This window comes from Arachis hypogaea, chromosome 15, assembly GCF_003086295.3.
Source record: "Arachis hypogaea cultivar Tifrunner chromosome 15, arahy.Tifrunner.gnm2.J5K5, whole genome shotgun sequence".
NCBI lineage: Eukaryota > Viridiplantae > Streptophyta > Magnoliopsida > Fabales > Fabaceae > Arachis > Arachis hypogaea.
In genome coordinates this window covers 20,733,038-20,805,126 of record NC_092050.1, presented here as the reverse complement: position 1 = coordinate 20,805,126, position 72,089 = coordinate 20,733,038, and the positions used below count along the sequence as shown (strand labels likewise).

The 72,089-nt window shown below is 35.4% G+C and overlaps 2 protein-coding genes across 2 annotated transcripts; both read left to right on the top strand.

The window, feature by feature from the left end:
• The first annotated feature begins 16,405 nt into the window (after window positions 1–16,405).
• Window positions 16,406–18,691, top strand: LOC112749903 (F-box/LRR-repeat protein At3g59190). The gene is made up of 3 exons (XM_025798328.3): window positions 16,406–16,545; window positions 17,080–18,246; window positions 18,326–18,691. The coding sequence occupies exons 2-3, from the start codon at window positions 17,113–17,115 to the stop codon at window positions 18,611–18,613; spliced, it is 1,422 nt and encodes a 473-aa protein (XP_025654113.1). The 5' UTR covers window positions 16,406–16,545; window positions 17,080–17,112; the 3' UTR covers window positions 18,614–18,691.
• Window positions 18,692–33,385: 14,694 nt separating this feature from the next.
• Window positions 33,386–34,912, top strand: LOC112749902 (uncharacterized GPI-anchored protein At3g06035). Its single transcript, XM_025798326.3, has 2 exons — window positions 33,386–33,747; window positions 34,136–34,912. The coding sequence occupies exons 1-2, from the start codon at window positions 33,663–33,665 to the stop codon at window positions 34,645–34,647; spliced, it is 597 nt and encodes a 198-aa protein (XP_025654111.1). The 5' UTR covers window positions 33,386–33,662; the 3' UTR covers window positions 34,648–34,912.
• The last annotated feature ends 37,177 nt before the right edge of the window (window positions 34,913–72,089 follow it).

Sequence of the window (72,089 nt, the reverse complement as noted above, 5' to 3'; positions counted from 1 at the left end):
GCAATTCTGATTCTGTTTTAACTTAGCAGCGGAAATTTATGAGACAATTTATTTTTGTCTCATGAATATCAGAAAACAGAACACAGCAGAGAAGAGAAAAGCTAACACCAGCAAGTATCCTGGTTCGGTTGCCTTGTGCTATGCAACCTACATCCAGTCTCCTCCACAACTGTGGAAGAATTTCACTATAGTAAACAGTATTACATACACCAATAACACAGGATTGACCCAATCCTTTCACACTCAAGTTCTAACCTAACTTGACATTGGCTATGCTAATACCTAACTATACCTCTTAGTGCTAACCCAACTAAGAAAGGGATACCATTCAGATACTAGATACAAGACACTTAATCAACCTAAAGAAATCAGAAAATAACTCTAGGCTTTTCTCTCAAGTGTATCTCTCAGCCTTTTTCCACTCATGGCTTTTTCTCAAGCTTTCTCACAATGCCTTTTCTCTCAAGAAATTACAGAAAGATAAGCTTAGAAAAGTACATTACAATCAGTAAAACATGAAGGAGATTGACTTCATCAACAGCCTCTGTGCTATGCGAAAAACCAGATTAGCAAGCCTCTGATTCAGTTCTTCATACTGGCGGACTGCACCTTTGATTAGGTTACACTGTCCAGTTAGATGAACTTCTTCAAAGAGCTCTCTCAGAACAATAACCTCTATTCACTGGTTTTCTCTCCTTCGTTTCTGAATGAACAGCAAACTCCTTATATCTCCTTGCATGTGGCTGAGTTCATCTTCCAATGTCAACACCTTGAGCCTTGAGCTTCACCAACTCACAAGCTTACTTTTTCTTCTCAAGCATCAAAGTAGAACCTTTGCTTCTGACTTTTCCAACTTGACCGAAAGCCACAAAACAGTAACAATAGAACTCTTCTTGTGGTCAACTTGATCTTAGCCATTGAAAAACTACTTGGTCCCCAAGTATCACTTGTGACCGTAGATGTGAAGCAGAATAGGGCAGAGACCAACTTTTCCTTCAAAGCCATTTTTGGGTAGTGCAGAGAGTTGGGAAGAAGGGATGAAGATTTGATGCATGCAAGATGAGATGGATTACCTTTCTTAAGCTTGATTTAGCTTGGGATTTCTGTTTTAGCTTCTGTGCTTCAAGCTTCAACTCTCTCTCTCTTGCTTCTTTGGTTAATGGCTTATGGAAGAAGCTTTTCTTTTCTTTCTCTTTCTTGCTTTTTCTGAAGTCTTGATGTGACTTGATTAGAGAGGAGAGGAACGTTGCTTTTGGTTGAGCAAAATGGTGGGAAAATGAAAAACAATTGAGCTTGGATCGGGTTCTTCTCTCTTTAGCCCGTGGTGTCTTGCTATGCTTCTTTGATGAATTTGTTTGAGATGAATGACTTGGGCTTTATTTATTCATACTTACCATTCAGCCCATTAGCCTTGTTTTGTCATTCATTCAACTTGGGCTGCTTAAATTTAATTATGGCCTGCAACATAACATAAATAATTAGCAACATACACTTATTAATTAAACAACTCTAATTATTTATTTTGCCAAAAATAATGTTTGTCATCACTAATTAATTTAGTTAATTTCTTAACTCAACAATCTCCCCCTTGATGACAAACATGATTTAAGCAATAATCAAAAGGAAATGAGTTTGAGTAAGGTTTTAGAAACTCCCTTTGAATGATGTTGCTTGCTAATGTGTTGCTCCCCCTTTCCTTTTCAACAGTAGCTCCCCCTGAATCTATGCTCGATCCTTTTGTTCCTGTTTACATTAAGCTTAAAAGGAGCTATTTAAGATGTAACTTGACTAAGAGATTCTATATAACCAGCAACACATATTCAGCCCAGTAATTCTTATCATGACAACAGCCAAGGCAAGTTGTAAAACAAAATTAATTTGCAAGAACAGAGTTCAGTTCTGATCCGAAACAAAGTTCAGAAAAGAATTATCAGCATCAACATATCAGAAAAATCAGCAGGCATCATTCAACTGAATTAATCTCAGAATCAATCAGAGCTATTACTCCCCCTTTTGTCATCAAGGGAGGACAACAAAAACAGCACCATAAAACCTGCAAGAAAGGTTAGTGCACAGCCAAAATAGCTTAATAAATAGCTAAAAGTGCATCAGCAATCAAAGTTATTACAGTTATCCAAGACAACAAAGGTATATTAAACAGTAGCAAAATAAAACAGAGTTTATGAGACAAAATGAGCAGCGTCAGCAGATTTTATGAGACAAATCCTAGGCATCAGAACCATTCCCTTCCGAAACAGCATCCTCTTCAACATCAGTGGCAGCATCTTCATCATTTTGAAGGTTATCAATGAAGGTCATCAGTACAGCCACCCTATCCCTTGACTTCTTCAGGAAGTTCTCATGCTTGCTAGCCAGCTTCCTTTTCTCTTTGCTTAATTCAATCAAGTGGTTCGATTGAGAGACAAACTCTTGAGCAACATCCCTGACTACATTCAGCAGAGTGGATTTCTTCCCAGTGGAAATGGAAGTACCCTCAGTGGAAGGAGCAGTGGAATCCTCAGGGACAAAATCCTCATCTTCATCATCTAGGACGACTCGTTCAGATCGAGTGGGTCCTTTGTTCTGTTTCACTGAACCACCCCCCTTTAGGTATGAATGTCTATTCTCATATTTCTCATTGGTCAAGTCAACACCAAAATACTCAAAAATACAAGTTAGAAACATGCCATAAGGTAGAGCTTTGTCCTTTTCACTTCTAACAGAATCAAACATGTATCTTACCATCAAATATGCAAATGAAATTTCAGTTTTGGTGAGAATGGCATATAAAACAAGAGTGTCAGTGTATGAAACCCTTTGATATGAACCACTTTGAGGAAGTATAATGTGGTTGACCATGCGGTGCAACTGAGCACGTTCATATCCTAGGGCTTTGTGTGTGGGTGTAATACCATTTATCAAGGAGATATGTTCACAAATACTAGCCAGGGCATCATTGTAAGAGACACCAACTCCTTCATCCCACTTAACTGACGTGTAGGCACAGGGCCCAACATCAGTATACTTCAAGGCATCACTGATGGTCTCATTGTTTAAAACGATATCTCGACCCTTGACATACGAATGAGCAGTGCCCTCATGATAAGTCATGTTTGCATAAAACTCTTTAACCAACAAGGGATAAACAGGTTTTTTGATATCAAAAAGGTGATTCCAGTCCAGAAAAATCAAGTTATCAACAAAAGGAAAATCTTTTCTTTTCAAAGATGGCAAATCAGCGAGAAAAGAGGGACATAGGGTACGATACTGGATAACCTTCTCATAAAAATCATTGTTCATGGCAGATTTGAATCTATAAGGGTTATAGTTCGAATGAGAAGTCAAAAAGTGAGCTTTGTGATCAAAAGGTCCAATGTCTGGTTCTTTAACATTCTGGAGAGGGACTCGAGTGTTACCTCGTTGAGATCGCATTGGAACCGACTTGGATTTTGGTTGTGTTGGTTTGGTTATGGGTTCCTCTGTCGCCTGACGTTTGCCTTTGGAGGAGCCAGGCTTTGCTGAACTTGGTTTTGAGGAGCCAGGCTTGGAAGGTGTGGCCTTTGGTGGTGGCGTCGGCTTGGCAGAGGCAGGGTACCTTGGTGTAGTCTTGGTTCGTGCCATGGATGCTGTGCGAGGAGGAGAGGTAGGAGGAGAAGGAGAAGGGGTAAAGGTGCGGTCTTGAGAGCGAGTGGAAGGCTTTGTGGGTAGCTTGAAGATCTTTTCACGAGGAGGCCTTTTAGGAATGGTTTTCTTCCTCATTTGGTTAGTGTCAGTCTTTTGAGGGAAGAGAAGCAGTAAAGTGAGTGGGAAGAAACCGAAGAGTGTGTGGAGAAGTTATGGAGGGAAGAGAGGGAGTGTTGGTAACCGTACCCAAAAAGTGGATTTCCAAAACCATGCAACTGCATCACCATTTGAAAAGACTTGAAAAGACATGACCTCATTCAAGAAAGATTTTATTTGATTTAAAATTAAAACAGGAGATTAATTTTAAATTTTGAAAGACAATCAGAATTAGATTGAAACATCTTTTGGGCCAAAATTAAATCCATTTGAAAACCATTTGGGCCACAAAACATTTATTGAAAACCTTTTATGAAACACACAAGTCATCAAAAAATAACAAACAAGATTGTAACATTCATGTTAGGGCCTTGAGGTGATTTGGATTTAATGAAACATATAGGACAACCCAGATCCGAATTGAGGTTGGTCCAGATCAATTTTTCACTTGAAGCAAGCCCAGAACACGTTGACTAGATGGAAATGTTCATCACCTGCCCAGAATTGTCTCATGCCTGTTTATGAGACAAAAAGCTCCAGCAAATACATCAGCATTTTTCAAACAAGGAATCATAACTCAAAATTCCTAAACAAGTCCTAAGCATGCAGAATCTATCCTCAGCTAATGGTTTTGTAAAATTATCTGCTAATTGCTCCTCTGATTTAACAAATTGAATACTAATATCCCCCTTTTGGACATGTTCTCTTATTGAGTGAAATTTCACTTCAATATGTTTAGTCCTAGAGTGCAATACTGGATTTTTAGAAATATTAATGGCACTCATATTATCACACAGCAGGGGAATATTTTCAGCCTTTAATTTGTAATCAGCAAGCTGTGTTTTTAACCATAAAAGCTGAGAACAACAAGAAGAAGCAGCTATATACTCAGCCTCTGCAGTGGAAAGGGCCACTGTTGGTTGCTTCTTACTTGACCATACATTTAAGGACTTCCCAAGGAAGCAACATAAACCAGAAGTGCTCCTTCTATCAACTCTATCACCAGCAAAATCTGCATCACAATAACCAACTGCAGAAAAATCATCAATCTTAGGATACCAAAGACCAAAATTGGATGTGCCATGAACATATCTAATGATCCTTTTAACAGCCGAGAGATGTGACTCTTTTGGTTTGGATTGGAACCTAGAACACAATCCAACACTTTGCACAATATCGGGTCTAGAGGAAGTTAAGTACATAAGAGAGCCAATCATTCTTCTATACCTAGTCTCATCAACATCTTTCTCAGTTTCTCCCTTATCTAATTTAGAATTAGGATGCATGGGAGTTCCCATGGGTTTGGCATTTTCCATACCAAATTTCTTAACTAATTCCTTGGCATACTTCTCTTGATGAATAAAAATTCCTTTATCAGTTTGTTTAATTTGCAGCCCAAGGAAGAAATTAAGTTCACCCATCATACTCATGTCAAATTCACTTGTCATGAGTTTTCCAAATTCAGAACAAAGGGATTCATTGGCTGATCCAAAAATAATGTCATCAACATATATTTGGACTAGGATAAAAGAATCATTAGAATTCTTGATAAATAGAGTTGTATCAGTGGTGCCTCTTTGAAAACCATTTTTCAAAAGAAAAGAGCTAAGTCTCTCATACCAAGCTCTAGGAGCTTGTCTTAAACCATAGAGAGCTTTAGATAGTTTGAAAACATGATCAAAGTGCTCTTTATTTTCAAAACCAGGAGGCTGCTCCACATACACTTCTCTATCTATCACTCCATTCAAAAATGCACATTTCACATCCATTTGGTATAATTTAAAACCACAAAATGCAGCATAAGCTAAGAGAAGTCTTATGGCTTCCATTCGTGCAATAGGGGCAAAGGATTCATCAAAGTCGATTCCTTCTTCTTGGTCATATCCTTGTGCCACCAGCCTTGCCTTGTTCCTTGCAATGCTACCATCTTCTCCCAACTTGTTCCGGAATATCCACTTGGTGCCGGTCACTTTCTTTCCACTTGGCCTTGGAACCAACGTCCACACTTGGTTCTTTTCAAACTCAAGAAGCTCATCCTCCATAGCTTTAACCCAAGAAGGGTCACTAAGTGCTTCCTTGACATTTTGAGGCTCTATTTGTGAAAGAAGGGCAATGTTTGAACCTTCATTTGCCTTTCTAGTGGAGGACCTTGTTTGCACTCCATGAGAGACGTCCCCAATGACAAATTCCTCAGGATAATTCTTCAAGAATCTCCATTCACGAGGTCTGGTGGACTTGGAGGCAGATTCAGTCACCAAGGGATTCTGTGTGCTGCTGTCTGCAGAATTTTCTTCAGATTCATGAGACAAAATGGAATTGTCTCTTGAATTTTCATCATTTGCTGTTTCTGGTTCAGCTTGTCCAGAATTCTCTTTTCCATGATTCTGAGCAGTCTCATCCTCCTTTTGAGCTTGATTTCCTGCATCAACATCTTCCAAAATGCTTTGCACCAAGTTAGTATCACAGAATGTAACATGTATGGACTCTTCAATAATTCTAGCATCTTGATGATAAACCCTATATGCTTTACTAGTTGTGGAATATCCTACAAACAAACACTCATAAGCCTTTGGATCAAATTTTCCCAAATTTTCTTTGTTATTTAAAACAAAACATTTGCATCCAAAGATGTGCAAGTAATCTAAGTTTGGTGGGTAGCCTTTCCAAAGTTCATAAGGGGTTTTCTTCAAAAATTTCCTTATGATTGTTCTATTTAAAATGTGGCAAGCTGTGTTAACCGCTTCAGCCCAAAGGAATTTTGGAACATTGCTCTCACAAAGCATAGCTCTTGTCATCTCTTGTATGCTTCTATTTCTTCTTTCCACAACACCATTTTTTTGTGGTGTTCTTGGACAAGAGAAGTTGTGAGATATTCCAAATTCCTCACAAAAGGATTCAAACAAATTATTTTCAAATTCAGTTCCATGATCACTCCTTATAGAAGAGATTTTCAAATCCTTTTCATTTTGAATTTTCTTGCAAAAAGGTTCAAAGGCCGAAAAGGCTTCATTTTTGTGTGCAAGAAATAAAACCCAACCAAACCTAGTGTAGTCATCCACAATTACTAAACCATAATGTTTACCACCTAGGCTTTGAGTTCTTGTTGGACCAAATAAATCAATGTGTAGCAACTCAAGTGGTCTTTTAGTAGAGATGTCTTCCTTTGGTTTAAAAGAACTTTTTGTTTGTTTTCCCATTTGGCAAGCATCACAAGTGATGTCTTTGTCAAACTTTATCAAAGGAAGACCTCTTACTAATTCTTTCTTTACAAGTTTGTTTATTTGAAACATACTTGCATGGCCCAATCTCTTGTGCCATAACCACTTTTCAGATTCTTTAGAGTGAAGACAAGCTACATTTTGATTCTTTAGTTCATCAAGAGTAAGTCCATACATATTATTGAAACGCTTGGCAACAAACATCACTTCATTTGTCTTTTCATTGACAACACAGCATTCAAGTCTTTTGAAAACAACTAAATATCCCAAATCACACAGCTGACTTATACTTAAAATATTGTGCTTTAAACCACATACTAAAAGTACATCATCAATGAAAGTAGATTGCTCATTACCTACTTTTCCAACAGCAATGATTTTACCTTTACCATCATCTCCAAAGGTCACAAAACCTCCATCATACTTATTTAGTTTGATGAAGTAGGTTGACCTTCCAGTCATGTGCCTTGAACATCCACTATCCATGTACCACATGTCCTTTTTGTTCTTGGATGCTAGGCAAATCTGCATGATGAGTTTCAAGTAGCCTTAGGTATCCAAATTAATTTGGATCCTTTGAAGTTAATCCATCTTGGTTGCCCAAGTGCATTGAAATCACAAACAACATTGTAGACTTTGTTTCCTACAACTCTCTTTTCAATGAAGCATTGTGCATATGAGTGACCAAATTTCTTGCAATTAACACAATGATTTTCTGGTGTGTGTTGCTGAAACTGATGTGAGTTATATTGCTTGAAATGATTAAAGCTTTGAAATTTTCTGGTTCTTGGAGGAGATGCATTTCTTTTGACAAACTGATTTTTAGTAAAGTTATTCCTCTTTGCAAAGGCATTTTCACCAGAATTTTTTTGAAAATTTTTGCCTTTCGAGAATGAGGTTTTGTTGTAAAAAGTTGGTTTCTTGAAGGCAGCCTCATTTTTCGAAATGTAACCCAAACCTGGCCGGTTTGAACTCGGTTCAGTTTTTGGTGAAGGGTCAGTTTCACTTGTGTATACTTCATCAAATTTTTCTTCAATTGTTTGAGCATTTTCAATACCAGATTTGTTTGGTATGGTTTTGGTATTTGATGAAGAAGCCACAAACTTTATAGAGGAAATATTAGAAGATGCATCTTCCTTGGCTATGTAGCCTAAACCAGATTTTTCAAACAATGGTCTTTGACTTGCAAGTAATTTGTCCAAGTTACTAGAACCTTGAGCAAATTTTGCTAAGTCACTATTCAGCCTTTTAACCATATCATTTAATCTTTTATTTTCAGCAATTAACTCATGTGAAGGATCCACAATATGCTTTCCTTTTAATTTTTCAAGTTCAGATTTTAGAAATCTGTTTTCTTCAATGATGTCCAAAGCACATTCAGTTTCCTTCACTTTTTCTTTTAAAAATTCATTTTCAGCTCTTAACACATTTCTTTCAGATCTGCATTCATTGTATTTATCAAGCAGTTTTGATGTGTTTAAAGTGAGATCATCAATAATAACATGCAAGTCCTCAATGGTCAAATCATAATAGTTTACCTCATCAAGATTGTTGTTTCCAGCCATGAAGCAGTCTTTGTCATCTCCTTCAGATTCTTCTTCTTCATTTGAGTCATTCTCAAGATCCTCCCAAGCTGCCATGAGTACTCTCTTCCTTTCCCTCTTGCCTTTGTCCTCCTTTTTGAGCTTTGGACAGTTTGACTTGAAGTGTCCAGCCTCCTTGCAATGATGGCATGTCACCTTGCTCAAGTCCATCTTTTGCTCATTTGAACTTGAACCCTTGTATTTGCTCTTGCTTTTCATCATCCTTCTAAATTTCCTAGCAAAAAACAAAAGTTCGTCATCTGAAATACCATCACTAGACTCACTCTCTTTTGGTTCTATTTGTGACTTGAGGGCTATTCCCTTTTTCTTTGAGTCTGTGTTTGTGTGTGTGGCTTCATAGGCAAGGAGTTTTCCTCTCAGCTCATCATAGGTTATGGGACTTATGTTGTTACTCTCGGTTAGGACAGTGGCAGTGTTTTCCCACTCTTTTGTGAGGCTTCTAAGGAGTTTTCTCACCAAGGTTTGTTCTGCATAGTTTGTACCCATAGCATCAAGGTTGTTGATTATGATTGAGAATCTCTCAAATGCTTCATCAATGCTTTCTCCATCCTTCATGCTAAACATCTCATACTCTTTTCGCAGCATATCAATCCTCGTTTCTTTGACTTGTTTAGTGCCTTCGTGTGTAACCTGGAGTTTTTCCCAGATTTCTTTGGCTGTCTTGCATCTAGACACCTTCCGGTACTCTTCAAAGCTGATAGCACAGTGAAGAAGGTTGATTGCTTTAGCGTTCAGCTCTATCTTCTTCTTGTCATCTTCATTCCATTCAGCTTCTTCTTTCGGAGTCACCACTCCATCAGCACTTGTTTTTGTTGGGATCTTGGGGCCACTCACAACGATCTTCCATAAGTTGTAGTCAATGGATTGGATGAAGATCCTTATCCTTTCTTTCCAGTAGGAATAGTTCTTTCCGTTAAAGAAAGGTGGCCGGTTGTTTGACTGGCCTTCAGTGAGGGTGTAGGCAATTGTGGTTGTGCCCAGATTGTTCGCCATTGGATCTTTGCTCCAAGCGGTTAAGCTTGATTCTTGAGACCTTAGCTCTTGATACCAATTGAAGGTTGTGGTAGGCTTAGAGAAGGGGGGGTTGAATCTATGCCTTCCTTTTAATTACTGTTATTACCCTTTTAAAACAGATTTGCAATTCTGATTCTGTTTTAACTTAGCAGCGGAAATTTATGAGACAATTTATTTTTGTCTCATGAATATCAGAAAACAGAACACAGCAGAGAAGAGAAAAGCTAACACCAGCAAGTATCCTGGTTCGGTTGCCTTGTGCTATGCAACCTACATCCAGTCTCCTCCACAACTGTGGAAGAATTTCACTATAGTAAACAGTATTACATACACCAATAACACAGGATTGACCCAATCCTTTCACACTCAAGTTCTAACCTAACTTGACATTGGCTATGCTAATACCTAACTATACCTCTTAGTGCTAACCCAACTAAGAAAGGGATACCATTCAGATACTAGATACAAGACACTTAATCAACCTAAAGAAATCAGAAAATAACTCTAGGCTTTTCTCTCAAGTGTATCTCTCAGCCTTTTTCCACTCATGGCTTTTTCTCAAGCTTTCTCACAATGCCTTTTCTCTCAAGAAATTACAGAAAGATAAGCTTAGAAAAGTACATTACAATTAGTAAAACATGAAGGAGATTGACTTCATCAACAGCCTCTGTGCTATGCGAAAAACCAGATTAGCAAGCCTCTGATTCAGTTCTTCATACTGGCGGACTGCACCTTTGATTAGGTTACACTGTCCAGTTAGATGAACTTCTTCAAAGAGCTCTCTCAGAACAATAACCTCTATTCACTGGTTTTCTCTCCTTCGTTTCTGAATGAACAGCAAACTCCTTATATCTCCTTGCATGTGGCTGAGTTCATCTTCCAATGTCAACACCTTGAGCCTTGAGCTTCACCAACTCACAAGCTTACTTTTTCTTCTCAAGCATCAAAGTAGAACCTTTGCTTCTGACTTTTCCAACTTGACCGAAAGCCACAAAACAGTAACAATAGAACTCTTCTTGTGGTCAACTTGATCTTAGCCATTGAAAAACTACTTGGTCCCCAAGTATCACTTGTGACCGTAGATGTGAAGCAGAATAGGGCAGAGACCAACTTTTCCTTCAAAGCCATTTTTGGGTAGTGCAGAGAGTTGGGAAGAAGGGATGAAGATTTGATGCATGCAAGATGAGATGGATTACCTTTCTTAAGCTTGATTTAGCTTGGGATTTCTGTTTTAGCTTCTGTGCTTCAAGCTTCAACTCTCTCTCTCTTGCTTCTTTGGTTAATGGCTTATGGAAGAAGCTTTTCTTTTCTTTCTCTTTCTTGCTTTTTCTGAAGTCTTGATGTGACTTGATTAGAGAGGAGAGGAACGTTGCTTTTGGTTGAGCAAAATGGTGGGAAAATGAAAAACAATTGAGCTTGGATCGGGTTCTTCTCTCTTTAGCCCGTGGTGTCTTGCTATGCTTCTTTGATGAATTTGTTTGAGATGAATGACTTGGGCTTTATTTATTCATACTTACCATTCAGCCCATTAGCCTTGTTTTGTCATTCATTCAACTTGGGCTGCTTAAATTTAATTATGGCCTGCAACATAACATAAATAATTAGCAACATACACTTATTAATTAAACAACTCTAATTATTTATTTTGCCAAAAATAATGTTTGTCATCACTAATTAATTTAGTTAATTTCTTAACTCAACACAAATGTTGTATTGCTGAGGTTGAGAGGAATTTTGCAGATGCATTAGAGGTTTGCTTATTTTTATATAAAAGTAGCTCTCTTGACACTTTGAGTATGAATAACTATTAATTTTGGAGATCAATTTGAGACTCAAGTATAATTTTAGGAATTACTTTGAGACTTAACTCGTCACAAATAAAAAAATTTGAGGAGTAAAAGACAAGAAAGAGAGAAAAAAAAGAAGCAAAAAAGGGTATTTAAGTAATTATTTATTTTAGTTTTTGTATTTATTTTAAATCAAATAGGATGCTAAGACATAACTCAGTTATATACATTTTATATTAAATATAATACAAAGACTGAAAAACTTAATTTAATCTTTAACTTTTAATTTTTGTCTCTCAATTTTTGTCTTTCAATTAATCTCAATCTTTTCTTTAAATATAATCTAAAAATACAAGTTAAAATTATAAATTAAAAATTTTTTCATTAAAAATATAAATAATTTAAGTTTTCAATATATTCATTTTGTATTTATTAAAAATAAAAATTTTAAAATTTTTTATTAATAATAAATTTATATTATCATGGCTTCTAAAGATTTATATTAGTTCAACTTTTTTATATAAAATTAATTCTATTCAATTTAACGAAGAGAGAGGAAAGTCAAATTGACATTAATGTTTGCGCATGAAAAAATCCATCTATATTTTTACTATATTAATAAGAGTTTAATTAATATATGTCTTTAAAATACATAATAAATTTATTATTAATAAAAAAAATTTAAATATTTTTATTTAATAAAAATAAAATAAATATATTAAAAATTTAAATTTTATATATTTTTAATATTTTTTTTTAATTTATAAACTTAATAGGTATCCTAACAACATATAATAGATAAATTCTATTAATAATGTGTTTTTGGATTCTTTAATTTACCTATTAAATTAAATATTGTATTGTTGATAAATAAAAAGATATTATATATAAAAAATTAATTACCAAATTAATTAGTAATTTAAAATATAAATTAAAAATGAGTTAAACAATATATATATATATATATATATATATATATATATATATATATATATATATATTTTGGTTGATTGTTTTAATTCTATGTAACATTTTTATACAAAACATTAATTATCAAATAATTTATTATTATTATTATTATTTATTTGTGTATAAATATATAAATATGTATTTTTATACTTATTTTTAATATTTATTTTATATTTTAATATGAATTTTAATTTGTATAAATGGTTGATTTGGTAGTTATGTTGATAGACACCTGGCTTTTGGGTTACTCTTCTAAATAAAAAAGATACCGTTATGTAATTTTACTTTGTTTGGATTTTTTTAAAAAAATAAATAGAAGAATTTAGTTTTGATAAACTGTTAGTTTAAAAATAATTACATGTATATTTAATTATATTATATCATGTTTTTAAAGAATTATTATTTTTTTACATTAATCGTCTAAAAAGACATAAAAAACTAAATGTGATTAAACAATTTATATTATAAATGTATCAAAATTATACTTTAAATAGAATCGTTAGAAAAAAAGTATAAAATTTAAAAATGTTTGAGAAATTATTATTTTCAAGGTGTATATAAAATAGCTTTCATTAAACAATTACTTCTCATCATAAATAGTAATATATTTACCAAATATATATCTTGCAATATAGAGTAGAATATCAAAATTTACAAGTTTAGTTGTATTTGTAAGGATATTAAGATGGTAAGTGATTAAGTTAAACGTTTTCGCTAATTTATTATATAAAAATCGGATTTCTGCATTTAATGATGGAGCTGACGTGACATACTTCTGAGAGTGTTTCTTTATTTATTTCTTTTAACTTATTAAATACAAGTTATTACGATAAATTATATCAATTAATTGATTTGATTAGATATTTAAATATCATTTAATTTATTATAATTTATATCAATTTAATTTGGTAGTATTTTCTAATTTATTTATTTTAATATTTTGTTAATATTTTTTAATTTATTTCTTTTAATTTATTAAACCAAATTTATTGTGTGTACTAATTAATTAATTTGATTAATTTATTAGTCATTAAAATAATAAATCTATGAATAAAATAGATAATTGAAATATTTTTAACTAATAATTGAATCAAATCAAATCATATCATATATAATGAGCTAAATTCAAATCATGTGAATTAATGACTAAATTAAAATAAAATAATTTCTTACTTATTCAAGTTGAGTGTAATAAATACAAATTAATTTTGTTAGATAATCATAGTTGTCTGGTCTACTATATATAGATGCCCACACAAAATTATAAGAATCGTGATTTTTCTCGCTCTTACTATTTCAACTCTTCTTTTCTTCTTCTTTTTTTTTCATGTATAATTTCTTTTATGTATAAATGTACCCAAAATGAGAAAGTACGGATGAGTGTTTTATTGATGGTTTCTTTGATGAATATATCTCAATTTAGGCATTCTATTAAGGGCAATTTACGCATCTAAATTATTTGACCCCAATATTACGCAAATACATTATTTTTAAATTTAATACGCAAATGCATTGTTTCACTATTTTATGTAAACCGCTACTGGCAGTAGCGGTTTACAGATGTGCATAAACCGCTACAACCAGCCGCGGTTTATGTGTGTGAGTGTGTGAGTGTAAACCGCTGCTGCCAGCAGCGGTTTACGTGAGTGTGTATGTGAGTGTAAACCGCTACTGGCAGTAGCGGTTTACGTGCGTGTGTGTGAGTATAAACCGCTACTGCCAGTAGCGGTTTACGTGTATGTGTGTGTATACTATTTAAATAATATTATAAATAAAAAATTTAATTTATCATTTCACAATATAATTTAAAAAATATAAATATGCATGTAATAATTTTTTTATTTGTATTTATTATTAGAAGTGAGACCAAATTACAAATAAAAAAATACAGTCTTCAAAGTATTGAATTATATAAAGCAAGACTAATTTTTTTATTCTCATCTCTTTTAAAATTTATAAATAATAAAATAATTTATTTTTAACCAAAAGTTTACTAAAAGACATGATTAAATATATGTAATTTTTTAATGGAATTTTATGAAATTTAATTTCTAGTTTTATTATGATAGTTATCAGTGATGGATCTAAAAAATTTTGACAGTAGAAGTAAAATATATATGACATAATAATAATTTAAATTTAGCTAATATGTGTCCTAAAGACACATGACAAGCTTAGTTTTAATGGAAGCTTTTAAATTTTCTCATTTAATAACTGTAAAATAAATACATTAAAAACTTAAGTTTTTTGTATTTCTAACAAAAATATTCTCAATTTGTAATCTTAATATGTATCTTTAGAACATAAGATAATTTCTAATAATTTTTATAATAAAAATATTATATTACATAAAATCAGCTATAAAATTGTTCATTAGCCATTATGTATTTGTGTATAAATATATTTATTGTTTAATTCATTTTTAATATGTATTATGTATTTTAATATGTATTTTATACGAGTAGTTACTTTTTATATATGTATATATAGCATAATTATTGTTATAATTATATTTTGTTATTGTAAAATATGATTAGTCTTCAAAATATATAATTTATAAATTAAAATACTAAAATAATAATTTAAATAATATATAATTTATAATTCTATTTTTAGATTTTATATTTTTAAAAAAATTGAGTAATCTTTTTTTTTAACAATACAATCGAAATGTCTCTTTAATATATATATATATATATATAAACAATTATTTAGAAATTCACTTCTCATATAATCAAAAGTCAACTCTCAATGATATTTATAGTTAAAAAATTTTTTTCAATTAATATAGTTGCTACAAGAAAAACTAAAACTAATTTAAAAGAAAATAATATCTTTTGAATTCATTTAAAAAAAATACTAATCTTATTTAAATTGAGAATTAATTATTCTAATAAATATCTAATATAAAATTCTTAAACTGACTATTAAATACTAAAAGTTGAATAAAAAATTATTGTAAAGTCAAATTTAATAATTTAATAAAAATAAATAAATATTATTATCATATACTATTAGAAAAATTTTTAAATCGTAGTGGGCACTATATTGTATATAGATCCGTCTCTGATAGTTATCTATAAAGTATAAAGATAGGTATATTGTGATTCATGAATTAAAAAATGCATAAGCTAAAAAGGATTCTTTTCATTTGTTTCTTACCAAGGAATCGTATTTTATAGAAGTTAGTAATATAATTTGATTGCTATGTATACAAAGCGCTTGTTTGGGGAGTTTTTAAGAAAAGATTTTTTTTAGTTGTTTTCTTTTTTTTAAAGATCTTATAAAAAAGTAAAAATAATTTTATGTTTGGATATTTCATATAAAAAGATCTTTTTTATTTATCAATTATGTTTGAGTATAATAATATAAAAGTACTTTTTTGTTTATTTATTATATAAAAAATATATTTTTTTAAAGAAAAAAGATCTTTTAAAAAAAGATGTAAATTACAGTTTCTCAAAAAAGATATTTTTTTTTTATTTTTTTTAGTACTTTTACTTTTACTACTAAAAATTTGCCAAACACACTAAAAAATAAAAAAAGATATTTTTTCAGTTAATGGCGCCCAAACCAACACAAAATATTTATTTTGATACCAACGGTTTTAAAAAATTATTTAGTTTGACATTTTTTTAATCTGAATTATTAATTTGCTATTATCAATTTTCCAATTTGGCTTATGAAAATAATTTTTAATTATAGTAAGAAATTTAATTTAATAGTTATATATTATTGGTGTGAAAAAATATACTCGTATATTTAATTGCATATTATCATATTAAAAAAATTAATTGCGTTTTACATTCATTGTATGCATAGACATCCTTTGGTCAAAAGCAAAACTTCCTTAACCTAGCCATTACCTGAAATGGTTGAATCAAATTAATAAATTGCCAAGACTTCTTTTTAAAAGAAAAATTTATTTTATTATTTTCCATGAATAAAAGAAATGATTTCAATATACTAAGCCCATTATAAATAGTGCATCCTGTAAGAATTATTTTATACCACACTCGATTATTAACTCCGTTGAGGGTTTAGTCTCCTTTGCCCCTTCAAACTTGAGGAGAGAGAGAGCACACAGTGCTTCTCTGCTTCTCTCATTGCCATTGGCGCCAAGAGTAGTTCCTCTGATACTTCCGATCTTTCTCCCTTTTAGCTTCAAGCCAGGTTTACAATTCCTTCCAATCTCCTTCTTTTGTTAACCGTTTTTCCTTCCTTGATTTCTTCATTCTTACTTCTATAGCCTGAACTCCTTTAATTTAGTCCATTTTCTTGTGCTGCCGGTTGGTTTCACCGTTATATCTGTGTTTGTCGTTAACATCTCAGAAAACTCATGATAACTGCATGCTGGTTATGTTGTAGTAAGGGAGAGGTTTCTCAATCTCTCGTGTTAGAATAGAAAAGCGATAATTTTGCTGAGCTTGCACTGGGAGTGCTGTGGTTTCAAAGATTATTAAAACGCATTGTGGCTTTGTTGTTGTTGTTAGTTTTGACGTGAATGATTGTGTTAGGGTTTTCAAATTCCATTTTTATACCCTTCCTTGGGCCAACATGGGGGATTAGAAACGTGTGAAGAAATAAATGGAGCTACCAAGCTAGATTTAATTTCACATCATGGATTGTTTATATTTATGTTTATGGTTGTTTCTCAAGGGTAAAGATTTCTTGCATTTGTTACTTGTAATTAATTAATTAATGCAGGCAAAGCGATTAAAAGGAAGAAGCTAATTAAGCATGGGTGACGAAACATGTATGAAGAAGAATAAGAAGAAAAGGCTGAACCGGCGCAAGGAAGAAAATAAGGGTACCAATATATCGGATCTACCCAACGCCCTTATCTGTGAGATATTATCCAACCTTCCCACCAAAGAGGCAATTCGGACAAGCGTGCTATCCAAACAATGGAGGCATCAGTGGAAGAACATCTACAAATTTGAGTTGAAAGAAGAATCACATGACAGGAGAGAAGACTTCAAGGACTTCGTCAAGAGGTTACTCAGGGGATGTAACAATTCCTTGGGCCTCAAGAAATTCTGTCTCAGCTGCGACGTGGGTGAGGACGCTGCTCTCATTAATATATGGCTCATGGCCTTCATTAGCAGCGGAATTGAAGAGCTGATTCTTGATTTCGAGAGTGTTACGGAGCAACTGTACTTCCCTGAAGGCGTGTTTGATTCCCCAACGCTCAAAAAGTTTCATCTCAGCATGCCCTTCGCCCTCATCCTTCCTCTCAACTATAACTTCAAGAATCTAAAGGAATTGACTCTCAAACATGTTGTGTTCCAAGATGCGCCCTCAACACAGCAGCTCTTCTCCAGCTGCCGCTCCCTCCAGGACTTGACCCTTGTTGACTGCAACTGGATGAATGTTAGAACCGTCTGCATTTGTTCTCCCTCGCTTCAGAACTTGACAATAAGGGAATGGAATGATGATGATGAAGAACAGGATGAGGAAGAAGAGGAGAATGGCAGAAATCAGCCTCCTCCTCAATGCCAGATAGTGATAATTGGATCTAAGTTGAAGACATTTTCATACGATGGTGACATGGCAAACCATTATTTCTTTTATTGCACAGCTTCCGTAGTGAACGCAAGTGTTTGTATTCGCGCATGCCAAAGTAGTTTGGAGAATGCGTTTTTCGTGTTCAAAATGCTGAAAGCCTTCCCAAGTGTGGAGAAGCTGTCCATCACTGACGCCGCCATAGAGACGCTGTGCCACGCGCCCTGTCTGATCCAGCATCTGCCTCGCTTCAACAAGCTCACGCAGCTTCGAGTCCAGACGGATATGCCAATGAACTTTCCCTGCGCAGCCTTCATCACCTTACTGCGCAACTCACCATGCCTTCAAACCCTTGAGTTTGATAATAAGGTAGCCAATGATATATATTAATTAATTCTTACTTATGTATATTAGCTTGATTGTTGCAACTGGAGTTGTTTATTGTTAGGGGATCTATGCGGCTGAGGAGGGAGATGGTGCAGGTGCATTGAGCATACCAGCAGGCTTTGGGACACATCTGAAGAAGATCACCATAAGTGGCTTCTCTGGAAATTCGTTGGAGCTGAATGCGATCAAGTATTTGCTGCGAGAGATGCCGGCGTTGGAGGAATTTAACATTTACAGCAGTGCCTATGTTGTCGACTCAGTTGGTGGAGTCGACAGGTTGGAGGATTTGTACAACAAGATTCTTGCCTTTCCTAGAGCTTCCCAGGATTGTGATCTTTATTTGGAGTAATGAAGAATGCAAAACAATATATCATAAGATCATCATCTTGGAAATAAATAAATCAATTTTAGGGTTTAATTAAATAAAGGGTTTTAATAAAAGCCTATTATTGTTTCTTCTACTTTCAATTATCGTTATTCATTACTACATGATGAGTTTGCCATATATCCTTCAATGCTCATGCTAATTTCTCGGGCTTCCTCATGCTTGTACAAAAATGACAAAAGGATTTCTATTATCTCAAAAAAAATGTTTAATCTTCTATGCACTCATATAACGAATAAGAATGATACGAGAGATTTTTATAAGGTGGTAACATAGATATTTTAAATTAAAACTTTTTTATGATTTAGCATTCGTGAAATATGTTTCATTTGGTTTCATCAATGATATAAAAGCTACTTTCACGACATAATCCAAATACTTCCTTTTTCCTTGATGTCTTCTAAATACTTGTATAATTGAAGGGAAAGTATGAGTAGCCAATGGAATATTTGGAGGTTTAAGGAGCATTAGAGATATAATTATTAGTGTTATCTTTTTCCATTAGCTGAAGTTTTTGGGATGAGTAGTATCATGACATGGTATTAAAGCTTTAGATCCGAAAGGTTAAGAGTTCAATCCTTGATAAACCCGAAAATTAATTTAAACTTTTGGAAAGATGTTTATTATCCCTATTCCTCGAATGGTTATTTTAGATAGTATGAGAGATGTTCATTTTGTAACTCATATATCCCATTGATTTAGCTTTTTCAAATTTTAAACTTATGATGACTAAAAATGTTCCAAAACACCCCATTAACTAGCGTTGAGGTGTTTATTTAAAATTAACTAGTGTTTTTGTCTGTAATAATATTACGAAAATATAAATCTTTTAAAATTAAGTTGGCATTGTTCTTACATTATAGATTATGGCAAAAAAGATATATAAAATCAAGGGATTACTTTTAGGAAAAGGTTGTAGGAAACAAAAGTCCACTACAAGAAAAACATTGAATATCGTCGAATTTATCGCCGTAGAGTAGCGGCATTTTTACCGACAATTTAGGCGTCAAATTCATCATGTCAAAATATTATCGGCGGATTTTTGTTTCCGACGGTAAATTTATTGGTAATAATTAGAGGAAAAACAGAAAAAATAGGCGCGACATTTAGGTCGGGTTTACCGGCGAAAAAATCCGACAATAAATCCACTTAGTGAAATGCTGTGTTTTGGTAATCCGTAATATATTACCATCGAATTTGATCGTCGATAAATTTAATAGTAATTGTGTCCTAAATTCGAACGAACCGCAAAACCCTCTTTCCGCTCATTTGAATTTTTCTCTTTCTGTAACTCTCTCGCCTCCCACTCTCTCCCTTCCACTCTCAGCTCTCCGGCAGCTAGGGCTGGAAGTGAGTCAAGCCAGCTCATGAGCTAGCTTGAGCTCGACTCGTTAATAGCTCGATAAGCTAAGCTCGTGAGCTAGTGAGCTAAGCTTGAGCTTGGAATTGAGCTCATAAATTAAATGAGTCGAGCTTGAGCTTGGATAAGCTTAGCTCATTAGCTCGTGAGCTGACTCGATTATATATATATATATATATATATATATATATATATATATATATATATTAATACACATATTCTATATGCATTTAATCTATACTTTTAATATTATATATATTAATGATCTTAATTATTTAAAATTTTATATTTATTTTTTACATATAATTTTGATGTAGGACATAAATAAAAAATTTATAATTTATTGATAGATAACAATACATAAAATTGATCTTTTTAAATATTTTTAAAAAAATATAAGCTATAATTTATTGATATAGAATTATAGATTATGTATTTATATTTATATTATTTGAGCCAGCTCGTGAGCTCGAGCCAGCTCGTGAGCTTTCGGTGAGTCGAGCTTAAGCTTAAGAAATAGGCTCGATTGTTAATGAGGCGAGCCGTGAGCCAAGCTCAATTTTTGTGAGCCGAGCTTGAGCTTGGTCTAGCTCGGCTCAGCTCGGCTCACTTCCAGCCCTACCGGCGGCCCACTCCTCTCCGGAAGTCCCCTCTGATATCGGCAACCCCCTCCTTTTTCGGCGTTGTTCATTGTTTTCATCATCACCGTTATTGCTACCAGATTCTGGCGCTGCTGCTGACGTGCCCTCTTCTTCTCGACGCTGATGCTCTTCTTCAAATAATGCTTATGAACTTTACTTTTTCTAAAATAGGAATAAGGTCTAATTTGTTATTATATATAATTTTGATTCTGATTAGTTATTATAATTGTGTTTCTTATTTTGATTCTGATTTAATTTGTTATTATAATTTGGTGTTCGTTATCTCGTTTTGATTTGTTCTTATTCTAATTAAAACAAGTTTTGAGGTGTTGTTGATTAAGTTATTGGTTTAATGATGAACAAATTGAAATACCTAAATAGTTAAGAACTCAACTAATTAGTCAACTGGTGATTAAGTTATTTTGGATATATAGTAGTTGTTTTTAAGTTTTAATTTATGATTGAGGTTGGTTGGATTTGTGGGAACTGTAAAGGTAGATATATGTTTAATTTTAGGGGAGGTTATGCCAAAAATTTTTTCAAATAATATAAATGTATACATAATTTGTGTTATATTTGATGATTTATGTGATTTAAAGTGTCTATAAGTTTTATCCTTATTATTACATTATTTTTGTAACTAGTGTTAATTGATGAGTGAACTACCAATTTGGCCCCTATTCATTTCTCAGAATGACAATGCTTCCCTCACAATAAAAACGATCAACTTCGGTCCCTGTCCTCTACTTCCGTGACACAACGCGGTCCCTATGAATGTTTCTCCGTCAACTCTGAACGAAAAATGCTGACGTGTCAGGTTAAAAAATGGATAGGAACCTAATTGTCTCTAAATTCAAATTGGTTAGGAGTTTATTTGTCTCTGTTCTTTAAACAATATCTTTTTTAAATTTTTTTTAGGGATAAGTATGATTTTGGTCCCAACGTAGGGGTTGAAAATTTTTTTCGTCCTTCGTCTTTTTTTCGCTCCAAAATGGTCCCCAAGGTTTCAGTTTGTTTTAAAATGGTCCTTTTTACCAATTTTATTTTTTATTACCAAATTATCTTTTATTAAAAAAATAATAAAATAAAATAAATATAAAATAAATAAATAAAAGAAAGAAAGGGAGAGACAGAATCGGGGGAGGAAAGAAATGGGGGTGGAGGCGAGAGGGGGGGGAAGGGAAGGGAAGAAGGGGGAAGGGAGAGAGCACCACCGCACCGCCGCCGCACCGCCGTCTTGCCGCACCACCGCACCGCAGTCCTGCCGCACCGCCGATCCCGCCACTATCCGCTTCTTCTTATTCTTCTTCTTCCACACCGCTGTAGCCGCTCTACGCCGATCCTTTCTTCCTTAGCAAATATACAGCGCCGCCGAGACGGGGGATGGGGGAGAAAGAGAAGCGGGAGGGGGGTGTTGTTTCGGAAAGAGGGGAAGGGGGAAGGGGGAAGGGGGAAGGTCGCCGCCGCAGCAGCTCCACACCGCTGCAGCCACTCCACGCCACTGCTCCTCCACGCCGCTCCTTTCTTCCTCAACAAAAACACAGCGCCGCCGAGACGGGGGAGGCGGGAGAAAGAGAAGCGGGAGGGGGTGTTGTTTTGGGAAGAGGGGGAAGGGAAAAGGGGGAAGGGGGAAGGTCGCCGCCGCAGAAGCTCCACACCGCCGCAGCCCCTCCTCTCGACCACCACCGCAACCCTTTCCCTCTGTTTTAATTTTTTATTCCTTTTTGCTTTAATTTTTCAGATTCAAAGGATTCCATTGTTGTTGTTGTTGATGATGCTTCTAGTTGTTTCTGTTTATTCCTTTTATTTCATTGTTGTTGTTGATGCTTTGGTTGCTTCTGCTTCTGCCTGTTTTTGCTTCTGCCTGCGTTTGCGCTTTTGCTTCTGTTTCTGGTTGAGGAAGAAGAGGGGAGGGAGGTTTGCGCTTCTGCTTCTGGTTGAGGAACTGGTTGAGAAAGAAGAGGGGAGGGAGGGGTATTTTTGTCCGAAAGACCATTTTAAAACAAACTTAAACCTTGGGGACCATTTTGGAGCGAAAAAAGGCGAGGGACGAAACAAATTTTCAGCCCCTACGTTGGGGACCAAAATCATACTTATCCTTTTTTTTTTATTAATTAGTTTATACTTATTATATTATATCTTTTTGGCTCTTGATGATTTTGAGTCACAGGTGAGGTCTGTATATCCTAGAACAGGGGATGGTTTGCTGGATTTCTTGGTTCAGCAAAAGATCAAAGACCGGAACGTATCTCTGTGTCCATAGTGCAATGCTGTCTTTGATGCTGAAGCAGCAACAATCTTTGAAAAGGAAAGGATGAAGAAAGAATTGGCTCATAGAGAAGAGCAAGCGCGCCAGAGGCAGCCGATTAGGCGTATGGAGGATTCTAGTTCAAAGACCCCTCAAGAAAATGTGTCTACACCTCTAAGCCGATCCCAAGCCATAGGTGTTCAGTGGATTAGGAATTGCCAAGAATTCCAGAGACGTGATCATCTGTATCGACGTAATCCACAGTGGGGGCATCGAGCACCTTCTCGAAATCAGTATTCTTACTATCAAGGACGTGCCAGGGGTTATCCGCGAGGAAAAGGAGGAAGGAGAAGTTTCAGTCAGAACAAGAAACTTTCGATTGAGGCCGACAAAGAGCTAAATAAGGTGGCAACGCCTTCTGTGCATTCTCTAATAGTTTTTCCTTTTGATGGAGAGACTTACCCCAAAGAGATTCCATCACCTGCAAAGATGGAAAAGGGCAAAGCAGTAGCCCAGTCTTCTGGAATCGATAAAAATAAGCATGTCGATGTCGATGAAGAATATTTTGATGAGGGGGATGATGACATGGTAAGGACATTTTCGATCATTCCAACTAAATATTTGGGGGAGTATGAAGGTGACCCTAATGAAGATTATGATTCGGAGGATGAGGAAGCTTTTTCCTTTATCCGAATTGAGGATGAGCTGGGATACTTCTTGCGGCTTACTGAGAAACAAATGTCTCATCTCCGTCCACTTCATATAACAACTACTTTGAGTGGAATAAAGGTAAATAAAGTTCTGACTGATGGTGGTGCTGCAATTAGTCTGTTGCCGGAGAGGATGTTAATCAAGGTGGGAAAGCACCCTGACGATTTAGTCCCTACAAATATTGTTGTGATAGATTTCAGTGGGACTTCGACCCCAGCCAGAGGATTGGTTACTCTGTCTGTGAAAGTTGGCTCGTCTGAGCGTAATAATGTCTTTGTGGTGGTTCCCTCAAGAGCAAGCTATAATGCTTTGTTGGGACGAGATTGGATCCAGGGTGTGGGAGCCGTATCTTCTATTGTGCATCAGAGTGTACTTCTATGGACTAAGGAGGGTAAACCTGAAACAGTCAAGGCAGATTCGAATTTATATGTCCAACAAATGCATGTTGATTTCAGGATATATAATCGTAAGTTAAAGCCCTTAAATGTTGATCGATCACTGAGCCCTTATAATTGTGAAGGGTGCTACTTGTCCTCAGAAGGCCTCTCAGTGAAGTTATGCTATCCAGAGTTGGGTTTGGAGCCAACTGGTTGGGATTGTCTTTCTTGAAGACCTTGAAGGAACTGCTCTATGGACCAGGTTGAGGAAGTTTCTAACTACCTGGTAACATTACATAATTATTTAAATAGTTTTCAGTTACTCGAAAATAAAGTTGATTCTTCTGATGAAGTTGAATCACATAGGGTTAGTAATCTTATTAGTTATAATGTGTTCGATTCGACATCTTTAGTCGAATTTAGTTATGATTTCCCTATTTCTTGTAATAAAAATAATGATGCAAGCCGAACTGCCGATTTAATAGCAGAGGCTCATTGCGTACAAAATAGAAGTAATGATGTTTTTATCAATGATCAAGTTTCTTCTGTTTCTGATAATTCCATTGATTTCACTTTTGATTGCATTTATGATTTAGAACCATTGGGTTTTAAAAAAATACTCAGTAAATGATGATGATTATGATAGAGGGTTTGAATCTCAGGATCCCTTAGAGGAAATTAATTTAGGGACTCCTGATGATGTTCGAATTACATATATTTGTAAAGATCTTGTTGATCCTTTTCGAACTGAACTCTTTAATCTTTTACATGAGTTTAAAGATTGTTTTGCTTGGGATTATCATGAGATGCCTGGTCTTGATCGTTCATTAGTGGAACATCGATTAGCATTGAAACCCAATGCTCGACCTGTGAAACAGACTCCAAGACGTTTTGCTCCTGAAATTAATATAGAGATTAAAGAAGAGATCGAACGCTTGATTAAAGCAAAATTTATTCGAACTGCACGCTATGTTGAGTGGGTTTCGAATATTGTCCCTATTATGAAGAAGAATGGGAAGTTGAGAGTATGCATTGATTTTCGAGATTTAAATAATGCTACTCCAAAAGATGAATATTTTTGCAGATATGTTAATCGATTCTACAGCAGGAAATGAAATACTTAGTTTTATGGATGGTTATTCTGGGTATAACAAAATTTTCATTGCAGAAGATGATGTGGCTAAAACTGCTTTTCGTTGTCTTGGGACATTGGGTACGTATGAATGGGTAGTTATGCCTTTTGAATTGAAAAATGCTGGAGCAACATATCAACGGGTAATGAATGCTATTTTCCATGAGTTTATTGGAAAATTTATGGAAGTATATATTGATGACGTTATGGTTAAATCGATTTCAGTAAGCCAGCACATTGATCATTTAAGAAGGGCATTCCTTACTATGAGGAAGAAGGGGTTAAAAATGAATCCTTTGAAATGTGCTTTTGGTGTATCGGCTGGAAATTTTTTGGATTTTGTTGTTCATAAAAAAGGAATTGCCATCGATAAAAATAAAGCAGATGCAATATTAGCGTTGTCTGCACCGAAATCGAAGAAAGAAGTTCAATCATTTTTGGGTAAGGTGAATTATCTTCGAAGATTCATTTCGAGTCTTTCAGATCGGACTCGAGTGTTTGCACCTTTAGTGAAATTAAAAAATGATTCACAATTTGAATGGACTACGGAGCATCAATTGGCGTTTGATTCGATTAAGACTTATTTGTCTAAAGCTCCGATTATGGCGAATATTCGACCATCTGAACCCTTAACATTATATATTGCAGCATTTGAAAATACTATAGGGTGTATGTTAGCCCAAGATGATGAAAATGGGCAAGAGCGAGCAGTTTATTACCTTAGTCGAGTTTTAACTAATATCGAAACGAGGTATTCCCCAATCAAAAAATTATGTTTGTCTCTATATCATGCTTGTATGAAATTAAAGTGCTATATGGTGGCTAAATCGGTGAAAGTTATAGCGCAAACTGATCTAATCAAGTATATGTTGAGTTTCCCTATGTTAAGGGGACGTTTAGGGAAATGGATGCTGGCGTTGATGGAATTTGATTTACAATATGTACCAGCCAAGGCTGTGAAAGGATAGGTCATTGCAGATTTTCTTGTGGATAATTCAGAAAATCTGAATGACTTGGGGGCAAATGTAATTGAAGTAAAAATCGATTATTGAAAGTTGTATTTTGATGGATCGAAACATAAAGATGGCGCAGGAGTTGGGATTTTGATTGTTTCACTAGAAGGGAGTGTGTCGAAATTTTTATTTGAAATAAAGTATCCTTGTTTGAATAATGAGGCAGAATATGAAGCATTGATTTTAGGTCTCGAAATCTTGATTAATAAAGGAGTTTCAGAAGTTCAGATATTTGGGGATTCCCAATTGGTTTTGAAGCAGTTGTCTAAAGAATTTAAATGTAATAATGAGAGGTTACAGAAGTATTTGACAACTGCTTGGGAGTTGTTAACTTCTTTTCAAAGAATTTCTCTGATTCATATTCCAAGGATTCAAAATGAAATGGCTAATGAATTAGCCCAGATTGCTTTGAAGTATAAAATTGGCCCAGGAACCCTTGAGTCTTTGGTAGGTATTCATCAGATTTTAGTACCTGCAAGTGAAATGGAAGTTTTGTGTGTTGATAAATGGGAGGACATTGATTGGAGGAAGCCTATTGCTCAGTACTTGAAAGATCCCAGTATTCTAGTTAATAGAAAGATAAAATTGCGAGCAATGAATTTTGTTTTAATGGCTCATGAATTGTATAAGAAATGTATTGATGGGAGTTTATCGAGATGTTTAGGTCAAAGTGACCAAAATATTGCTTTGGGTGAAGTTCGGGATATGCAGTGCGCATCAGGCTGAAAAGAAAATGAGATGGGTGTTATGTCGCAATCATGTATATTGGCCATCTATGATTAAAGATTGCATTGATTATGCAAAAGCATGTTTAGAATGCCAGAAACATGGCTCGATTCAGCAAATCCTAGCATCTGAATTACATTCGATAATAAAGCCATGGCCTTTTAGAGGTTGGGCTCTAGATTTAATTGGGTTGATTCATCCTCCTTCATCAAAACAACACAAGTTTATCCTGGTAGCAACTGATTATTTTACGAAATGGGTTGAAGCGATTCCCTTGATAGAAATAAGTCAAGGTGAGATAATAGATTTTATCGAGGAATATATTATCCATCGATTCGGAATTCCTCAAACATTAAGTACTGATCAAGGAACAATGTTTACTGGTCAGCGGATTAAAAATTTTGCAGCTTCGAGAAATATTAGTATGGTTACTTCGACTCCCTATTATGCACAGGCTAATGGACAAGTAGAAGCAGCAAATAAAATTTTAATAAGTTTAATTAAAAAGCATATCGGAAATAAGCCTCGAACATGGCATAAAACTTTAAGCCAAGTGTTATGGGCTTATCGAAATTCACCAAGGGGTTCGACAGGTACTTTGCCATATAAATTGGTGTATGGTCATGATGCAATACTACTGCTAGAAATTAATTTGAATACTTTAAGAGTATTAAGACAGAATGATTTGCCAGTTGATGATTATTGGAATGCAATGTTTGATGAGTTAAATGAATTAGACTCGGAACGAATTTTGGCACTCGATAATATGATTCGACAAAAAGAAAGTATTGCTCGAAGTTATAATCGTCGAATCAGAGAAAAATCTTTTAATGTAGGTGAATTGGTTTTGAAAGTTATCTTGCCAATGAAAAAGAAATCAAAATTTCTTTGCAAATGGTCCCATACCTGGAAAGGTCCGTTCCAAGTGATGGGAACATATTTTGAAAATGCTTATTAGATTAAAGATATTAAATCAGAAAGAGTAATTAATTCGGTTAATGGAAAATACTTGAAGTAATACTATTGTTGGCAAGAGTAGAAGTTCAACATGCATATGTTTAGAAAAGATGGAAATTTAAAAAATAAATGAACTTCAGATGAGAAGAAATTCAAGGTGCCACTAGTTTTGTTAAATCAGAGTGTAGCTTTACCCTTTTGTTGTCCAGAATTGAAAGTATTTCAATTTGTTTGAACTTGCCAGCTTGAACTTTCTCAATTTGTTTTTCATACTCTCCCCGCTTGGTATCAATTGAAACAAGTTCTTGAATAAGGTGGTGTTGTTCTTGTTGGGCTGCTGCCAGAGGTTTGGCTATAGTAGCTCAATTTTGGCGTATTGTGGCAAGCTGTTCTTTGATCTGAGCTAATTCTGCTTCAAGTCTTGCTTCTTCTTGGTCATGAAAAGCTTGAACAGAAATAGCCTGAGAGATTCTCAGATCAAATTCTTCACGAGAAACTTAGATTGGTTGAGCGGTTGCAAAACAATCTTCAACATTAGTTTTGATATTGGTTTCTTCAGCTTCAGTTTCTTGAAGTTGAAATTGAGATGTAACGCTCTCATTAAGAAGTTGTTTGAACTCTTGAATTGAGGCAGAATTTGGTGTGTTAGCTGAGAGTTCAAAAGAAGAATTCAAAAGATCAGCCAGGAGTTGGTTAAGAATTGGATCATTAACCCATGTAGTAGGTGGATGATCCAAGAGCTTGATGAGTGATAAAAAGCTATTCTCGAGTGCCAGGATCTAATTCGAATGAAGGCCTTGATGTAGCAGGTCTTGAGATTGCTGGCACAGGCACTGGTACTTTGTTTTCTTGGATAACTTTATTTAAAACAGAAATCAAGTCAACCAAGGTAGCACTTGTGGGGGTGGTAGAAGCACTCGATGTTCCGGGTCTTGGTTCGGGAGGAGTCTGAAGATCAACTTGGAGTGAAGGACTAGGCAGTTTGGGAGGATTTTCTAAGATCCTGGATCGAGAAGAATCTGAATTGGTGGTGTCAGCAATTCTAGAAGCCGAATCAGAGTCTGGGGCCGCCTGGTTTTCTTTAGACAATGCACCTTGATTGTTTGGTGAAATTGTGTCAAGTGTATGAGTTTCTTCTGGAGAATGCTGCAAGGGATCTGCTATCAGATCAACCACCTGTGTTGTATGAAGAAGAGGTGGAAGAGCAGCTGGAATCGGTTGAATAGGCCCTGTGAATTGAATTGAATCATGTGATGTGGAGTGCTCTGGGTCATTTTGTTGTTGCAGAATTGGTTGATCAAAAGCCCCAGTAGATGAAATTGAACAGACAACATTGGTAGGCTGGTATAAAAGGTACACAGTTATAAATTTGAAATTTATTTTAAACCAAGTGAAATATGTATAGAGATAATTGTGTTACCTGAGGAAGTCTGGATCTCCGTATTAGTTGAGAGCCAGGGTCAGAATTGGCTGTATCTTCCGATTGAGAAGAGGCAGCAAGAGTATCCTTATTAGTTGATTCACTTTCATCAGCGCTTTCGCTTGATGATGGCAGCAGTAACTGGTAAAAAATTTTAGAATTAAGTATGTTTAAGAAAATATAATTTGCAAAATATTTCAAGTTAAAAGGAAAAGTTATGAGTGAAATAGTTACTTTTCGAGAAGTTCTGGTAGGAGTCCTTTTGCTTTTGTGTGGTGGTGGTCGAGTAGTGTTAGCTTTCCTTTTGTGAGTTCTTTTTGGGGAACTCTCAGCGACAGGGACTGTTCGAACAGTAGTTTGTTGAATTTCTTCTAAGGTATGGGTGTACCTTGAATAATAAGCAGTCCACCATTCGAAACAAGATTTGGTGATGAATGAACGCAGTTCATAGATCAAGAAGTTGAAGCGGTCTCTGCGTTGTTGATTTTTTAAGAGACAGGTGTTGAAATTTTCTTGAGATGTTAAAATAATGTGGTAGAATGGATCACTGTGTCGAGGTTGTGGTGTTAGGATAGCTTGAGAAAACCCCAGCTATCTAGCTATTAAGTGAGGAGCGTATATGGTTATTTTGAACTTTTTTTTGTGTGTTGTGGCAGCCCTATCGGTATTACTTGAATAGCTAGTAGGTTTGCCTAATTTCGATTTGCAAGTTGACTCCCCTCATTGGTATTAGGAAAGAGTAAATGATCAAGCTAGGCAGGACCGCAATTGCGATGCAAAAAGGGAGTGAAGTTGAGTTGATCATTGTCAAAATTCTTGCAAGAATGAAAAAGGGAGAAAACAACCTAGAATCTGTCTTCATCTGATTGGGTGTTCAGAAAAGTGGGTTTGTAATTAGACAATCGAAAACCTTCAATGTGTTGTTTGTCAGTACTGCCACCCTCAGGTTTTGTCATAAAATTTTCGAAAATGACATTAAGCCATAATTGAAGGAGCGACAGAGGACCTCCTGTACTGATTATTTTATTGTCTCGAAGGTCACAGACAAATTGACCAAGTTCTTCAAAAATGTGCCCTAGAAGAAGTTTGGCCAAGTTGAGAACTTTCCCTTCATGAAGAAGAGTAGCCAAGGGAAGGAAGAACTTGGACATCTGTACGCTTTGAGAGTAGAACAGGACTGCATTTAACCAATAAAACAAGAAGGCTACATGTTCACTATCTGTGACTTCTGTACCATCTTCACCCATGTTTTGGGCAATGAAGTCGCTGTAAGAGTTGGTTAAGACAACATCATACTGGTGTTTAGATTGCATGTCAGGGGTACAATCTGGAGAATTTATTGGGAGTCCTATAATGACAGCTACATCGAGGAGAGACATTTCGATCATTCCACAAGGAAGATGGAAGTTGTTGGTCATCCTATTCCAGAAACAAGTCACTGCTCCAATCATCCAAGGGTATGTTGTGAGTGAGAAATGAGAGAACCTTAGTAGTTCATGTATTTCTAGGGCTCCCCAGGTAGCACTTTTTGAGGGTTCGAGGCGTTGGTACCAAGCTGTGAAATCGAATCCTCGAGGGTTGATTTTTGGATTATTTCTGAAGAATTTCTGGTTGATGAAATGAGAGATGTTAAAAGCCTGGTTTATTAATAAATCTTCTCCTTCAACGCTTGGGAAGAAAGAAAGTTTTTTGTTTGCCCTCTCAAGGGATTCAATCGGGCAGAGGAAACAGTGTGTATCCGCACTGATTGTGAAGGGGATTAAGATTCTGGTATCATTAACTTGCAAATGGGGATCGTCAATGATTTCATCATTGACTTGATTGAAAATGCAAAGAGCTAGTGGAGATGGTGGTGCTATTACAAGTCCTTTACCCTTGCCTTGGGTGGCAGCATGAGAAGAGGAACCAGTCATTATTGAATACAAATAAAGAAGATTAAAGGTTGAGGATTTGGTGAGGAAATTCTTGATGTAAGAAAGATTCAAAGAATAATGGGTATTCGAAAGATTTGAACAAAAGGGGGAAATGGTGAATTTAAAGTAGCAATGTAGCCGTTACTGTGAAAGGGATGCGAATAGAGGTAACTTCGTGAGGAAGATGAAGTGGTGGAGAGAGAGCATAAGTTTCGGAAAATGTGTCGAGTGGTCAGTATTAATGGGGAGTTTAAATGATAATTATTACTGACTTAAGAACTGACATTTTCAATTTTAGATTAAGTGTTTTATCTTCTAATAATAATATTTTCGAAGGTAAACACATTAATCCAAGGGGGCAATTTGTTGATCAAAAAAATATATTCGATAAAGGTAAGTCGATTCGGAATAAACAGTGGTTGTTTCTCGAGAAGATGTATGCGTAGGCGTAAGGTTGAGAATGACTGGCGTAAAATTGAATCTCGAATGATTTGTTAATCGGATAAGTCTAGTCGAATAAGATATTCGATATGCATAACCGAGTAAGGCCTTTGACAGGTGGGTCGAATAGTCATGGAAGTGGAACGGTTAGATGCTTTTATCACATGAGGAAATTATGGGAAATGGCTATAATCAAGCAGCGGGAACAGTTACCAAGAGGAATTATATTCAAAGTTGTAATCAATTGTAATTAATTGTCAGTTATGTAAGATATATTATAAATACTAGGAAGCGTTAGGAAATTGGGGTTGGAACTTTTACTCAGAAAAAAACACTCAAGCATACTCACATCCCAGGAAATTCCTGAGTTTGCAATCGAGTAACTTTTCTGTAGGGTTCCTTCCATCTCTTTATTCTTTCAATTTACACTTCTGTAAATTTATCATTTCAAGTAAATTTGTTTTCCAAGTGTTCTTTATTTTCATTGTTCGATTTATCTTTCTGCATTTTAATTTCGCATGTCAAAGCCTTTCGATCCAATCAAAGGCATTTTACTGTTTTCTTTTAAATTCCAATGCAAATTATTTTCTATCCGTAAGCGATTTTCCTTTTGAAAACTTTGTCACTTTTCTATTATTTCTTCAATTTTCAAGGTTTAATTTATCCTTTTTTCTCAAAACTTATCTAATGGAAGACACGTTGATGCACTTTTAGAAGAATTGGTACCTGCAAAGAGGAGTAGGTTTCGCTCCCAAACCATTAGAATCGAACCACCATCGATTTGCTAAAAATCGACAAAACAAACTTATTATAAAAAAAGAATTATATGATTAATTAGATACATTTTTTTTATCTAAAAACACGTGTTTTAAACAAGAAATCAAGAATCAAAATACACATTTTTTCGATTTTTATGAAATACATATTTCCTGTTGTGTGTAAATGGGCTAGATTAAAGACACTTCAAATACTCTCATTATCATCTCCGACCTCTTTCGTCTAGGCTAGACGAAAGAGGTCAGAGATGATATTGAGGGTGTTTGAAATGCCTTCACGTCAGGTCCAAGACGGCTGTCAAGGGTACCTACAAGAGAAAAAATATTTTAGAAAAGCACTTGTATTTAAACAACATGTGAAAAAATAGAATTAAAATTAATGCATTTAAAGATATTGAGAATTTTGATTTTATAAAAAAAAGACTAGTAAAGGGACTAGTTTGGTGCATTTCATTCAATTTTAGGGACTAAAATGAGTCACTTAATGCAAAGTAATGCACTAATTTGGTGCATCTACATTGATGACATAATGGATGACACGTGAAAATACTGTAACGACATGTGGTACAAACTGACATGTGACCAAATAGCATTGTGACACGTGGCACAATCGTCCATGTCAAAACGCATCACTGGTCAACACATCATCATCCATTATACGTAGTCAAAGCATAGAGTGATACGTATCACTAACAATCTATGTCGTCAAGCCATGTCATTATGCTATTAATAGAAAATGAGGTAAAGATTAATATGGTGTACTTTTATCAATTTAAGAAACATAATTAACGCAATTGGAATCTTAAATACTATTTTAGTACACGATGCCAATCTCAAACATCATTTTGAAAATAATATATACCTAACTCAAAATAATATATACCTAACAAGATTATGTAAAGGATTCGGAATAAGTTTTTTTATAACACGACAATGTAAGGCGTGGTGTATTTGAGAATTTTTATTTTTCTTCAACCGACACAAATAGGCATATATAGTTTGTAAGTTGTAACTAATTATTGTTCCGTAACTTAAAAGTTTATTTGGAACAAAGCTATGTTGTAATGTTGTACTTTGGCAGAGGCAGTATACTAACGGCTAGATTTGATTGTAATTATTATAAATTAAAGATTAGATAAAAAACAGCAAGAAGAGAGCGGAATACATTAAGCCTTAAGAAAACAATGTGGTTGAAGTGAGTGTATTTAACTTGGTTGTTAAGTCCTCGTCTTCCCTTTGATCTGCATCTGCAGCTGTTCTAGTTTCATTTCAGTTCCAAACTGCAAAGCAAAAGTGCAATGAGGCTATTCCGCTTCGCTCTGCTTCTCTCCCTCACCGTTTCTTCCACTCTCTTCTGCATTCACCCTGTTCAATGCGACCACGGTCAGTACTTTACTCTCTTGTCTCTCTCCGATCAGCTAACTGCCTTGCACTTCTTCTTATTACATATATCATGCCTCTTTCGAGCTAGATCTGACATTTTTCAGGCTGATCTTATGGAATATTTGTTTACTTTGTTGGACATTAGGGTGCCATTCACTGCCCTAATTATCTATGCATGCTCCTAAAAATCTTTGATCTGCTAATGGAATGTACTTGTGAATTAAAGAATCTTTTGATAGCTGCAACTCATTTAAGTTTAAGAGAAATGCCTTTTCGGATCACAATATATGCATTGATGTGATGCTGTTTACAATCTAATAATTAATAATATTCATGTAACCATGCTCATTAGATTTGTTGACATTTTGCAACCTTAACCCCGCTGCAGGTGAGGAAGATGAGCTTTTTCTGGAAATCAACAAGTACCGGGCATCATTGAACTTGACAACTCTGACCAAGAATGAAAATGCCAATTGCTTGGCAAATGAAATGGCGGACCAATTTAAGGATCAACCCTGCTCAAATAGCACAGGTGCTAATACAGTACCAGGGACAGAGCCTCAGTTCTCCAACTATCCACAACATCTAAGAAAATGCCACTTAAATGTTTCCAACACAAGGGATGGATCCGTAATGCCTGCTTGTGTGCCTGGCCTAGTCCCCAGTCTTGTCCTCGATAATTTCACTCGATCTCTCTACTCCGGCAATCTCAACGACTCAAAGTATACTGGAATAGGAATTGGCTCCGAAGATGACTGGATTGTTGTTGTACTCACAACTAACACTTCTGAAGGAAGCTTTGTTCCTGGGACAGATGACAACAGTAGTGCCAATATCATTTCTAAATTTCAATTCATTTACTTTATAGTGCTCTTTTTAGCTGCTAGCTTTTTCTTGTGATGAACGAGAGGATGCTGTTCATATGCTACTACCATCAAGATCCTATTAATCTCAGATGAAAATATTGCTTTTTGTTCCAGCATTGTGCAATGCTAGACAGGAGGGCTAGATCTAGATTATAGCATTGTTATCATTGTCATTAAGATTTCTTTCTTAGGTTTGGAATATTATTTACATTTGCCAAATCAGAATACATGGCAATAAATTGTACCATTGATAGTACTTTAATTTTAAAATGGAAATTCTTTTGAGATTGATGGTTCTAGTTGAACTTGAGAAGGAGGGTTGAATCAAATTGGCTTAAAACTTAAAGTTTCCATCTCTGTTTCAGCAGAAGCTCGAGTTGCAGGAGATTATTTCATTTTATCTCATGCAGAATAAGTAAAGAGTAGGGAAGAGAAAAAACAGGCCAGCATGTATCTTGGTTCGGATTCTTTGTGCAATGAATCTTACGTTCAGTCTCCACCACAAACCATGGTGGAATTTTCACTAAAATTCACAGATTACATTCACCAATTCTATTGAATTACTCTCTAATTCAACTAGTATCTACCCTAAGCTTTCTTCACCAAAGCTTAGCTTCCCATAGTGCTGTCCCAATTAGGAAGGGGAATCTAACAGATTCAGACTTCACCAGGTGCTAACCCAACTGGCAAGAGGAACTAATCCTAGTTCAAAAACCAAATTACATCAAAATTCAGTGGCTCTTTTGCATTACTCTTGCCTTTTCTCTCTTGACTTTTTCAACCTCACATGATTAGCATTTTTTCAATACAGAAAATGACACAAGACAACCATAACAAAAGAATCAGAAATTAAGCTTGAGTAGAAGAAAAAGATTCCAGCTCAATGTTTGAGATGGTGCTCTGAGTGAGTGCTCTCTTTTTCTTGCTTTGAAATGATGGAATGAAATTTCTTATATGTCTTCATCTTGCCTTCATTTTTTGCCTCTTCCATTTCTTTGTACCAGATGTTCGTTGGAGCTGTCATTGCTGGTATGCAGTCCTTTTTTCATCATGTTCCATTACTTCTACTATCCGAGGAGCTCAACCACTATCTCTGCTGTCCTTTGTTTTTCTTTCTTCCTTGGCATGCTCTCCTTTTTCATTTTGCTCCATTTTTCTGCTGCTACTGCTTTTGTGTTTTGCTCACCCACTAACCAAGTGTTGCTCTGCTAATGTCTTTGAGAGAGTAGAGATGTCCTTGTGTCCTTCTTGCTTTCACAGAACCACACCTGTCCTTGCATGATTTAGCTGTCCTCTTATAACATTTAGCAAATACATAGTCATTTAATTTGCTGAACGGTGCTTTGAGAAGCATTGGGCTTGTTTATTACTCTTGGAGTACTAAGGAGCAAATGAGCACTAAGTGTTGTAGCTTTAGCATGTTGATTTGCTGAAGCTTATGCTGGTTTGGGCTGGTGCAGCATGAACTTGGATAATTGGGCTTGCAACAATTAAAACACCTATTAAACAGCATTGGGCTTTCAACCTAAAGAAATATTTGTCATCATTTGTAAACCCAAAATCAACTTAGACTTAACAATCTCCCCCTTGATGACAAACATGATAAAATAGGGTGATTGAAATTAAAAATTAATTTAAATGAGTTGAGAACACTTTCCTTTGATGATATTTGGATTGTGAGTTGCTCCCCCTCAATGCTAGCATTACTCCCCCTTAATCATGGCTTACTATGTGAATAGAAATTACACAAAGACGCCCAAAACACAAATACACTATAACATGGAGATAGTGACTACCAGTATTTCAACTTAAAAAAACATCACTAAACAAGTGTCACAATAGTCACAAAGTCATCATCATTCTTGATTAGTTATGTCTACGTCAATCCTAACATTCATTTTCTTTTCTCCCCCTTTTGTCATCAAGGAGGGAAAGAAACACCTGCACAAAATTTGTTAGTGGCAATGCAGACAGTGTAAGTAGCATAGTAGTTAAAGTCTTTACAGTCATCCAAAAAAAATAAACAAGTTTAAAAAGAAACTGAGTCATAATCACATATGAGATAAAAAAGGCCTAGGCATCAGAGTTGGATTCATCAGAGGTTCCATCGTCATCCCCCTCATTGTCTGTAGTCGTGAGTCCAACCTTTACATCCTCCACAAAGTCCCTCAGAATCTGAATTCTCCCCTTAGTCTTCTTGAGAGGATTTTCCTCCATAACTTGGTTTCTTTTGCGCTCGGCACCATGAATGAGAAGAAGGTCTGTCAGATTGATGAACTCCTCAAGCACATTCTTCAGAATGCTTTTCATGACCTTGATTGTGGTGGAGGTTGAAAGGAGAATCAGAGGATCCTCATCAACAGAGGGAACATCAGTGCTGTCATCAGTCTGGCGACGTCTGGGTGCTGTTTTTTTACTACACCACCCCCTTTTATGTATGAGTTACAATCTTTTGAAATTTCAGCCCCAAAATCAACATTGTAATATTGAAAAATTTTTGTAAGAAGCATGACATAAGGTAAAGCATTTTTGGTACTAACACAAGCATGCATATATCTTACAAGCAAAGAAGCAAAAGAAATAGGAGTTTTAGAGAGAAGAGCAAACAGAACCAGTGTGTCACAAAATGAGACGCGTTGAAGAGAGCCGCGTTGAGGTAAAATGATGTGATTAACAATCCTGTGCAACTAGGCACGGATTAGACCAAGAGACTTGTGAGTAGGAGTAGTACCTTCTAAGAGAGGGATATTGACACACACAGTACTCAGAGCTTCAAAATAAGACACATTCATAGTATCGTCCCACTTACCCGACGTATAGACATCAACCCCCTGTCCTAATAATCTAGGGCTTTGCTTATGTGGTATTTGTCGATGATGATCACCTTACCTTTGACAAAAGAAGTGATTCTCCCTTCTTTGTAGGACAGATTGCTATAGAACTCCTTCACCAGATCAGGATAAATTCTCTCCTTAATGGACAGAATGGAAATCCATCCTTGACATGCAAACAGAGGTGTAAAGTTTAGACATTTCCTACGGAGTTTGTCTAGATTGACAAGCTTTGGGGGCAGAGAATGCGCTTATAGATGTCTTTTCAAAAAAACAGGTAGTTCATGAGAGATTGAAAACGACGACGATCAAAAGACTCGTGGGGAATCTCAGCATAGAAGGACTTGTAACTAATGGGATTGGATAGTTTAGGTTCAGAAACTAAACGAAGAGAAAAATCAATGACTATACCGAGGGTATGGCGAGTCTAAAAAGCGGGAATCTCTTCGTCTTCTTCATGAAGAGGTCTCTTACCTCTGGAAGAACTGGGTTTGGATGAACTTGGCTGAGAGGTATTTGGTGGAGTAGGAGTAGGGCGAGGAGCGACGCCAGGGCGGTGAGTAGTGGTCTTAGTGCGAGCCATGTCAGGAGTAGGGTTGGGTGGTGATGGAGGGGAAGAATGAGTGGGAGATTGTGATGGAGAAGAGTGTGTGTGATTAGAACGATGGGTGCCACTATGAGAGCCTCTACGGATAGCTCTTTTCTTTCGTGCCATATTTATAGAGCACTGGTTTGTAGAAGATGAAGAAGTGGAGAAAAGTAGTGTGAAAGGATGCATGTAGTGGGAAGTTAATATAGGTGTGGAGGAGTGCAAATGTTGCGTCTTGGAAAAATGAGAGCTTTAAATTATTAAAAAATTGAAAGTTACAGCTGTACCTTTGTACATTAGAAGAAAAAATTAAATAAAATTGAGGAAAGTTCAAATCAGGCCCAAATAAAATGAAATGCAATTTCCAAAAAAAAATTTGAGAAGCAATATTGGAATGGGCCCAATGGTTTCAGTAAAGAAAGCCCATGTTTCGTGAACTGCTCCAACATGTAAGGTCCATCATTCATTGTGGTTAGGTATGAATCCAGTAGGCTTCATAGTGAATTAATGAAGTTTACTCATCATTTGCCAAAAAAAATTTCAACGCGATTTATGAGATAAAACACAAAAGATCTCAACATCAGAATCATTAATAAAACATAGATGAAGCAAGAATACCCAGTGCAGTCCATAGTTTGCAGAACCTCTCTTCAATCAATGGTTTGGTGAAAATATCAGCCAGTTGACCTTCAGAATTAACAAACTGAATATCTAAATTTCCATTTTGCACATGTTCTCTTATAGAATGAAATCGAACTTCAATGTGCTTTGTTCTTGAGTGGAAAACAGGGTTTTTGGAAATATTTATAGCACTCATGTTGTCACAAAATAATGGAATATTAGAAACATTCAGCTTATAGTCAGCTAGTTGAGTTTTTAGCCATAATAATTGAGAACAACAAGAGGAGGCTGCAATGTACTCAGCTTCGCCTGTGGAAAGTGCCACTGTAGCTTGCTTCTTGCTTGACCAAACAATGAGTGATTGCCCAAGAAAACAACACATGCCATTTGTGCTTCTTCTATCAATTCTGTCCCCAGCAAAGTCTGCATCACAAAAATCCACTAATTGAAAGGAATCAGTCCTTGGAAACCATAAACTATAATTAGTGGTACCAAGCACATATCAAATGATCCTTTTGATAGCTGAGAGATGTGATTCCTTAGGCTTTGATTGAAACCTTGAGCAAACTCCTATACTTTGGATGATATCAGGCCTTGAGGAGTTAAATACATCAAATAGCCAATCATCCCTCTATAGCATGTCTCATCAACATCTCTAGCATGTTCATCTTTGTCAAGCTTGATATTTGGATGCATAGGGGTTCTCATTGGCTTGGCACAGTCCAGCCCAAATTTCTTGACAAGTTCCTTTGCATATTTTTCTTGATGAATGAAAATCCCTTCTGCAGTTTGCTTTATTTGCAAGCCTAGAAAGAAGTTGAGCTCTCCCATCATGCTTATATCAAATTCATTGGTCATAAGCTTAGCAAAATCTGCACACAAATCATCATTAGCCGAACCAAAGATAATATCATCAACATAGACTTACACAAGAATAAAATGATCATTATAATTCTTAATAAATAAAGTGGTGTCAGTGACTCCTCTTTGAAAATTTTTTTTTCAATAAAAATGAGTTAAGCCTCTCATACCAAGTTCTAGGAGCTTGTCTCAAACCATATAAGGCTTTAGCTAGTTTGAAAACATGGTTTAGAAAAGATTTGTTTTCAAACCCAGGTGTTTGAGCTACATAAACCTCTCTATCTATTATGCCATTGAGAAAAGCACACCTTACGTCCATTTAGAATAGCTTGAAGCCACAATGAGCTGCATAAGCAAGGAGCAATCTGATGGCTTCCATTCGAGCTACAGGTGCAAAGGATTCATCGAAGTCAATCCCTTCTTTTTGATCATATCCTTGAGCAACCAGTCTAGCTTTGTTTCGGACGATGGTTCCATCTTCACCCAATTTGTTTCTGAAAATCCATTTAGTGCTAGTGACTTTCTTTCCATTTGAGTTAGGCACTAATGTCCAACCTGATTTTTCTCAAACTGCTGCAATTCCTCTTCCATAGCTAACACCCAAGAGGGATCAGCAAGTGCTTCTTGAATGTTTTGAGGTTCAATCTTTGATATAAGAGCTAAATTGTTGGATTCAGCTCTTTTCAAAGATGATCTAGTTGATATTCCTTTGGAGGGATCACCAATTATGAATTTCTCTGGATAGTTTTTCAAAAACTTCTATTCCCTGGGCCTTCTGGTTTGAGTTGAGGATTCAGGTTCTTCTTGATCAACTATGGCCTCTGATAAACCACTATTTTGTGGTTTATCTTATGCTAATTTGAGTGGTTTTTATTAACTCTTTACTCACTTATTCATACTATTTGCATGATTTTACAATTCCTTCCTAATTATGCTTTATGATTGAAAACTTGCATCCTAAGCCTTTAAATTGTGTAGTTTTAATGTCCTTTCATACCATTCGATGCCGTGATCCGTCTGTTCAGGCTTTACAGGGTAGGAATGGCTCAAAGGATGGAAGGAGAGCTTGCAAAAATGGAAGGAGCATAAGAAATAAAGGAGACAACTGGCGAGAAGCGAAGCGCACGCATGGCTCACGCGTGCGCGCGATTTGGAGAAATTCGCAGCAACGCGTGCGCGTACCTAACGCGTATGCGTGACACGAAAAATGACCAGTGACGCGTACGCGTGACATGCGCGATCTGCAGAAATCACAAAAAATGTTGGGGGCAATTTCGGGCCGAGTTTTGACCCAGTTTTTAGTCCAGAAACACAGACTAGAGCCAGGGAACAGCAGAGACTCAGGAGACATTCTCATTACGCATAGTTTTAGTTAGTCTTTGAATCTGAGAGAGAATTATACTCCTTCCTCTAGGGTTCTTCACATTTATAGTTCTAGAGTTTCATGCTTTTGCTCTTGGATATTGAGAAGGATCATTACCTCCGCGGAAGTTTTATTATTCTAGTTTGTTTTCTTGTTCCTTTACTTTTTACTGCCCATTAACCCTATTTGGATAAGTATGTTTATGATTTTGGGATTTATCAATGCAAGGAACCATTTTTACTCTTAATTAATTTGTAGTTATTGTCTATCATGTCTTCCTTTTATTCTCTTTTTAATTCTGTGAAGTTTATATTCATGTTAATGGAATAATTTCCTAACTTGATTGGGAGTTGATTAAAAGGAGAACCTTGAGTTGGAATGCTCAAGTGTTAATCCTAATTGATAGTTGATGACTGACAAATCTAGTCTCTCACTCTAGTCCTTCCTTAGGACCTAAGAATATAGTTGGTTAGTTAGTTACTTGACTTTCCCTTATTAATTAAGGGATGACCAAGTAGAGCAACAACCTTTTATTATTACACTTGGAAAATTCCAACAAAGATAGAAATTCCAATTAATCTTCTCCCGGTCAAAGCTTTTAATTGAAATATATAAATTCTCTCGTTAATTTCTGTTGCTTAATTTTATAATTATTATTTTTCTATTTCTCAACTCAAAATTTCTGGGAAAACCTCTGACTAATAAGCTGCACTCTTTTGTCAACTCGTTGGGAGACGACTTGGGATTCATACTCTCAGTATCTTATTCTTAAATCTGTGACAACTCTTCTAAATTGACAAGCGGTTTTTTGCTGGTTAAGAACTGTACTTGCAATGTATTTCTATTATTAATTTCTTAATCGGCCAATTTCTATCGCGTCAATTTTTGGCGCCGTTGTCGGGGAGTTTCAATAGCGTGCTAAATTATTAGTTGGTGTAAATATTTTTAATTTAATTTATTTGCGTATTTTATTTTATTTTATTACCATGAGCTGTATGTTTCTCTCATTGAATGATGCGTTCACTGCCTGATCCGAGCTTAGTCGCATTTGATCCTGAAATTGAAAGAACTCTTTCACGTATTAGGAGAGCTCGACGTCAGTTAGCCTCTGAGGGTGGTGAAGTGATTGTTATCAATTCACCAATCTCATCTGAGGGCGAATCTAAACCGCCATCTGAGGGAGAAACAAGCTCCTCTACTACTGATTCAGTTGATTTACGTGCAGGTAACATGGCAGCACCCAGGAGGATTATTCTCCAGGAGGCAGGAGCTCCAGACTTTACTCTGCAACCGTATCAAGTCCGTCATCCAAATCTGGCTGCAGATTTTGAACTAAAGACTGCAATAATAAATTTGATACCTAAGTTTCATGGCTTTCCGGCTCATGAGCCTATCAAGCACCTCAGGGATTTTCAGACAGCCTGTTCTACTGTCAGGCGTCATGGTGCAAATGAAACTTCTATTCTGCTAACCGCCTTCCCGTTTTCTCTTGAGGAAAAGGCGAGGGAGTGGTACTACTCCCAACTTGAAGCAACTGTTACCAACTGGGATACGCTCAGGAGAGAATTCTTGGAAAAATACTTTCCGGCTAAAGTTACGGACAGATTAAGGAAGGAGATTTCCTACCTCATCCAAGGTGAATTAGAAACCCTTTATGAGTACTGGGAGCGCTTCAAGAGTCTGCTGGATGCGTTCCCCACCACATGATTGACAAGCTAGTGTTGATCAGCTACTTCACACAAGGTATGAAGCCTCAGGATAAGACTACATTGGATGATGCTAGTAATGGTTCTCTGAAAAAGTACAAGACCGCAGATGAAGCATGGCAACTGATCAGCAACCTAGCTGAGTCCACTCGAAATCATAGGCACAGGAACAACCACCCCAAGGCTGTTACAGAGGTTTTCTCTAGCATTGAGACTACTGCTCTCACACAGAGTCTGTGTGAGATGACCAACCTACTGAAGTAGATAAATCTGAATCAACAACAATCTCAACCTCCCTCACCACAACATAGTCAACAACTGGTTCCTCAGAGAGTGTGCGGGATATGCGCATGCTATAGTCATTACACTGATGAGTGTCCGCAGCTCCAACAAGAGGACAACACCTTGGCAGTTACTCACAATTTCTATGACTACCCAAATCAAGGCTCGTATCAATAAGGCGGCAACTACAACCAAGGTGGGAACTATAACCAAGGGTGGCAAGACAACCCCAACCAGGGCTGGAGAGATAACTCCAACTATGGATGGAGGGACAACTATAACAGAGGAGGCAGAGACAACCAGAAAAATCAGAGGTGGAATAATAATAACAATAAGCAGAACCGAAATCAGCACAACCATTCCTATCAATAGTAGAATCAGAACCAGCCTTACAGAGCACCTCACCTAAGGCAGTCCCAAGGACCTCAGCACAACTAACAACAGGTCCCTCAGATCACTTACCCTCCTTCCTCATCTAATGACGAGATGCTTCGTTCTCTTGCACAAGGACAACAAGACATTCAGACTACACTAAACTCTACTTTAAATGGTCTGAATGCCACTTTACAAGCTCTCGTCTCCCGGATAGATTCATTACCTACTCCCACAAACCAGCCTTCAAGCTCCAATAGAATTCCTTCTCAACCCTTACCCAACCCTAAGGGTGGCATCAATGCCATCACTTTGAGGTCCGGAACCACAGTGCAAGAGAGGAACCCTGAGGAGCCAAGCTCACAAGAACACGCCCCAGATGAAGACATGATTGAGGCAGAGGATGCTGAAGAGGAAGATGCAGTACAAGGCATGGTTGAAGAAGAAGCAGCTCAACCAAGGAATGGAGAACCAAAGGAAGCTGAAGCTGTAAGAGACGTCGTTCCTATCCCATTTTCACACCTTGCAAGGAAGTCCAGAAAGCAGATGGAACTTGATCCCAAAGTGGTAGAAATCTTCAAAAAGGTTGAGGTAACTATACCCCTTTTTGATGTTATTCAGCAAGTACCTAAATACGCAAAATTTCTAAAGGATTTATGCATGCATAAGGATAAGATTAATGAATTAGAAACTATTCCTTTAGGTAGTTCCATATCTGCTTTAATGGGAGATATACCTGAAAAATGTAGTGACCCAGGACCATGCATGGTTAACTGTACCATTGGGGTGTAATATTTTCTGACTACATGTGTGATTTAGGAGCGTGCGTGAGTATTATGCCTTTGTCTATATATGATGCTTTGAGGCTCTCTCCCTTAAAAAGGTCGGCAGCTCGTTTTGTGTTAGCAGATAGATGCATTATTACAGTGGTTGGAATTGCTGAGGACGTGCTGGTGAGCATTAAGGGGCTCACATTTTCCATTGACTTCTATATCTTGGAGATGCCCCAAAATGACTCAGGAAAACCGTCATCCATCCTGCTTGGAAGACCATTCCTGAAGACTTCAAAGTTTAAGCTAGATGCCTTTTCAGGAACCTATTCTTTTGAGATAGACGGCCGAGCAGTGAGCTTCAATCTGAATGAACCTCTGAAGCATCCTCCGGAACATCATTTCGTCTTCCAGTGTGACATTATTGATGAGACTGTAGCTATAGTTCACCAGGAAGAAATAGAAGAGATGCACATGGAGCATGGTCCAAGTGTGGAGAAACCCTCTGAACACAATGAGGACACCTTGCAATTATCACTAGCTCCAGAAGATCCAGTGCCCAGTCAGGAGAAGAAATTGGAGTTAAAGCCCCTTCCACCCCACCTCAAGTATGCTTACCTTGAGGATAATCAGAAGCTCTCAGTCATCATTGCAAGGGAACTCACTTCCCAACAAGAAGAGCAGTTACTTAATGTGCTGAGAAGACACAAGAAGGCAATTGGGTGGAGCTTGGCAGACATAGTAGGCATCAGCCCTCAAGTTTGTGAGCACAGGATATTTCTAGAAGAGGGAGCAAGGCCTGTTTGTCAACCCCAAAGAAGACTGAATCCCACCATTTTGGAGGTTGTCAAGAAGGAATTGACCAAATTACTTGAGGCAGATATCATCTATCCCATCTCAGACAGTGAGTGGGTCAGCCCAGTACAAGTGGTACCCAAGAAGTCTGGAGTCATTACAGTGAAGGATGAGCATGGAGAGCTCATAGCAACCAGAGTGCAGAATTCCTGGAGGGTTTGCATTGATTACAGGCGCCTCAACCAGGCCACTCGTAAGGATCACTACCCGCTGCCATTCATTGATCAAATGCTGGATCGCCTGTCAGGTAAGTCACATTATTGCTTTTTAGATGGTTACACATGCTATTTTCAGATTTATATAGCTCCTGAAGATCAGGAGAAGACTACTTTTACATGTCCCTTTGGAACATATGCTTACAAGAGAATGCCTTTTGGCTTGTGCAATGCACCAGCTACTTTCTAAAGGTGCATGATGAGTCTTTTCTCTGACCTTCTTGAAAGCTGTATAGAGGTTTTTATGGATGATTTTAGCATATATGGTGATTCCTTTAGCCTTTGCTTGGATAGTTTATCTAGAGTATTAGACAGGTGTGTTAGTTCAAACCTTGTTTTGAATTTTGAAAAGTGTCATTTTATGGTCAAACAAGGTATCATTCTAGGACACATTGTTTCTAATACTGGTATCTCTGTAGATCCAGCAAAGGTACATGTCATTTCTAGTCTACCTTATCCCTCCTCCATGAGGGAAGTTCGTTCGTTTCTTGGCCATGCAGGTTTCTACCAGTGATTCATCAAGGACTTCAGTAAGGTAGCATTGCCCTTATCCAAACTGCTGTAGAAGGATGTTGAATTTGAGCTGAGTGAGAACTGTATGGAAGCGTTTGATAAGCTGAAGATCGCCTTGACTCAAGTTCAATTTGTGAGAGGACCAGACTGAAGCCAGCCCTTTGAGATTATGTGTGATGCCTCCAACCATGCTGTAGGAGCGGTGCTGGCCCAGCGCGCAGGTAAGGATCCTTTTGTAATTGCATATGCTTCAAAGACATTGGACGCTGCTCAGTCTAATTACACTACCACTGAGAAAGAGCTTCTGGCTATTGTTTTTGTTCTGAATAAATTTTGAGCCTATTTACTTGGTACTAAGGTGGTAGTGTACTCAGACCATGCAACTCTAAAGTATTTATTAGCTAAAAAAGAGTCCAAACTAAGGCTAATATGTTGGATACTGCTGCTGCAAGAATTAGATTTAGAAATTAAGGATAGGAGTGGTTCTCAGAATTTAGTGGCAGACCACTTGAGTCGCCTTGAGCACATTAAGGATGACTCCACTCCTATCAATGATGTTTTTCCATTTGATAGCTTGCATGCAGTATCTGAAGTAGTTCCTTGGTATGCATCTGTAGCCAATTATCTAGTTAGTCATACCTTCCCTCCCAATTTTACTAAGCATCAAAGGGACAAGCTGAAAAGCGAGTGCAAATATTATATATGGGATGACCCATATTTATGGAGGTATGGTGCTGACCAGATAATTAGAAGGTGTGTGCCTCAATCAGAATTTCAGTCCATTTTAGAGGCCTGCCACTCATTTGAGAGTGGTGGACATTTTGGCCCTCAAAAAACAGCTAGAAAAATTCTAGACTGTAGATTTTGGTGGCCTACTCTTTTTAAAGATGCTACTACCTTCTGTAAATCTTGTTTCCCATGCCAGATGTTTGGTAATATATCCAAGAGGGATGAGATGCCCCAGCAAATTATGCTATTCTGTGAAATTTTTTATGTTTGGGGCATTGACTTCATGGGTCCGTTTCCAAACTCGAGCGGCTTCGTATATATATTGTTAGCTGTAGATTATGTTTCTAAATGGGTGGAAGCGATTCCTACCCATACTGATGATGCTAACACTGTTGTCTCTTTTGTTAGAAACCATATTATCTGTCGCTTTGGATCACCACGAGCAATTGTGAGTGATCAAGGCACCCATTTTTGTAACAGGAGACTGACCGCTCTACTAAAGAAGCATGGCGTTATTCACAAGGTAGCCACAGCCTACCACCCGCAGACTAATGGCCAAGCGGAGGTATCTAACAGAAAGATAAAGCGTATCCTGGAGAAGATAGTCAAGCCTCATAGGAAAGACTGGAGCACCAGGCTACAAGATGCGCTTTGGACATATCGGATAGCATACAAGACACCTATAGGGATGAACCCCTTCCGCCTAGTTTATGGAAAGGCATGTCACCTCCCAGTAGAGGTAGAACATAAAGCATTCTGGGCGGTGAGAGAGATCAACATGAGATTTGAGAGGGCCGGCGCGGAACGGAAAATGCAACTGGCAGAACTGGAGACCCTTCAGCTGGAAGCATATGATAACTCCAGGCTATACAAAGAGAAGATGAAGGCTGTGCATGACAAGCACATCAAAAGGTGAGAGTTCAGACTTGGGAAGCTGGTTCTCCTTTACAACTTCAGACTGAGGCTCATGCCAGGCAAGCTGAGATCCTGATGGGAAGGTCCTTACAGAGTAGAGAAGGCAGAGTCATACGGAGTCTTTCACCTGAGTCATCCTTCAAGCTCCAAATTTATCAAGGTCAATGGACATCGCTTAAAACTATACCATGGTGAGAAGATGAAGAAAAACAAGGAGCTAGAGATCTTACTCTTGGAGGATCCACCCACAGCAGAAGACTGAGCTAGTGGACCGTCCAACTTAAGGACGTTAAAGAAAAGTGCTAGGTGGGAGATAACCCACCGTGGTACGATCTTTTAGTTTTCTTCTTAACCTTATTTTATTTTGTTTTGTTTTGTTTTTCTCAGTATCCATTCCTCATATCTGCATGAATTAGCTGCATACTGCATTCTGCATAAAAAAAAACGCACACAACGCGCAAGCGTCACTGACGCGTACGCATCATATGTGTGTGCGTGCAACATATGGATTGAATAGAGAGTTGCGCGGGAGTTGCGCAGGAAGGGTGCATTGCGCACTAACCGACCCACACGTACGTGTCCCTGATGCATGCGCGTCGATCAAAATTTTGGCTCTCCACGTGTACGCGTCAAGCACGCGTACGCGTGGATGATGAAATCGTCGTAAATGAGGATTTTGGCAGAGAGTTGTGATGGTGTAGGGCTGGAACTGTGCTAGGCGCAAAAATCCTGTCACGCGTACGCGTCCTTGACGCGTACATGTCATTTTGCCATCCAGCCCATCCACGCGTGCGCGTCAATGATGCGCACGCGTCTCCCCAAATTTTTGCAAACGCGCGTAATGAACAGAGAGTTGTGTGTGCGCGAGGCAGCCTCTGCACCAATTGCTCAATTCAAGTCACGCGAATGCGTCCCTGACGTGCACGCGTCAATTGGAAAAAAACGCGATCCACACGTACGCGAGAAGCACGCGTACGCGTCGCATGCGACGCACAACTTAAACACCTCAGCGCCTAATTTCTAATCTTCTTCTTTCTTTCTTCTTTCTTATTCTTTCTTACTTTCTATTACTTTCTTCCTTCCCTCTTCATCTTCTTCATCAAGGTTCTTCTCTTCTTCCCCTTTTACTTTTCTTTCATTATTATCCTACTTTATGTTTTCTTCTTTTTTTTCCTCTTGCATTCATGATTTCTTTTTCTTTCTTCTTCCATGCATTTTTCATGTTGGTGTTGGAATTTTATTTAGGTCTTACCTTGCTTTAATGAAGCTTGTGAACATTATGAGGAGTGATTTGAAAATTGATATCTTATTTTGGGCTCTCTTATACATTTGGATTATATTATTTTCATTCTTATGATCCCTTGCACACCATGTGTTTGTGAAAAAGCTTTTATAGCACTTGGAACCCTATTTTCTTTTACTCTTTTACTTATATGCCTCTTTTTCATAACACTTGGATTCCACATGTATTTGAGATCATTATTCACAATTGTCATCATTACATATGCTCTTTTATTTGGCACACTTATTACTTGATGCTTGATTCATGCTTCTCATGCCTATTACTTGCATGCTTTTACCATCTTGCATCTAAGTTTATGAATAGCCTTTTTGATCTTTCTTGTTTTCTTACATACATGTTGTAGCTACCATGTTGTTAGGCTAACATCTTTCCTTTGGTATTCATTATCACTTGGAATTTCTTCCCATTTGGTCTTAGTATCTATATTTAATATTCATCCTTTTCTTTCTTCTTTAGACATGGGTACCAAGAAAGGAAAAGAGAAGGCCCCTGACATGACCCCAACAAGGAGAGGAACCAAGAGAACACTGGCAATGGTACTTCCATCTACCAGTGTCAAGCCACCAACAAAGCGGGTGAAGAGGATCATTAAAGTTGATGAATCAGAGAAAGCCTTTTTCGTCCGAGACTCCACACAGTTTGCTAACCGTTACAGATGTTCCTCATCCTAGCTGAGAGGAACTACAACAATGAGCATCTGCTCATTGTCCCAACACACATTGTTGATTTTGTGGAGCCCCGCATAGAGAGGAGACAGTGGGGGGTTTTTGAAAAGACAGCCGCGAGAGATCAACTTATCATGGGTCATTGAGTTTTACTCAAACTTTCACTCGCCTACTCTGCAAACTGTCTACGTTCGTCATCAGTAAGTCCCTGTCTCCGAGAGTGCCATACAGAGAGCATTAGACCTTCCACCTAGTCCAGAGGGATGGGACGCCTATCAAGAGGCCTCTCTCAAGCGCCACACATACCAGTTCGACTGGAATAGCGTCCTTGGTGTCATAGCACAACCTGGCAGCAAGTGGATCTACAGACAACATAGGACTCGACCTAAGAGCATCTCAGCCCAGTCACTCACCCTGGAGGCTCGCGTATGGGCCCAAATCATGTCCCACTATGTCTTTCCGAGCACTCACGAGTCGACCTTCACAGCAGACATGGTTGTCCTCATCTGGTACATCCTGACAGAGCAACCCCTCAACCTGCCCCGACACATCCAGGCTGCCATGGGACACGTACAGATAGTGGGTAACCTGCCTTTCCCCGCCTTGGTTTCAGATTTAGTCTCTGTAGCAGGTGTGTCCTCTCGGGCAGGAGACACCAAGGTCATGATCCCTATAGCCGACCAGTATGTTCCAAACGGGAAGTACATCAAGCCGCTAGTTCCTTCTGCAAGCCGGCCTACAGATCTATCTTTGGACCCTCCTCCCTCCTCTATCCCACCATCTTCTACACCATAAGCACCATCTACCCATCATATGTTCCTTCAGATTCTTGAGAGGCTCGACCGGCAAGACCGGCGAATGGAGCAAATGGAGCGCTGTAACAAGCGCCGATACAACTACCTGAAGGAACTCATACTTGGTACACAGCCACCTCCAGAACCAAAGGACACCCCAGACTCCCCTTCATCCAGTAGCACAGGCAGCCAAGGCGAACCAGACACTGGAGGCAACGCTTCCAGCCCTCCCTTCCTCCTTACTGACGACACGGAGGACCGTGCTAAGCTTTAAGTGTGGGGAGGTCAGTCCTTGACTTCCAGAGGTAACTTCTTTCTCTTAACACCAACATTTTTAGTTTTTCTTTTGATTAGTTAGGATAGATTGCATATTAATAGTCGTTTGCATGTATGTTTTGCTTGGTTAAAATGATGATTTTTTTTTCAAGACCCTTTTTATAGCATTTCACTAATTTAAATTGAAAATTTGTGTCAAACTTGTTTGAAGCTTGTATTTGGAACATAGGTCATAGCAAAGAACACACAACCTGTGAGACTTGAGCTTAATTACATGGTTACATTATTTAACCATAATATTTTATTCTTGTGTATTTTCTTCTCTATGATTGTAATCTATATTTTGTTCCATTCTATATGTCCATTGTTTAGTATATCTACATACTTGCATATGATTGAGGCCATCATTTGGTTATTAGCTCACTTATCCCAAATAGCCTACCCATTCAATCACCTTTGTTTGCCACCTTAAGCCTTTTAATCCCCGTTTGTTCTATATTTTACCACATCACTAGCCTTAAGCGGAAAAATAATTAATTACCCCAATTGAATATTTGGTTAGCTTAAGATAGAGATTGTGTGACAATCAAGTGTGGGAAACTGTGGGAACTTGGGTTGATGAGAGTGTACAGTGATTCATTGACAAAATATTGGGAATTTGGGTACCTACTCATGTAAGACCAGAAAAAAATCCATGTGCATTGATATGTTATATTTGCTTTTATATTTTTAATAAAAAAATTATGTTAAAATAATTAAGTAAATAAATAAATAAGGGGACAAAAATTACCCCAATGCTGAGTTTAATAAAAGATCAATGCATATGTGATAAGATTTAAGAAATATTTGGCACATGAGTATGTGTTGCAAAAGTGGGAATTATGGGTAACTGGGCATGAATTTAGAGTTACATAGAGTGTGTGTGTATGTTACGTGAAAACTTGGGTTAATTGAAGATTCATATTTTAGCTCACTTGGCCATACATATATCCTCACCTTTACCTTAGCCCGATTACAACTCTGAAAAGACCTCATGATGTTTGCATTGGTATACTAAATATTTGTTGATTGGTTAGATGAAGAATAAAGTTTAGAAAGCATAATTAGAGAAGAGTAGAGTGATTCACCCTAGACACTTGAGAGATTAGAGTGCACATACACTACTAGTGAGGGTTCAATGCTTGACTATATGTTCCCTGCTTTCATGAGCTATCTTCTTACAAGTTTGCTTGTCTTTACTTTATTATTTGAATTAGTGGAATCTAAACTATGTTTATCTTGGAGAACTTGCTTACTTTTAACCAAGTTGACAAAATCATCTCAGTATATAGTTGCATTCATATGTAGGTTGCATTTCATGAGTCTTACTTTCCCTTATTCATTTTCTTTGTCTTCTTGAGCTTAGCATGAGGACATGCTAATGTTTAAGTGTGGGGAGTTTGATAAACCACTACTTTGTGGTTTATCTTGTGCTAATTTGAGTGGTTTTTATCAACTCTTTACTCACTTATTCATACTATTTGCATGATTTTATAATTCCTTCTTAATTATGCTCTATGATTGAAAACTTCCTTCCTAAGCCTTTAAATTGTGTAGTTTTAATGTCCTTTCATACCATTCGATGTCGTGATCCGTGTGTTGAGTGTTTTCAGGCTTTACAGGGCAGGAATGGCTCAAAGGATGGAAGGGGAGCTTGCAAAAATGGAAGGAGCACAAGAATAAAGGAGACAACCGGCGAGAAGTGACGCGCACGCATAGCTCACGCGTGCGCGCGATTTGGAGAAATTCGCAGTGACACGTGCGCGTACCTGACACGTACGCGTGGAAGCGAGTTTGCACAGCGACGCGTGCGCGCACCTGACGCATACGCGTGACACGCGAAAATGACCAGCTACGCGTACGCGTGACTGACGCGTACACGTGACATGCGCGATCTGTAGAAATCACAGAAAATGCTGGGGGCGATTTCGGGCCGAGTTTTGACCCAGTTTTTGGCCCAGAAACATAGACTAGAGCCAGAGAACAGCAGAGACTTAGGAGACATTCTCATTACGCATAGTTTTAGTTAGTATTTGAATCTGAGAGAGAATTCTACTCCTTCCTCTAGGGTTCTTCACATTCATAGTTCTAGAGTTTCATGTTTTTGCTCTTGGATAGTGAGAAGGATCAGTACCTCTGCGGAAGTTTCATTATTCTAGTTTATTTTCTTGTTCCTTTACTTTTTACTGCCCATTAACCCTGTGTGGATAAGTGTGTTTATAATTTTGGGATTTATCAATGCAAGGAACCATTTTTACTTTTAATTAATTTGTAGTTATTGTCTATCATGTCTTCCTTTTATTCCCTTTTTAATTCTGTGAAGTTTATATTCATGTTAATGGAGTAGTTTTCTAACTTGATTGGGAGTTGATTAAAAGGAGAACTTTGAGTTGGAATACTTAAGTGTTAATCCTAATTGGTAGTTGATGACTGACAACTCTAGTCTCTCACTCTAGTCCTTTCTTAGGAGAGGATTAGGACCTAAGAATACAGTTGGTTAGTTAGTTACTTGACTTTCCCTTATTAATTAAGGGATGACCAAGTAGAGCAACAACCTTTTATTATTACACTTGGAAAATTTCAACAAGGATAGAAATTCTAATTAATCTTCTCCCGATCAAGGCTTTTAATTGAAATAATAAGCTGCACCCTTTTGTCAACTCGTTGGGAGACGACCTGGGATTCATACTCCCAGTATCTTATTCTTAAATCTGTGATAACTCTTTTAAATTGACAAGTGAATTTTTGCTGGTTAAGAACTGTACTTGCAACGTATTTCTATTATTAATTTCTTAATCGGCCAATTTCTGCCACGTCAGCCTCTGCATTAGTATTTTCAGCTGCGACAGGAGATAATTCCAAATTGTCTCCTGCAGAATTAGAATTTTCATTGCTAACAGGTGCAACTTCATGAGAACTTGGATTTTGAGGAGCTGGTTCAGTATTCTTGGGTAATTCAGCTTCAAAACCTGGACTATCATCAATGCAAACACTAAGAACATTGTTAGACTCACATAATATGACATGAATGGTCTCCTCAATAGTTTTGGAGTTCTTATTATAAACTATATATGCCTTGCTATGAGGGGAATAACCCAGATAAATGCCTTCATGTGTTTTAGGATCAAATTTTCCTAAATTTTCTTTGATATTCAGTATGAAACACTTGCAGCCAAACACATGAAAGTAACTAAGATTGGGAGGATACCCTTTCCAAAGTTCATATGGAGTTTTCTTCAAAAACTTCCTAATGATGGTTCTATTTAAAACATAGCAAGCTGTATTCACAGCTTCAGCCCATAAGAACTTGGGAATTTCATATTCACATAATATAGCTCTAGCCATTTCTTGTAAACTTCTATTTCTTCTTTCTACAACACCATTTTGTTGAGGTGTTCTAGGACAAGATAAGTTATGTGATATGCCTAGTTCATCACAAAAAGATTCAAAATATTGATTTTTAAATTCTTTGCCATGGTCACTTCTAATTGAAACAATTTTTAAACCTTTTTTATTTTGAATCTTTTTGCTGAATTTTTCAAAAACAGAAAATGCTTCATGTTTATGAGCTAGAAAGAACACCCAACCAAACCTAGTATAGTCATCCACAATTACTATGCCATAGCTTTTTTCTCCAAGACTTTGAGTCCTAGTTGGTCTAAACATATCAAGATGTAACAACTCTAATGGTTTCTTAGTTGAGACATCTTCCTTGGGTTTGAAAGAGGTTTTTATTTGTTTACCCATTTGACAAGCATCACAAATGATGTCCTTATCAAATTTTATATTAGGAAGACCTCTTACTAAGCCTTTCTTTACAAGCTTAGAGATTTGGAATATGCTAGCATGTCCTAATCTCTTATGCCACATCCATTTTTCAGATTCCATTGAAGAGAAACAAGTTACATTTTGAACTTTAAGATCATCTAGTGTGAGACCATAAACATTGTCACTTCTTTTGGCAACAAACAAAACAGCCCCTGTTTTCTCATTAATGACTCTACAATCAGATTTTCTAAAGGTTACAACATATCCAACATAATTGACTTATGCTTAATAGATTATGCTTTAACACATCAACTAAGAAGACACTATCAATGCAAGTAGAAAAATCTTTGCCAACCTTACCAATGGCAATTATTTTACCTTTACCATTATCTCCGAAAGTGACAAATCCTCCATCATACTTGTTGAATTTAATGAAGAAAGTATCCTTTCCGGTCATATGCCTTGAACATCCACTATCAAGATACCACATGTCTAATTTCTTCTTGGATGTAAGGCAAACCTGCATGTTCTTCAACTAACCTTATGTATCCAAATCCATTTGGATCCTTTGATGTGAAATGTTCTTGGGTGCCCAAGAGCATTAAAATCATGAACAAATTTATATAATTTACTATCATTACCAAAAGACTTAAGAAAGATGAAACATTGAGGAGGATCATGACCATTTCTATTGCACTTGTAACAATGATTTTTGTCCACTGATTTCTGAGGTCTGCTGAATCCTTTTGGTTTGACAAGCTTGGAAGAGGAGGCTTCATATTTTTGAACATTTAGTTTGAAAACGACCTTATTTTCTTCTTTGAATTCAAGTCCAGACTTTTCAGACCAAACCTTTGACAAGCAAGCAGCTTGTTCAGATTTTGAGAACTTTGAACAAACTTTGCTAAGTCTTCATTCAAATTTTTAATTTGTTCATTCAGTTTTTTGTTTTCAGAAATCAAATCAGTGGAAGCAATAACTTTATGCTTAAGTTTGAATTTCTCTAATTCAGCACGTAAAGCACTATTTTCTTCTTTTAAAACATTTTCATTACAGGTTTCAGTTGCCTTAACCTTTTTCAAAAGAAGATCATTTTCTGTCATCAATGCCTCATTTTCTTTCTTACATTTAGCATACTTATCCAAGAGTTTCTTAGAGTCCACAGTAATATCTTTGATAATGTAATGCAGTTCATCAATAGATAAGTCAGAGAAATCTACCTCATCTTCATCATGATCAGCCATCAGACATAGCTGAGCTTCTTGGTCTGAGTTCTCAAAGCTGGTGTCGTTCTCCAAGTCTTCCCATGTTGCCATCATCACCTTCTTTTTGTCTTTCCTGGACTTTTTGCCTTTCTTTAGTTGAGGGCAATTTGACTTGAAGTGACCTGGTTCTTTGCAGTGATGGCATGTGAACTTGACTTGATCCTTTTTGACGTCTTTGGATGAAGAGCTTCCTTTGCCTTTGCTTTTGAATCTCAGTAATCTTTTCATTTTTCTTAAAAAGAGCACCATTTCTTCATCTGAGAAACTGTCATCAGATTCTTCTTCCTTTGCTGTCATTCTTGATTTTAGTGTTATACTTTTCTTTTTGTCATCTTTGTCTTGAGACATGTGAGTGGTTTCATAGGCCAGCAGCTTGCCTCTTAGCTCATCATAAGTGATTTTGATCAAATCATTCCTTTCAGAGATGACTGTACTTTTTACTTCCCATTTCTTAGTGAGACTTCTCAGGATCTTCCTTACTAACGTTTCTTTAGAATAGTTTCTTCCCATGGCATCCAGATTATTGATGATTATTGAAAACCTTTCGAACATTTGATCGATCTCTCATCCTCCTTCATGCTGAACATTTCATACTCCTTCATTAACATGTCAATTCTGGTCTCCCTCACTTGCTTAGTGCCTTCATGGGTGAGTCTAAGCTTATCCCATATTTCTTTAGCTATTTTGCACCTTGACACTTTTTTGAATTCTTCAAAACTGATTGCACAATGCATCAGGTTGATTGCCTTGGCGTTGAGTTCAACCTTCTTCTTTTCTTCATCTGTCCACTCGCTGTCTTCTTTTGCCACAACTTCTCCATCAGCATTTTATTTAGTGGGAACGTCAGGTCCATTGAGAATGATCTTCCAGATGTTGTAGTCGATTGACTGCACGAAGATTCTCATTCTTTCTTTCCAGTAAGAATAGTTGCTGCCATTGAAATAGGGAGGTCTGTTATTAGACTGTCCTTCAGTAAGAGTGAAAGACACGATGTTGGGATTCATGTTGTTGGCCATGGATCTTTACTCCAAGCTGTGAAGCTTGACTCCTTGAGACCTTGCTCCTGATACCAATTGATGGTTCTAGTTGAACTTGAGAAGGGGGTTGAATCAAGTTGGCTTAAAACTTAAAGTTTCCAACTCTGTTTCAGCAGAAGCTCGAGTTGCAGGAGATTATTTCATTTTATCTCATGTGCAGAATAAGTAAAGAGTAGGGAAGAGAAAAAACAGGCCAGCATGTATCCTGATTCGGATTCTTTGTGCAATGAATCCTACGTCCAGTCTCCGCCACAAACCATGATGGAATTTTCACTAAAATTCACAGATTACATTCACCAATACTATTGAATTATTCCCTAATTCAACTAGTATCTACCCTAAGCTTTCTTCACCAAAGCTTAGCTTCCCATAGTGCTGTCCCAACTAGGAAGGGGAATCTAATAGATTCATACTTCACCATGTGTTAACCCAACTCGCAAGGAGAATTAATCCTAGTTCAAAAACTAAATTACATCAAAATTCAGTGGCTCTTTTGCATCACTCTTGCCTTTTCTCTCTTGACTTTTTCAACCTTACATGATTAGCCTTTTCTCAATACAGAAAATAACACAAGGCAGCCATAACAAAAGAATCAGAAATTAAGCTTGAGTAGAAGAAGAAGATTCCAGCTCAATGTTTGAGATGGTGCTCTGAGTGAGTGCTCTCTTTTTCTTGCTTTGAAATGATGGAATGAGGCTTCTTAGGGAGTGGATCCTCTCCAATGGAAAAAAAAAACTGGATGGTATCCAGTGGAAAATTTCACCCTTCATTGCTCTCTCTCTCTCTCTCTCTCTCTCTCTCTCTCTCTCTCTCTCTCTCTCTCTCTCTCTCTCTCTCTCTCTCTCTCTCTCTCTCTCTCATTTATTTCTGGTCCCACTTGTAGAATTAAAGGTGAGACACTTTATTCTCTCCAGTGACAAAAAAATGGAGAGGATCCATTTCCGGCTTCTTATATGTCTTCATCTTGTCTTCATTTTTTGCCTCTTCCATTTCCTTGTACCAGCTGCTCGTTGGAGCTGTCACTGCAGGTATGCGGTCCTTTCTTCATCATGCTCCACTACCTCTGCTATCCGAGGAGCTCGACCACTACCTCTACTGTCCTTTGTTTTCTTTCTTTCTTGACATGCTCTCCTTTTTCATTTTGCTCCATTTTCCTGCTGCTACTGCTTTTGTGTTTTACTCACCCACTAACCGAATGTTGCTCTGCTAATGTCCTTGGGAGAGTGGAGATGTCCTTGTGTCCTTCTTGCTTTCACAGAACCACACCTGTCCTTGCATGATCCAGCTGTCCTCTTATAACATTTAGCAAATACATAGCCATTTAATTTGCTGAACGGTGCTTTGAGAAGCATTGGGCTTGTTTATTACTCTTGGAGCACTAAGGAGCAAATGAGCACTAAGTGTTGTAGCTTTAGCATGTTGATTTGCTGAAACTTATGCTGGTTTGGGCTGGTGCAGCATGAACTTGATAATTGGGCCTACAATAATTAAAACACCTATTAAACAACATTGGGCTTTCAACCCAAAGAAATATTTGTCATCATTTATAAATCCAAAATCAACTTAAACTTAACATAGATTGTCCTTGTTCTTGAATGCACAGTTGCGAAACCATCTGGTCCAGTTTAAAGGAGAGTAAAATTGACAAGTCCATCTTTGCGTTAGAGGCATAAACATTAACCATTCCTTTGGGCACTTGCTCGGCTTGAAGTTGCAGAGCTGCATTCTTCTGTAATTCTCTTGCAAGTAGCCCTTGTTGAAATGAAATGTCACCAAAGAGATTGATCTAAATGAAACAGTCAATTTTAACTTCCCTAAGTTGCTATGTTGTCCACATTATTCAACAAATGATTGGTCTTGAAAATTGGTTCTCTTGATTCATATTGAATTCGGGACGCATCAACATGATATAGATCTCAAGGTTATATTTTCTGAAGGAGTAATTTAGAAATAAATAGCTATACATATTTGAACATATAACATTAATAATCCTAATTCTTTTTTATGTATACATACAGTATGCTGAATCCCTTTCCTGTGACTTTAAAAACTTGATTTGTCTGCGTAAGTATAACTATATATATATAGTCCGTGTTAGTTGAACACATTCAATTTTCAAATTCGACTGAGAGCTTATTCTGAACCCAAGTCCATCAACATAAGCTGGACCTACACGCATTAGTTTTTTCCAGTCTAATCCTGTTCCTTTCGTGGAATCAACAGTAGTATTTGGCATACAAATTGTTCAAAGTGAAGAATACTTGGAATGTCAATCCATTCCTTTGAAAGGTGCCATTATATTAGCCGCATTCTATCCATTTGAATTGTTAGGTATCACATTTCTGTAAACTGTAACAAACAGAAATCAGTTGTTATCAACTCAAAATCCTCTAGGCTCTCTAATATCTAGTACATTTTGAGTTTGACCACGTGCTTCCCAAATTAAACACAGTGGACCCTGCTTAGTGCTTAGAAAGTAGATCATGGCAAAAATCTACATTAAATTCTTTTTGTTCCCCACAGTTAATCAAGGCGATCAATTTGGATCCTCTCTACAATATATATCTTTTTTCAAAACTAGTGTCTTGGTCAAAAAAAATATTCAAAAGCTGCACTTTCTCATGATATCTTTTTTTTTTTTTTCAAAGCTCTTTTATTAGCAGGACCCTTAACAATGAAATAACATGATAGAAAAGAAATGGGTTAAATTTGTGAACAAGAGGTTGGATTTTATTTGAATTATAGGAAATTAAAGGACTAAAGTGAATGATAAGACGTTTGTGCTGGTTGAAGTGGACGGGTCTTCTTTTTCTATTAGAAAGCCTCTGGACGTGATACACCTAGCTAGATTCTGAAGAGACCAGCATGATTTCAGAGAAATCAATATATCAAACGAGATTAAATATATAAAAAAGATAGATTTTGCTTTCTTTGATACACTACACCGCACCCAAAATTAAAGTTTGTATTGTTGGTACACCCAACTGTTCAATGCTTTTACCGCGGGCTACGGGTGAACACGGATCGGATTGGACTGCACTAAAATCGTCGGATCGAATCAGATTTAATATCTGCAGTTTTTAAGTTTAGATTCGATTCGATCCGATTTACGGATCGGATATTTGATATATTTGCAAAAACAAAAATATTTTTAAAAGTTATTTTTATTAAAAAAATATCAATAAAATTTATTTTTTCTATTCTTTTAAATATGTTTACTCTTAAAATATATTAAATATACTTTTCTTAAATAATAAATTAAAATAATACAATATATGATATTTATTAGTTGAAAAAAAACATAAAAAGAATATTTACTTATTTATTTCTTTATTTTTGCAGATACGCGGATATGCAGATATCTACACAAAATCCACAATCCAATCCTATTAGTGTGCGGATTCGATCCGATCTGATCCAATAACCTTGCAGATCGGAACCATATCCGCAAATTTCAGATCGAATTCAAATAAAAAATTGCGGATATACAGATTGAATCCGATCCATGAACAACCCTACCGCCTGCCATGTTTATAAACTTGATGTCGATGCGATTTAGACATATACAATACATATGCTTGTACAATTTCACCAGTTATAAGATTAATCGATGAAGTATGACTTGGTCATTTTAGCAATATCCCTAAAATATAAAAGGAAAATTTTGTTGTTTAATTTTAATGAGTATGGACTATGGACCAAACATCTTTGCGTTTATTCGATCTGTTACTTTTAAGAATTATTGATTTATTAAATAAAAATAAAAAATACAATTAAAAAAGTGTATTAATAAATTTTAATAAACTTCGAATATATTAGTACACAGATAAATAAATTTATTTTATTTTTATACAATATATTTTAAATAAATGAATAAATATAGAACTATCAATACTAAACAAAATATATTTATTTCATTACATCTTTTAATTTTTATTTAGTAAAATCAAATTATTAATAAAAATAATAAATCTAATACACACGAAATTATTTAAACTCATTTAGTCATTTTAAACACGTTATAATTTTAATTTTGTATATATATAAATTTAGTTTTTCATACCTCATCCACCAACACCTCCGATCCACAAACAATAAAAACAGAAAAAACAAAGTACAAAAGAAAGAGAAAGGACACATCGAGGAATCATCTCAAAATATTGTGAATATGGTCCAAAGCATGGTGTTGGTGTAGGGGACCATTTTGAACAACATAATGCTTAAAAAAGGAAAAGGAAAAGAAAATGATCATAGTTTGTCAATCGTGCCACCAATGTGTCTTCATTATTCTCATGGATATACTTTCTCTTCTGTATATATACGTTAATTAGTTAGGTGCTATCTATGCCTCCCACCTCCTTGCATGGCAAAAAAAATCTGTTTGAGTTGCTTGTGACAAATATCATTTGAAAAAAATTGTAAGGACTAACGATTTTAATTTATATTGAGTAGTAGTCCAACTTTTAATTCGATATAATTACTTTTAAATATTATTATTAATTAATTATTAGACAAAAACAATAAATTATACTAATTCTAAAGCATTGCTTATAGAATTTTATACTCTATGCATGTATGTGTCCAAATACATACATCATTCTTCTAAGATAAGAACAGCCACAAAAAGTTAAGTACAATAACTTAATCATCCCCTTGATTAAACACCATTGGGCCATATTCAACGCCCTTAAATAATATTTATAATGAGTTGAAATATAAAAGAAGGGGAGAGGGACATAAAGGATGGAGAAACAAAATACCAGTGGTCCACTAAGGTGGCGGCATGAAAATCATTCACATATATCGTGACTACAATGCTTGATCCACAATCCAAATACATAACAACAATTAAACACGAAGCAATTGGTATGTGCTTGTAGTAAGGCTTAGCTTTATTCCGATAATGATAGCGAAACCAATACAATGCAGTGGTATATAGTAAAAAACGCGTTAATGCAACATATCACACTCATATCGCTCCAACCATTCTTATCCATTTCGATAGTGAAGGACAGAAGGAGGCTTCGTTAGCCTCGTCATTCATGTGTAAGCCAAACAACAAAATTAAAATAAAATGGATCTAACCCTTTCCCATTTTGGGACAAAACCTATTTTTATCTACTTTTCAATATAGCAGTAATTAACAATCAATTTATGATAACTATTCCGAATTCAATTTTCGGATCCCTACCAGAACAGTTACAATTCGATTATTCGGGTCTAGATTATTGTCGTGACTCAAATCAGTATAGTACCTACAAATTTTTAACTAATATTTAAATTCAAACACTTACTTTGTCTTAGCCAATAAAATATAATAAAAATAACAATTTTAAGTATGTTACACATTTTTAACTCTCGCATATACCTCTTAATTCATTTTGACTTGAGGGTCTTTATAGATATCACTCCTACTACTCTAGAAGTCCGATCTCATTGCTATCAAAATCGACCTGTACCAATAAAATCTTGTACATTAGCGTCATTTGTGGGGATTATTATTGTGTGTATTTATTAAAGTAGCAAATTCCATGAAAATATATATATATATATATATATATATATATATATATATATATATATATATATATATATAATATCTCGCTTATTGTGTGTATATAGAAGCAAAATTTTACCCTCTTTTCCTTATTATTATCTAATGAAAAAATGTAGACACAAAAGAAAATGACGTAAAAGAGTTTATGATTGAACAACATGAACTTTGTGTTGCTTAGCTTATAACTATTATCCAACTATAAATACACTCCAAATTCGTTACACACCAATAAACAAACAAAAGTATTTGAGAAATAATAGATAAGATCGTTCTAAAACAGTTTAAAATTATTTTATTTAATTTTGCATTTTTTTTAATATTAGATTGAATAAAGTAATTTTGAATTATTATTTTCTTAGTATTACCCCTTAATTAAAGTAATGAGCATTGAATAAGTGTACACCAAATTTTTCTCTTTAATTTACAACATTACATCACTCTTATCTTATGGCACATCATTAACTAATAATTTTGTTTTAAATTAAAATGAATATGCATGAAGACGTAGAGTTCTCCAATGGTGTAGGTGGCATGTGGTAGGTTTCAACTTTCAAATTTGTGAAATTATGAATTGAAGAAGGAGTTTATATTATCCAATATCTATAGAACCAATTAACGACTGAATTAGTTGACTTGTAAAAGTTTGTCCCCTTTGGAGTGGGCGCGGTGTGGGTGTGTCCAAGGTTGGGTGGATGTGTGGGGTGGGGTCTAAACTCTAAATTCTAAGAAACGCTTCAAATAAATAAATAAAAGTTATAAACTAAAAGAGTGTGATGGAATGCCTTTGTTGTGAATATAATTGTGACAAGGCTTGTTGCTTTTGCTGGTGACGCCATGGCAGGTTAGACCCACCAATAATGCCCAAAGATCTCTTCTTTCCAATTCTCAATCTTTCTTTCTCCTCATTTCTAATAATAAATCATTTGTTTTTACTTTTTATTATTGAGAATACATAATAGAATTAAGTATGCATTTGCCATATTCAAAAGTAGCTACAACAATGCATTGTCCATTTGTTAGAAAGTTCATCATATATATGTATATATCCATGCAATCTGACCAAACTAAGCAACGCCGAGAAAAGAAAAATAAAGAAATTAAAATCCGTCAGAAAAATCGGTATTGGTTGAAATGGTTTGAATAAGTTGATGCCGATGAAAAGTTTTTCCTTTTACGATCATCTTTTTTAAGTGTCCAGAGTAGGTATGTTTTATTTCACAACTGGCTTTGTATAACTTTGTGTGAGAGGAGAAACAAATAAGAAAGTGTTTAATTTATTTCTATTGCCAACAAACAAAAGCGAAAAGCTTCAAAACTTAACATACAAGAAAACCAGCAGACACTTGCTTTAAAATTATATAATATGAATTTAGAAATTCAGCAGGTGTTTAACAATATGGCAAAAGCACTATTATGTCACTCATCCAATAACTTTTCAAGATATTTTGATTTTTCCTCCTATTTTTAAAAAATATTTTTTTTTTTGGCTCATATATACTGCAAACTTAGCTCCTCTAATTTATTATGCCTTCTTTTTTAAATTCTGAAAATATCATGTTACATATGCAAAAACTCTATCTTTGGGTAACCAATTTATTAAAATAAAAACCAATTAATTAAGTGTTATTTTTAGACCCTTTTTAACTAAATACTAAAAGTTTAAACTATTACGAAACAAGTTTAATTGACGAATTAAATATATAAACAATTATTAAAAATTAACACTTTTTATTCATATTAGTCGATATTTTGAATAATAATTTTTTTATATTATTAAGATTGTAAAAGTTTAGATGTTAAATTTTAAAATTTAAAGTTAATTAAATATTAATAAAAACTTTTCTACAATAAATCAATAGTATAATTAGCAAGAAGGATATTTACTGTACGAAAACTTTACTACAACAATCCAAAATTAGTTACTTGTCATTGTACAGGAGTGACGAAAAAGAATTGAGCAGCTACATCAGAAACGATGAAGTATGAACACCTTGTTTTAGTTTCCAATTGTATCCGAACAAGTGGCACTATGTTCACTGTTCATAGTTTGCTACTTTACTTTGCATTGTGGATTAGAGGGATTATTGCATTGACTGGATACAATTTTCAATGAGAAAAAAGAAGAAATCATTTAAATATTAAAAGGAAGTTTTAATTTGAAGCCCACAAAATTAACTCAATATTGTGTTGAGTTTTATTTTAGTGACGCCAGCAGTAAAAGAGCTTTGGCTGACATCATAACAAAAATAATGATAGAAAAGCTCATAACAAAAAGAGGAATGTTAGGACAATAATTTTGGTATTTTGTAATCATCAATTGACTATTAATAATATTTTTAATAATATGAGATTATATTTAATGATAGAAGATTACTCACTTTTGTTTTGATAGTTAAGTGTTGGTCAAAAAACACAAAAATTATTGATACCCTAGACTTTTCCTATTTAAAAACTAAGCATTTAAAATACATATCGATGAATTATATATGAATTAATTTTTCATTTCCTCATATTTACTTTAAAGAATAATCCCTAAAAATAATAAAGGTTCTTTTTTCTTTTATCATTTTTATGGGTTTTTTTTTTTGAGAGCCGTGTGGACCATAATGAAGGGCAGGAGGGTTGAAGTAAGTGCACCCTTGGCACGTGTTTCATGTTTGAGAAAGTGAATATATATACAACTATGGATGAATAATTTTATATTATCAATTAAAATCTATAGTTTAGAACTATAACAAATTATAGTGAAAAATTATGACAATTAACAATTATATAACATGATTTGATACTTTGTAAAATTTTCATTCTAAAAACGTAAAATTATTTTGCACCTAAGTTATATATAAATTTATGTATCTAATATATATTTCAAAACAATATTAATATTTTTTAATTAAAATTCTATCATATATAACCAAACCCAAATTGGTCAATCAGTTAGTAAAAAATGGGAAAAGAAGAAAAAAAATTAAGCTCTTCGAAAATTATTAACATCAAATTAGTTGAAATGATCAAATATTTTAATTTTTAATCAGAATTCTGATCTCTAAATCAAACCAAACATTACATCTAGAACATTTATCTTCGAACTATAAACATTACAGTATCCTTACTTTCCAAATTAAACATTGTTGCAGTATTATTATTAATGCAGAAATGTTTGATAACAAAAAAATTAATCAAAAACAGCTATAATCTATTTTATTTAATATTTATTAATTGTTGTGATAATTAATAAATATTAAATAAGACAAGTTCTAGCTGTTTTTTTTTCTTTGATTAATGAATCCAATTCTACTTATTTATAATTGAATTCATGGCGGCTGCATGCTGCCATAGTTCTCCAAGTATAGAGATCAACAATATAGTTAAGTGTAAGTTGAAAAGGTGTAAACGAACTATTAATGATCTATTAATGTACTGATAAAGAACACTTGTATAAAATCTGTATAAAATCTATGCAGTTGGTTTTCTTTATTTAAGAAAATAGACAAGGTGAAATCTTGATACAACATGTCTTTATATAAGTTGATATATAATAATTGAGAATTATTAAATAATTTAATATATTTTATTAAATTATTATTTAATAATTTTTTGTTATTAATTTTATATAAAGATAATTTATTTAAATTTTTATACAAATTATTTTAAAATTATGCAACAATAAAACTCTGTTTGAAAAGGAGATAGAAACTAAAAAATTGAGAAAGATTAAATTAAATTTTTATATTATATTTAGTATAAAATATATTAAATTGAATTATATCATATAGAAATTAAATAATAAATTTGATATTTAAAAAATTAAATGGTATTATTTTAAAAAATATTACTAAAATTTTAGGTTTTGTCCCAAAAATTTCAGTCTTTATTTTTTAATAGAAGTATTGAAAGGACTAGTCTCTTGATTGAAATTTTATTTTCAGTGTATCTGACCATCGAAGATAGTACTTAGTCTCCGTCTACGAAAACAAACGCTAACTAATAGAGTTTGCTGGTGGGGTGGTGGTTAACGCAGAACGGCGGGCTTCGGCTTGCTCACATAGAGAGATGCAGGTGTGGAAAAGTAAAGATGAAAATGAGAGAGGGCAAGTTGAGGAAATAATGATGAAATATGTAACTGGCAAAATGGGGTCATACACATGAACATGTCTCAACAAAATGCCTAGAATTATTGGATCGCAATATCGTATAACTTGACGACCACGTACGATCTCACATGCATTATCGGCCACCCTCCATTCTATCTTCTTTTTTGTAATGATGACCCAAATCTCATTGCTCCATTATTCCACATGTCCGATCCCTTGAAAGCTGGAAGGATAGATCCGGAACTTGCATCAACACCACAGATACTGTTTTTAATTACTATCTGTTTTTTAACAATTCACATAATAATAATAGAGGAATGCTAGGGGACCAGCAACTTTTGTGATTTGTAGCCATCAAATAGCTATCAATGATGGTTTTAATGGTGTGAGATTGGTATGAGATTTCATCTAATGGCTCACTTTTCTTTGCTGATTATATACTGGCCAGAATTTAACAAAGTTGCTGGCTCCCTAGACTTTTTCATAATAATAATAATAATAATAATAATGGTTTTGCAATTTATGGCACATGTTCAGAATATTATAAATAAATATTTTATTAAATGTTATTAAAAATTTTAAATTTTTTTATTATTATACTATTAAAATATTTCTTTAAAATACAAGTTAACTAATTCTAATAACACACAATAAGCAACAATATTTTGTGTTCATATATTTTTTAGTGTAACTCTTCAAAAATTGTTCTTTATTCAATTTTTAGAAGAAAAATAAAAAATAAAAAACAAATAATTTTTCAAATTTTTTGAACAACTAGTACCATAAAAATAGATATAAAAATTAAAATAATATATTATTAAATTTAAAGACTGACCAAAAATTAAAATTTAAAAGATAAGTAGTATTTTCGCATATATAAACCCAAAATTATTATTGTATAACTGTAATTTTGAGTACATTATAATTATAAATGAGCTTTTTTGTTCAGAAAAAAAAATTCTCATCTTTATCCTCAATAAATAAATAGAATCCATCAAAAAAACAAAATAAAAAAAGCTTTTATACATAAATCTAATACATGTATTTTACACTATCAAATAGTCGGTTAAAGTTATTGTAAAAAAAAAATCATGCGGCAATACTATGTAACTTTTTTTACAGAACGTGATGATTTTCTAGTAACATATAAGAAGTACAGCACAGAAGAACATCACTTTCACTGATGATCAGCCACACAAGTTGTTAATCAAAGGCATGATAAAGAAAGGATTATGATTTAGATTTTATTTCAGAGTCCACAGATATGTTGGTCCCTCAAATTGGTACGACCACGATACGAATCCTTTCATGGGTCTGTTCTTTATTTTATCATACATCTTCATATCGTTCTCATCAATTTAGAACTGTTAAGGGCTTTGTTTGGATAATCTTTAAAAGGATAGGATCTCCCTCCTTCAAAGACATGGGTTTGGTGTTGTGGTTTGGCCAAGAGGGAACTGAAGGGACATTGGAACCCACCCTAAAGTGTAAACGATACAAAATGCATCTGAATTATTTCGTGCTGATAAAAATCTTTTAAATTTTGTTATTGACAAAAATAATCTCAAATTCTTTTAAAACGCTACAAAAATGCCTAACACTAAATATATGTGTTCTTAAAAAATATTTTAGAAATTGAATTTTGATACGATTTTTTACAAGCTTAATCAGAAAAATGAGATATTTTTATTTTTAAAATTTGGTAATTTTTTACTAAATATATATTTTTTTGTGATTTTTTTGTCGATAGTCAATAATAATTTTAAAAAATAAAAAAAATCTAGAGATCAAATTTTTATTTGATTTTTATTGTGTATTTTTTAAATAGTTATCTAATATTTTTATGAATTTTTTGATTAAATACATAAACGATTTGTTAAATACAAAAATTGTTTGTCATTTATTAAAAAATTATTTTTTATGAATAAAAAAATTGAAGAATATTTTGTCAACGTAAAAATAATTTAAATGCATTTTTATTGGTTCACCGCTTTTAGAATTGAAGTGCTTGCAACAAACCAAGTTAAATAGCACACAAGCATAGATCTTATGATTTTGCTAATCGCACTTGATAAGTTTTTTAAAATGTTTAGGGTACCTAAATAGAAACTATCAGGCCATAAATTCAAGATCTAAGGCAATATATATACTTCTTTGTTAGGATTGCTTTTTATTTGATTACACCATAATCTGATCGCTGTTCTAATACTTTATCTGAATTAATGAGTTCATTAAACGAGATCTTGCTGTGATGTCATACATTCTCCTCTTTCATCTATCTCATATCTGCATCCAAATGCCCTAAAGTGGTTCTTGTTACTGGCTCATGTTAAGTTATAAGAAAAATATTTGGAATCAACCCTTTTTTAGTGGATAATTAGTCAACATTTTTTTCTTTAAATTTATTTTATATCTCCAATAATTTTTATCCATTATTTTTGTAAAAGAGTAATTATTTTTACTGATATAATGTTATATAATTAGATATATGTATAAAATTATTTTACAATAACGGAATATTAAAATTAAATTCAATTAATTATTAGTTAAAAAAAGTTAATTTCTTAAAAAATGGTATATTATATTATAATCAATGCAACAACGAAAATTTCAGGTTGAAAGTACAAAGCCAGAAAAAAAAGAAAGGAAAAAGAGCAAACGAATTAAAGGGAAGAAAAGAAGCAAAAAAAAGTCAAGGTTCCAAATGCACCTAAAAATTCTCTGGAGACTCAAGTGTGCCCTGTTTTCACATAATTTTAACTTTTCTCTTCTCAGAATTCAGAAAGTAAATAAAGATAATAATTTTGTACCAAAGAAAGTATATATTTGTTGGTTTGGATAAACAGTAATAATTACTAAATATTGAATGTTAGTACGAAGTAGTTAATTTTAGTGATTGATAAATCAAGAATAAAAAATGAAATTGTTTTTTCTTCCTTTGGGCACCAATTTCATTTGTGTCCGAGAAACAGAGAGAATAACGATAATAACTACCGAGTACCGACCAGAGGCATGTTTGATGGAAACACATTAGAATTCATTTAAAAATGGGAAGAAATAGGAAAAGGACAAATGCTAAGATATAAAAATGTAAAATGTTTTTAATTATAATTATTAGTAGCTACGCTACGATTCTAGGAAGTTGCGACCCAAATAGATTCCCCCCACTCCCAGTTTCTTATTATGTTTTCATGGTCACCTTCTTCCTTGCAACTGCTTCTTCTCTTCTTTTCCCTCTCAATTCTCACTCCACATCTCTTGTCTCCTTCCTCTTCCTCTGTTTCTTCTTCATCTTCAACTTCTCCTTCAAACTCTTCTTCTTCCTCTTCTTCTTCTTCTTCTTGGTGATCCAAAAGGGATAGCCGAAGGCGGCCATGGCTTCTCTGAGCACGGAAACAAGAAGAAGAAGTGGATGGGGCCTTGGTGATCTCAATGACTAACCTGCCACCTTCTCTGTGGGGCCTTACTTGTATAGACTCCGAACCCCTCATGGTTGTCAAAGGAGGTGGGAAGCTCTTTGTTTTTGCTATCTTCTTCTTCTTCATCTTCTTCTTATTGCCTCCGAAACATTGAGTTGTTGATGATGTACAAGTACTTTGCTCCGAGGAGGTAAAGACGTGAATGCCACTGTCCCCCATGATGTCCGTGCCACTCTCATTCCCCAGGTTCTCAGTGCAGAGCTCCAAACTCTTGGGGCTCATTCGAACAGACGAAAGCTTCACCTGAGGATGGACATATGGCGCTGTTTCTTTCTCTTCTCTGGAAAGGGAAGATGGAACGAAGCCCCAACCACCCTCACACGACTTGGAGTAACTAATAAGACTAGTGTTGTTTTGTGGTGTAGTTTTGTGATGGTTTGGGGTTTGTTCCAAGTAAGATAAATGATGAGAAGGAGTGAGTGGAGGCTTCCTAAGCCTGTGGGTGTGTATTAGGTGGTGATGAGAGTCAAGGGATGATTGCCCATGGCACACAATTGCAGCCATCTTCAATTGGAATAATGAAGGAGTAGTGACACCATGCATTGTATTTGTAGTACCCAAAAGTTATGTGTCTTGGCCCCATTTCGCACCCACTTGTATTATAAAATTCTTTATCCACCACATAACACGAAAAGTCAAGAACCCGGTAAAAAAAAACAAACACAATGCATCCCATGTTTGCGCCTTAGTTGAAGAAATATTGGGATCTTAAGGACGAAATTAAATGAAGGCAAAAAGGGGGCAGAGACAGGTGGGTGTAATTATCTTTGCTGAATAATTACCAGCTTTACTACTATTCCTTTCCAAAAGAAAGCCAACAAAAAATAAAGCAAACCACCAAAATGGATTCTCCCAAATATTGCCTGATAGTGATTGCTTCCCTCTTTTCTTTATGTGCACTCTCTATAACTTTTTTTTTTTAAGGCAATCCAAAATCCTCCCTCTGTGGAGTGTGGACTATGGTTCATATGCCGAATTGGGTCAAATTTTAGGCCACCACTGCTATATTCCATTCAAAAGAGTCAAAGCGCGAAAGGAACACCAACGATATAGCCTTTGAACACCAACAATATAGCCTTTCAAAATTAATTGCTAACTGTCCAATTATTTCTAATCTTTTTTTAATCGGTTATATTTGGTGTACGTCAAATCAATTATTAATGTAAAATATATATTAGAATATAAAATATATATTAAAATTAAATTAAATAACATATATATTTTATATATAAATATATAATAATTAATTTTAATGATTGATTTTAATATATAAATAATATTTTTATCTTTATACAGAATGATAAATAAATTAATTACTAATTAAGTTATATATATATATATATATAAAATAATAATGTGTATTATTCTAACTATTTTGATAATTAATTTTGTGAAAAATATTTATATTATTATCTGAGAGTCACTCCACCTACAAATATGTTGTAAACATTTTTGTAATATAGAATAATATACAAATTAATCATTAAATTAGTTATATAAATGAATATATATTAAAATTTATAAAATATTATATATACATATAAATAATAAACTAATTTAGTAATTATTTTTTTGGTAAAATATTTTTATTATTATTTGAGAGCCCTCCACATACAAATATGTTTTAAACATTTTTTTTTCTGCCGAAGTACGATAACGTATCACGTTCTGATAGGAGGTAGTGAGGCACAATCGGGTCCAGTACAGAATGTACAATTTGGTCAACATTTTTTTGCTTAGTTAAAACCAGAAAAAAAAAAGGATTAAAGAGTAAATCGAACTCGGTTAGTTTGGTGAGCCATTTGTTTCTCAATCATGCCCTCTTTGCCAACTTGAAAAAGAAAGATATAAAATGGAAATTGAAAAATATTCACTATATATTAGTGTGAGAAACTGGTTGCATTGTGAAGACGATGCCGTTGGTGATGGACGGTCATGGCGGTGCATGCTTCAATCTGAGTTGAAACGTCAAGAGCAATATGACGTCGTTCTCTCTAGGTAGCGCGTGTGGCACGACAGTTCCAAAAGAAGCAAGTGTGAAAATGGTGGTGATGATTACTAGATCTTGTTTCTCTTATCTTGTTTAAACAGTTTTTAATGGTTTAAACCAGTTTTTATCCAACCCGATTTATGACCTAGGAAATGAGTTGCGTTCTAACTAGACCAATGTCTTTGCCTTCAAAAAAGGACGTTTTATCCTCCGCATTGGCACATGTTGGGGATAGTATATATGTAACGTAACTGCTTGCTTGCTTGCATAAATGATTTCGTTTGGGAAAGATTTTGAACTCTCACAACTTCCTTGCCGACGCTTGCTTAAGTTCACGAGTGAGTTGACCATTTGGTTAGTAAAATCCACGATATATATATATATATATATATATATATGACAATTCTTTTGGATTTCAAACCAGGCACTCTCAGCTTTACATCCAAAGCAAAACATTATTTTGCCCCGGGACCCGGCCTCTTCTCTAAAATTAAAATATGTACGGATATTTCACAAAGACATGTCTAAAAGCCATTTGAAAAGGAAAGGAGTGAGTGACTCCTCCACCAATGAATCTTTAAGTTCTC

Bases quoted from the DNA above. Each gene is read 5' to 3' on its own strand.
- LOC112749903 (XM_025798328.3), top strand. From the start codon at position 17,113: ATGGGTGACGAAACATGTATGAAGAAGAATAAGAAGAAAAGGCTGAAC. The intron at 18,247-18,325 runs GTAGCCAATGAT...GTTTATTGTTAG, and splicing joins CCCTTGAGTTTGATAATAAG to GGGATCTATGCGGCTGAGGA.
- LOC112749902 (XM_025798326.3), top strand. From the start codon at position 33,663: ATGAGGCTATTCCGCTTCGCTCTGCTTCTCTCCCTCACCGTTTCTTCC. The intron at 33,748-34,135 runs GTCAGTACTTTA...ACCCCGCTGCAG, and splicing joins CCCTGTTCAATGCGACCACG to GTGAGGAAGATGAGCTTTTT.